General features: G+C 38.6%; 1 protein-coding gene and 1 long non-coding RNA gene across 3 annotated transcripts; both read left to right on the forward strand.

Moving 5' to 3' along the window:
* The first annotated feature begins 472 nt into the window (after nucleotides 1-472).
* On the forward strand, nucleotides 473-24,987 carry LOC121900941. The gene is made up of 5 exons (XR_006097146.1): nucleotides 473-634; nucleotides 1,558-1,725; nucleotides 2,668-2,737; nucleotides 23,572-23,755; nucleotides 24,874-24,987. It is a non-coding gene; the product is annotated as an uncharacterized LOC121900941 (long non-coding RNA).
* A 3,599-nt stretch (nucleotides 24,988-28,586) lies between these two features.
* tprg1 (tumor protein p63 regulated 1) lies at nucleotides 28,587-49,099 on the forward strand. Of its 2 annotated transcripts, none has more exons than XM_042417533.1 (6): nucleotides 28,587-28,743; nucleotides 28,967-29,194; nucleotides 30,598-30,689; nucleotides 34,749-34,925; nucleotides 45,724-45,877; nucleotides 48,002-49,099. In XM_042417533.1, the coding sequence occupies exons 2-6, from the start codon at nucleotides 28,982-28,984 to the stop codon at nucleotides 48,194-48,196; spliced, it is 831 nt and encodes a 276-aa protein (XP_042273467.1). In that variant the 5' UTR covers nucleotides 28,587-28,743; nucleotides 28,967-28,981; the 3' UTR covers nucleotides 48,197-49,099. The 2 variants fall into 2 exon arrangements, with proteins under 2 accessions (XP_042273467.1, XP_042273466.1); XM_042417532.1 differs by having other exon boundaries at nucleotides 28,589-28,743; nucleotides 28,964-29,194.
* The last annotated feature ends 20,645 nt before the right edge of the window (nucleotides 49,100-69,744 follow it).

Genomic DNA, 69,744 nt, shown 5'->3' on the forward strand with positions numbered 1-69,744 from the left:
GTCTGTTCATCCGACTGAACTCAGAAATTGTTGATCTCCGCTTTTATTTATACTGTCTGTTGGTTTCCATGTTAAAGTTTAAACAATGTTTAAATTTAAATTGCAAGAATTGGTTATCAAACATGAAGAAACAATTGAATGTTAACATCATGATGTTTGTTAAATATGAATCATGTTGATGCTAATTATTCAAAGTATATTTGACATAGATGACTTAAAACATATTTGTGATATGTTAACATCATATTAATTAATAATTTAACAAAGATATATTAATGTTTTTTTCATGATGAGCTCATCATTAACTAATGTCTCATAAATGACTTACTAGTGATTGTTATTATAATGTGTTACCTCTACTTTTGACCGTGTAGGCTACAAATTAGAAACGTAACCAAATTGCAAGTTGAGATCAACATTTTTGGACAAATTTTCAAGCTCTCTAGAATAAACTTCATCTTGCTGTGGAACTTTATGCACCCTGAACTTTTAAACCTTATGAAGAAATACACATGCTTCAATGATTGCTTGCAGAATTACTGCAGAAGTTTTGTTTTCAGGTGAAATTTCTTGTCTGCTAAGGAATGTGATTTTGGGAGAGACTCAGCACCAGACAATCACACTCAGAAAAGTGGTGAGAAGCTGTAACTTGCTTAAATCTCAAGATAATAACCCAGTCTGTCAGAGACACAGGCTGAGCTTGTAGAGATGAACCGAAATGCTTGAGATAATATTTTGAAATGCAGGTAACAGTTAGACTACTGACTGTGGTTGGGATGTGTACGAATTGCAGCAGCACAGCTACATGGTATTAAGCTGATCACAAAAACTGTATGTTCTGTTATCATTCATCAGAGCTACTGTCCAAACACTAAAGTGTTGAGGAAGTGCTGATACATACTGTAGGTTAGCTTGTACAACTGAAATATGATCATCATTTACATAAGAGCCAGCTGCAACCATAGCGGACGTGGTGACACGCTGTAACTTATCACAGAAAGACTTGGAGCAGACTCTGCTATCTACTGTCTGACAGAGATTAATAAATGAATGGTAATTGATTTAATACGGGGCGTGTATATGTGCTGTTAACACTTGTTAAACTGCCAGCCATACCAAAGGCTTTGGTTCAGCTGGATAAAACAGCATGGTTCTGTAGTAACGCTAATTACTGCACTCCATTTGTTTTGAGAGCAAACTATCAATACATCCTTCCAAAGATTTGTCATGAAATAAAACAAAATCAGCTTCCCTCATTGGACACAAGAGACTCCACTGATAACGTTTCTTTGAATTGCTGTTCTTTGCCAAAGGGCGTCCTTTCATAACTGAGCTCCATTAGAGACGCTCCAGTATCAGTCACTAAGTTACAGTTTTACAGCGCACACAAAGAAATCTATCCCCATATTGTTATTTCATTCACATACTCCCACACACACAAAAGAGGAGACAATGGGCCGAGTCCAGCATAAACAACAGTTCAATCCATTTTTCTCTTTCAGATTGCAGTCATTTTGTTAATGTTGGAGCCTTCTTTCTCTGTATTCCCACTGTTAGCTCTTTCATCCAACCGACGCTGTTTGGATCTCGTCTCCTCTGGCATCTAGCACTAATAACCCAGCAGTGGGCCAAGAGAGGCCAAGCATTCACAGGGAATGTTGTAAAGCTAAAGACACATCTGCTGTTAAATACAGCTACTGTCAGCTATCTTGAAACAACAATACGGTAAGAATAAATAAATAAATAAAAACCACATTTTACACATACTTTCATCGGTACAGTAACTGTTGGATGGCAAAGTTACTCACTGAATAGTCTGTGTTGGACTACATAAGATTTGCTAGTTGCATAGCTAGGAATGGCAGGTCGTTCCACCACTGAACTATTTCAGACTGAACTATTTCGACAAACATCAGATGAATTGTCATAAAATGTGTTCTTGTCCCATCACAGACCTGCACAGAACGTTAACGTTAGCTTTAGCAATGATCTTTCTCTAACGTTAACCAATTGTTTTAGTCGCCGAACACTAACTTAACCATAGTTTATTCCCAATAACCACAATCTTTCTAACCTAAACCATAACAACTATCGTAGAAAAAAACAGAAATTGAAAAATGACGACATTGGACATAATCCCAGGGTTTTGCAGAATCATCCAACATTGATATTCTTGTCTGGCAATCAAGCCCAACACTTTGTATGTGTTCAGTGCTAATTGGTATGCTAATGTGCTTAACTAAGATATGGTAAATGTTACATTTTAGCTCCAAAACCACCATGTCTAACAATGCTACAGACATCCTAGTATGGCTATTCTTTGTCCTGTTGGATGACATCTAGTGTACTGCTCAAAATCTGCCTGCAAGATATTATGTTTTGTTCCAGAGGTTTGTTTTTTTAATAATAGATCTTGCAAAATGATACTCATCAGGGACAGCTTTTAGTCATCTCATCTCGTTAAAATGTGCATTAAAACTATGAGGCCTTTGATTGTGTAGCTTTGGTTATATAATAATATAATATAATATATATTAGATGTATTGTTATTGTTCATACCCAGTTATGTTTTTCTTGTCTCCATGAAACTGACTTTTATTTTTATCTTAGTTGTTCTTGTAACCCATGATACTCTGTGTTGCAACTCACCAGTTTTTAACTTTACAGGCTGGAAAAAAATCAGACCTCTCCTTTATTTGTCTGCCAAGGAACATTACACTAAACAGCACCAGAGAAGGTTGGTCTTGAAATCTTGTTTAAACTTATTGATTGTGACTGTGGGTATGAGATTATGGGTTCGGGGTTTTCTGTTAGTATTACTTTAAAGTCAAAGTTGACATCAGATGTATGAATTTGTTTATTTCACGGTGTATATGTTTTAACACTTTAAAGGCAACAACATGCTGCTTGTTGCCCTTTGCCTCTCTCCACATCCCAACCATCACTCACCCTCACCCCACTTGCCACAGTCTGACTGTCAGGCTCACACAGAACCCAACGAGTCGAACCGAATGATGGCTGATTTATATGCAACACAGGGGAAGCGTTCAGATCCGGATAAATCCACAGACTTTACGGACTTAGTGTAGGTGCATCTCTCCAGCTCCACTGAAAGGTAAAGCAGTTCTCATGATTTAAGGCGCTCTTTGAGCTGTCACCTCTTGACCTAAGGGTAAGAGGCAGAGAGTCGTCTGTGGATTTAATGCAAAACCTTGTGTTTCAGTGTGAACTTTCATTCTCACACTAAAGCAGGCCGACTGATTAAGCCAACGGAGGATATATCTGAATGCTAGAACAGTGGGTGCAAAATGAGTACCACTTTCTTGTTTCCTTGACAGTTGGCGGGATTGTTGAGTAGTACCAATTATACCTGAACCTCCACAGATAACATTTTAATAGGTATAGAGCCAGGTGTTTCCATGTGAACCAAACTGCTTTCTATGCTCAGAAATAAGAACTTGTTACAACAGAGTGCAAACAAGAGCAATTTCATGTGGGAAAAAGATTCTGGTCCTGAGTAGGTCCTAAACTTTTTTATCTGACGTACCCCCACATCCCTACCAGATGAACTCAAGTATCCCTTCATCAGTACCACCTGTCATGTTCCAGATGTTTCAATTTATTGTTTAATGGATGTTAAATAACACTAGAAAATGTGGTTATTGCTATTTTTAATACAGTTGAATTGTCAATGTTTAGGTCAGTTTGGTTAAGTTTGCATTTCTACTACTACTACCTATAGGAGTGGCAGCATGGATCTGTCAACCATTTTCCCATAACTTTAAGCTAGTTATTTCAACTGTTTACTCAGGTTGGTGGAAGGTGTGTACTGTGCAGTTAGCCTAGCTGGTAGCTTACTTGGTAGCTTACTGTTATTGTACAGTAAATTTGCTAAACATCAGCATCACACTGATTTGGATGGGAATTTCAGTTTTTTTTCCGTTTAGCTGAGCTACTCCACAATCTTTCCAAGTACCCCCTGCCTACTGCAGAAGTACCCTCTGGGGTACAAGTGGTCCTGGTTAAAATCATTAATGTAATCAATAGATGCTTTAATATTCTGCTCAGTGATACCTGAACTGATACTTCAGACTTGGTCATCAGCCTCTCCACACTGCAGTAATTTCAAGTACAGTAGGCTGTATTACAAATTGTTGCTTTTCTTCACAGAGCAGCATGTTAAGAACTCATGTTTATTGATGTAAACTGACCCTTCGCAATGATGCCAAAGCTCAAGTCAGCTCTGGAAATAAGAAAATTGAGATCAAGTGTTTTCATTTCCGTTTTTTTTTTTCCCTACAGAGGAGGTCCTATAATTGAAAGCAGCCATTCTAAGTTTTGCATCTAAATGGGTTTAAAAGTACATTATACAAGTACTTTTAAATCCTTAGTAAGACTGTGCATGAAGATTGCATTGCAGTGCATGAAGGGTGGATTAGTATATCTTGCTTGGACGTATTCCTTTCACCACGCAGCATTTAACAAAGGAGTCTTGCAAGATGATTACAGAGACAGATTAAGAATTAACAAGTGTAACTTACTGCCTACTGGATCCATCTATTGTTTCCAGTAAGGCTTAATATTGTGAACTTTTACCAAAGTAAATGTTTAAATCAATGAATGATTGAACAGCTTTGACGAGTCACTGAAATACCCAAGACACATCTGTATGTTTTGCAATATTGAAATCAGAGGGTGAAGGGTAGAGAGAGATAGGCTATACCCATGTGGCCTCAATAACTTACATTGCTAAAAAAAAAAAAAAAAAAAAGGCGGAAAGGATACTTATTTTTTAATCCCAGGACTGAGAATTATTTGATCACACATAATAAGTCCAGCCACAAATGCTATTAAAACTTAAAACCCGGATCCTTTGGACCTAGAACAAAGGCAGTGGAAACATCAGTGATAAATTATTCAGATCAAACTTGTCGCCCCTCCCCCCCCATCACTGTTTTGCTCAGACACTCCAAACTCATCCAACTCCGCCTGTTTGGCTTGAATTACTGGAGAAGAGACTTCAGATGCTTGAACTTCTGCACCTCTGCTCTGTCATAAAGTTCGAATGCTGTTTTCAAAGCTTTCTTTCTATGGTATTGTTACAGCCTTGTGTAATGTGTTCCTACTACAGTCTGGTGACAAACTGTGTATTTAGTTATTTTCCTTGGTTGGATGCAAAACATATACCAACAAATTTTCACTTTGCCTTAATTATATACACAAATCAGCCAAAACATTAAAACCACTGACAGGCAAAGTGAATAACATTGATTATCTTGTTAAAATGGCACCTGTCAAGGGGTGGGATATATTTGGCAGCAAGTGAACAGTCAGTTCTTGAAGTTGATGTTTTGGAAGCAGGAAAATGGGCAAGTGTAAGGATCTGAATGACTTTGACAAGGGCCAAATTGTGATGGCTAGATGACTGGGTCAGAGTATCTCCAAAACGGCAGGTCTTGTGGGGTCTTCCCAGTATGCAGTGGTCAGTACCTACCAAAAGTAGTCCAAGGAAGGACAACCGGTGAACCTATGACAGGGTCATGGGTGCCCAAGGTGGACGGCCAGGTGCCTATGCATTGTTTACCTGGGGAAGAGATGGCACCAGGATGCACTATGGGTAGAGGGCAAGCCGGCGGAGGCAGTGTGATGCTCTGAGCAATGTTCTGCTGGGAAACCTTGGGTCCTGGCATTCATGTGGATGTTACTTTGACATGTACCACCTCCATAAACATTGTTACAGACCAAGTACACCCCTTCATGGCAATGGTATTCCCTGATGCCAGTGGCCTCTTTCAGCAGGATAATATGCCCTGCTACACTGCGAAAATCGTTCAGGAATGGTTTGAGGAACATAACAAAGAGTTCAAGGTGTTGCCTTGGCCTCCAAATTCCACAGATCTCAATCCAATCAAGCATCTGTGGGATGTGCTGGAAAAAAAAGTCTGATCCATGGAGGCCACACCTCTCAGCTTACAGGACTTAAAGGATCTGCTGCTAACATCTTGGTGCCAGATACCAGAGAACACCTTCAGAGGTCTTTTGGAGTCTATGCATCGACGGGTCAGAGCTGTTTTGGTGGCACGAGGGGGACCGACACAGTATTAGGCAGGTGGTTTTAATGTTATGGCCAATTGGTGTAGTTTTTAGATACACTAGCCCCATGGCTCTAGGGAGTCAGTCTATCACTTTGGTCCAGATTGAATTATCAACCACTATTGGATGGATTGCCAGTAAATCTGGCACATTCATGGCCAGAGCATGATTCATACTGAAATTGGCGATGTAGTATATATTGTATAGTTTTGTCTCAACAACTATTCAAGGGATTGCATTGAAATTTGATAGATATAATCATGTTCCCTACAGGATTAATTGCAACAACCTTTTGACTTTTCATCTAACACCAGCATCATCATCATCAGGTCAAAATTTTAATGTGACAAATACTTACCAATACCAATATTACAAAACCTAAGACAAATTTAATCAACTTCAGTTGTACTTTTTGTTTAGTTGTAATTAGTTAAACTAAGATGGTGAACTGGTAAAGATTATACTTGCTAAACATTAGCATGTTAGCCTTGTCATTAAGCATGTTTAGCATGCTGGCATTTAAGTACAACCTCAGAACTTCTAGCGGGGCTGTAGACTCTTTGGGCTGGGGTATGCTTGAAAAGAATATATTTATACAACATGTCATCTGACTAAGTCAGAAGGCAAAAATGTTCATAGCTGTTCCGAACAGCCACACTCAAAGCCGGGGTGAAAAGCCAGCCGTAAAGGGGCAAGACATGATAACTGTTTAAATATGGGAATAACAGTGCACACTTTCAGACAGTCTTTGCTGGAAGGTATTCATAGTTTTGCATTTGTCTGTACACATGAAAAGTGACAGAAGTAGCTGTGTAAAGAAATAAAAAAAAACTGGGGAGAGGAGTTCAAACCCTGCCTGATTTCTTACCTTAACTGGCCAGTTGCTGCAAAAGTGGGGGTGAATGTCAGATTGTCAACCATCCAACAAGCCCTTCTGTTGCTGTAAACTGGCATCTAGACCAACAAGTTTACAGTGTTCCTTAATTAATCCCGCTTACTTTTACCCAATGTGTTAATCCACATGTATCCTCCATCATCACTTTGTTTAACAGCATAACTTACAGAACAAAAATACAATTAAGGGCAACACATGGTAATTTAATAATCCGTCTTTGTATGGATGCAGCGCTACAGTACACTGATGATTCCTCATGACAGTTAAAAACAGTGTTAAGCCGTTTCATTAACCTGCTCTAACCATTTCCTTGCGTCTTCCCTCAGCTCACTCAGGCTGAGGTCTCCAGCTTATGAAACGCTCCTGAGTGATTTAGACGAACTGTGTTTTGTTCAGGATCAACCAGCTGTGATTAAGGGGATTTGGGGGGGATTTTGTGGATTACCACTCCAACATTTGTGTGTAAACAGCTGAATGTCATAGGTTGTGTGTACTATCATGACCGAGTCCATTCACTTCACAGAGTGGATTAAGTGAAAAGGCATCGGCACAATGCTACTACCACAGAAAACAGCTTCTATCTAAAATTTAAAATATAAATTTTACGCTTTTCCTTTTTATTTTTTTTGCCGAGTGTCTTCTTTTGCTAGAGCTGCAGAAAAATATCTAGCATTTCCAGTGAAGACTGAGTGTGATAAAATAGCAGTAACAACCATGAAGGACTCAATCAGTGGCTGATACAACATGCTTATTTTTATAGTACTGTAAATTATAATAAGAATGTTGTATCATGTCATTGAATAATAATCTTGTCTTTTTAAGCAAACCAAAAAATGAAGCATAGAAGAAATAAATCAAGCAAAAAAGCAATTTTAATATGAATGGTGTCTTTGTTTCTTTTGAGGTTTGTAAGGCATGAGACTGTTTTCTTTTTTTTTCCTCATTCCTCTGTGTTTTATGGTGTAATCAACATTATTGATTATGTCTCCAAGGCTGTTTGTAGTAGCTGTGCTGTGAATGAACGACTCTTCTGTAAAAAGGCTGTTAGATGTGCTCCCGGGGCTTTGATAGACAAATTCATCACTCTCTCAAACACAGAAAATATCATGTTGAGTCTGCTCTGAATGACAGGCTGAAGCTCCACATTGTCAGCTGTAGATCACTTGATCGCACACAGTTTGGCAGCCTCATTGTACAGTCCGTGAATAGTTTATTATGAATACAGTTTGTGTGCAATATAGGCTTTAAGTGATCAGTAATGAATAAAGGAATAATGTAATAATATGTAGTTATGTATGACATATTACAATCTCTATTCTCTGACTATTAGTTAATGCTCTGACCTCATATTTGGCACAATGCAAAGTGTAATTGCATACAATGCAAGAAACACCTTCATTAATAGTTTAATTATCCCTTAAATAATTGTCTTTTAGGTTACATTCGTAAACTATTATTTTTCAATATGAAATAATTAATTCTCATCAAGTAATTGTAAGTTCTTTTGTGATGATTATTTACTCTTTCTGACTTTTTCCCCATTATCATAAATTTGTTTTATTTTAGGCCTGTCACAACTTTTTTTTAGCCCTCATTTGATCCCATGTCTAATGTCTTCATTTATTGTTGCTGTCAATAGAAAACTGACAGCAAAAACATTTTTAGATAATGCTCTGTGGACTGTTGTAAAAACATTCAGAATTAGCAGATTGATAAAATATTTTGGATTAATAGTAATAAAAAAATTTTGTTCCTGATAAAATATGGCAACTTTTTTTTTTTTTTTTTTTTTTTTTTTACAGATATAAGTTATTTACCTGAAAACAGCAATATTTTAGTCGTGGTTCATTAATTAAGACCAGTTTTTTATGAACAAAACATGATATGACCATGTTATCGAAGTTACTCTAACAACCCTCATGAGTTCATGATGCCGTGCATTCATCCAAGTCTTTAGTCAATTAACTATCATGAATTCTTTTTCAGGGGATTTTTCCCATTTCACTTCCCTGTTTGGAATGGCCAGTTCCCTGCTCTGCAGTCCTTGTTGCTGCTAAACTCCTGTTAGCCTGTAGACAGTGTAAACAGCCACATGGCTCCTCTAATTCACATGATATCATCAGCTGCTTCACCTACCAGCCAGGAGATTCTCCAGGTTGGAGGCTGACGATACCCTCATTCATAAAGCAGCTCCTACATACTTACATACTTAATTTTGGCATCGGTTCATTTGATGAAAATGTGTCCAGCATCTCAGTTTCTTTGTGTACTCCGGCCAAGAAGCTGTGACCAAGTTTTGGTGTTTTATCGGACAGATTCCTGGAAGCGAGAGAATTCTATGATAACACAGGGTTGAGTTTGAGAATTAATGCTAGCAAAATGACTGTGAATGCTTTAGCCCAACATCAATCACCTGAATATAGGTGTGAGATATTTAGACCACTTGCCAGCAAAGTAGCAACCTGACACCCTCACAGTTGCACCACTACTGTCTTAAAATCTAAATCTGCCTTGTCTTGTTCTCTATCAGCCCATTGAGAAATCCATCTGAGAGTGTGAAGGAAAGTTTACTTCCTTCTTCTCACATGAACACAGCGATTCCGCCAGGCAACCCTGTGGCGCTCGCTCTCACAGAGGTGTGTGCTTCTCACATCAGTGCATATTGCTGAGACAGATAAGTGACCTAATTTGAATACGCTCTTACTGTATATGACCAGATTTTCACTCTGTGGGTCTCAGCACATGAGTGATTCATCTGCACACAGCTTAGTTAAAAGGCCCACTGGTGGATGGTGATGGAAACTCTCCTGCTATTTCAAATATGATGCTGTTTCTGTGGTCGGCAGCAGTGGTCAGTGCGTCTGGTGTGCATTTTAAAAGTCATACCAGCTTTCAGCATCAGTAACTGAAAGACAATGCACTAATGTCAACACTTGTATGTTAGAGCCGCAGTGTGAAGCGTTGTTTATAACATGAGTCATGGAAACAGTGATTCAAACATCCAATGTACCAAACAGTAACCTACTGCAATGACTTTGGTTTATGTTTTTCTTGGATCTGCTTCCTTTATTCATCATTTGTGAATTGAGGAGTGTTTTTTTTTTTTGCAAAAAATTAAATGACCAATTTCTATGATGTTACTTATTTTTTTAAGATCCCTGATACATGGCATGAACAATGTGATACATAATTTTCATTTTCTTACCTTGTCCTCTGCTAAAGGTCAGCATTAATGCCTTCCTTGAGCTCTTTCTGCAACAGTCTCCTAGCAACCCGTCCTTCTTTGACTGTCCTTATTCAAGCTAATTACAGTGAAGAAGGTGTTGTCGCCAGCTGATAGGTGTCCAAGTGTTCTTTGAATTATAAGACACCTTCCACATGTTAGCAAGAGCCATGTGAAGCTGATAGAAAGTGTATAATAAACTGACATCTGTGGCTAATATCAATAGCTCGACTCTTTGTATTGATCCCATCTGTTAATCCCTTATAACAGCTTTCCATAAATCTGTTCACTTTTCAAAATGTCAGTCTTTGAGGTTTGAGTGATCTTTTGTGAAGGAATGCACAATGAACTTAATCATCTGAATTTCTCTGTGTGTTAAGAGATTGCACATGTTAGCATAAGTTTTTACACTGTATTTTATCTCTTTTTCTTAAAAGTTTTGGGCAAGACAACATTATAAAATTCTCAGCTTTTCTTTTTACTAGGATTTATATATGATCAGTTTCTTGCCGGTTTCAAAGCCTTCAAATAGCTTCAAAATTGGCTTATTTGCTGCATATGTTGTACCTTGTTAATTAGCAAGCTATTCACAGTTTCTTTGAAGAATCACCTGGATTTTGTTTGTTCAGTTCAAACATTGTGCAGAGCCTACAACCCCAGAATGATCACAGGACGTCTGAAGTGCTTCTTAAAGTCACTGCACTCAGTGGTTGTAATTAGCTCAAATTTTTCAGTGAATGCTCTTACAACTACAGTGTTGTGTTAGCATGCTAAATAAACAAGATACAACATTTCAGTCGAAAGCAATAGAGTTTTTGAAAAGCCTTCAATAGTTGTTAGAGGCCAGTAGTTTTCCCCTGCTAGCAGTATTTTTGCCAAGCTAAGCTAAACCTATCTTCTCATACAAGTAAGACAGGAACATTTTAAGTACTATTCCTTTAAAGGATATGGGAGCCTGTGCAAAAATTGCAACTCTTGACCTTGTACTACATTGCTAATTTCTCAAAGGACAAAGTCGAGAGGTTGTAATATTTAGTACAACGAGCTAGCAGAGCTCTGTAAAATGAAACCACATTCCTGCACCTTCACTACTCTCCGGAGACTGAAAATGTGATTGCTGTTATTCTTTAGAGCCGTTTCTAACAATCTAACGTGGCTGTAATCTTCATGTTGAAGGAATATTTCACCCAGTGGAGCGGTGTGGCTCATTAACGTGTTTTTAGTAGTTTTGGACAACAATGGAGATCTACGGCACAGAGGAATACTATATCAGGCTTTGGATACACACACACTTTTAAGTAGATCTTCATTGTTGGTTTGGCTCTGTACATGAGATTTGTTGACAATAAGAAAAATATAGACAATCATCAGCCTCCTCCTTTAAAACTGCACTAATCGATATTTTTATATTAACAATGGATCAAATAACTGCATGTAATGCAAAAGGTCGCTCGCTTGTTGTGAAGAACCCACAGAGAGTTATCACCAGACTCTGAAGTTAACCTCAGCTACACAGCATTTTAGCGTCTTTTAGGTCTGTGTCCTGGTTTTACAGCCTGAAACTTAAATGTTTTGGAACAGTGTCTTTGATGAAGCTGCTGTACGCTAGCGCCAAACAGCAGGAAAACAAAGTTAGCAACTAGGTGGTGAACATAGTGTAGCATTTAGCAGCTAAAGAGCCAGATATTTCCCACAAGGAGTTGGTGGAGACCAGATAAATCAGGCGGCCAGAAAATGACTCAAAATTCATGCTAATGTTGCTTGGTGTTTATTGGATGTGTAAAACAGTTTCCCCACGTGGTCGCCATATAAACTTTATGATGTGATAATACTGTATATCATTGTCGTGTTTCCTTCACATTGTGCTATTCTCAAGTTTCCAGTTAAATCAATTAATACAGGTTTTAAGACTATGTCGTACAGAGTAATCTATTTTTGTGTTGTACCGCACAGGTTTACTACCACTAATGGCATTTTTAAAATATTCATTCACTTCTCCAGATTGGTCAGTAGTTCGAGTTCTAGTCTGTGTGTCTGATTAGAAGCCCTCCCCTCCCCCATCACTTCTTAAATTTTAATAAGCCCTTGTGAGGACAGCCATGCTTTCTGTGTTTTTAGCATTAGCCTTCTCATTGCTCACTGGCCACGCGTGTCTCGCATGCTCTCCATCTCAGTTGTAAATGATTCAGAACTACATGATCAAAGTAATTTTGAAGATCTAGTCTGTGGCTCAGGTTTGCATGGTAGACAGCACACTCTCATGCTCCTGGCACGCTCCCATTCTCACAATATCCACGCACACCGCCAGTGGAAAACTAATTCGTGGATTAACCTCGGATTTACATCTTGGAATGTGGCACCTTCCGAGTGAAAGTGTGAGTGATACCCGCTCGCATTTGAAGAAATCATTAACAATTAAGAGCAGGAGTAAGGGATGACTCAAAATCGTTGCAGAGCAGCACGGAAGCAGCAACACCAGCTGAAATAGTAATGTGTTTTCCTGTGTAGCTGTCAGCTCTCTTGTCTCATACCCTTTGAGTAGCAAAGACTTGACGTGGGATTCCAACAATGCAGATAATGTTGTGTTCTTGCTTTCAGAAACAGTTAATGGGAAAATCCATCCCTACACAGCTTTCACATGTTATTGCATATTTACATCTACTTTTTAAAAAAAAAAACTTTCCCACTATACCCATAGAACACAGACTTCTTTATCTGTGAAGACAAGATGTATGTACACGCTGTGAATAAAGTGGCTCTGCTGTGTGAATGGAGGGTACTCTCCTCTGTCTTGTTGAAGTCATACTGTATGAACTAATGTACAGTATCTTCTTCGAGGAGAAGGAAGCAAAGAAAAAATGGATGAGGCGGGTGCAAGCCAACTGACATCTTTTATATTATTTGAAATTTACTATGGGAGCTTAAAATCTTCAGGTTAAAAGGTCAGGGGGTCATAAATCAGACATACACTCTCTATTTAGACTGTTCTCCCCCGCAGTGCTCAGTGCTCACCTTGCTCTCCCAATCTGCTCATGTTTTATACATGTCACCCTTCACACTGTGTCTTCATCTTGCATGTTCCCCAGGCATACATTGAAAAACTGGAGAGATCTATGTTTTGTTTCTGTCAAATGTTTTTCTCCAGGGCAGAGTTTGGGCAGTTTGGTGATTTAGGATACGAGGAAGAGAAAAACTGAGTCCTTGAGCACAGTTAGTAATGTCTCTACAGCCCTGTGGTGATGCTGCAGAGGCGACAGACAGACAGACCTGCGAGGAACTCAAAATTCACAGAATTACTACAGAATTGCTGTTTAATGTTACACAGTATGAAAGGATTTGTTATCTTCATGCATGAATTAGATATTTAACCCTTTAATTTCTTTTTCAACCATTTGGTAGAGCACATTTAAGGTTTGATATCTTGTTGGAAAATTGGATGTACATGACTCAACTTGACTGAGCTCTCTCTACCACTCGGGTGAAGTATGTTAGGCCCAAACCAAATCCCCAGGGGGCAGTGCAGTTTTCAGAGCCAGAACCTTTTCAGGTGGCTTCCTTCCAGGAGGTTATTATCAAAAAATCAGTTTTGACATGTTGCATGTTTATAGTAAACTTTTTTTTTTTTTTTTTTTACAAGTTTTGTTTCTGAGGGCTGACTTAACAGAATGATGTAAATGAAAAAATTTTTAAAAAGTCTGTAATAATTTTCAGGATGGATGGATGTCATGTTGTCTGTCTGTATGTCAGTAGGTTGGTTCACCACTTCGATCCAGACTGAAATATCTCATCTCCTGGATGGATTGCCATGAAAATCCAGCACAGGTATCCATGATGCTCAGAGGATGAACCCTTTGGTGATCCCCGGACTTTTCATCTAGGACCATAATCAGGAAATATTTTAAATATATGTATATATTTTATATTTAATTATATGTATGTTATGTTCAGTTATGTGGTTTATAACCAAATACTAGAAAAAAACTAACCACACTAACTACTACACTACATTAACATCTGCCTCAGCTGCACTCCGTGTTTAGTGCTAATCATAGACTCTATACAAAGATAGAGTCTATGATTAGCACTAAACACAGACAAACACATTTTTAGTTGATCTTTATATACAGTCCATGGTGTTAATTAGCAAATGTTAGCATGCTAACACCCTAAACTAAGATAGTGTTAGTATTGTTATTGTGAGCCTGTTAGCATTAGCTCAAAGCACCACTGTGTTGCTACCATGGTTAGTCTTGTTTAAAACTCTTTCTACCACTCTATCATCACTTAAAATATCCATTAATGGTGAAGGTAATACTGCTAGCTTTATTTTAGGCAAGATGAACATTGCAACACTCATTTTTTATAGACAGTTGTCAATATGATAAATTTATTGTTATTCTATTGTGTATAGAAATTAATTGGTCAACATAATTTTTGACATTTTTTTTAGATAAATCCAGGGTGAGACTGTTAATATTGGTAATAATGATTCAGCAAAGTCACATTTAAGCAAATGAACAAATCTGATGTAGTTTTACAACTATACTGTACATGATCATTAGCTGATGCATTTCAATGAATGAAAGAATGAACAATATTTTCAGTTTATATTGTGGGATTTAAAGGTGTGCAGTGTAGGCATTCAGAATACAATTTAGGTTTTTAAGACAGGATTTTGCATTAACAACACTGCTCACAGTGGAATGCTTTCATATTGTAGGAAAGCTCAAAATTATATATTACCATTTGGCTGTTGTTTTTGGCCAAGTGTGCATGCGCTTCCAAAACCACCAGCCCCCAGGCCGGGATCCCAGAGGAGATAAGGGATGAAGAATAGATGGCATTCTGAGCTCTCAAGCCTCACGCACATGTTTTTATTTTTACCTCCAGACTTCTTGGGAGCCATCTGTTCAAACATTTAAGAATACCTTGCTTTCGCCAGCCCGAGAGAGTAGAGAAGCTTACATTACGAATGTGCTGTCGAGTAAATGTAGCTTCCAAGACAGAGGGGTAAAGAGATTTGTTTGAGATGAAACTAGGAAATAAGAGTCAACTGCTACTAGGGTTCATCTGACGCTGTGGAAGAACACATAGATCGATTCTGGATATAATGATATTGCTTAAGAGCATTTGTGCAAACATGTTTTATGTGTGAGCATCTGACCAGCTGGATTCACTTTTGGCCGATTGAAGCATTGATCAACTTCCTGCTGTTTTCACAGCAAAAGCCCCCACTGCACATATTTGTGGGCCGCTCAGAGAACAGCTTGTTCTTGGCATTGTGTCTCAGGAGTAGTCATGACATTCAAACACTGTTGGGAAGATCCAGCAACAGAAGGAGACAGTGGACTAGACTACTGAGACAAAGTAACTTTCTGCAGTAGTCTTTTAGTTCATATCCTCCTCTGAATTACAGACCTCTGAATCACTGTTTAATGCACTCTGTACAATCGGTCAGAGATGTAAAGTAGAAGAGCTCCAAAGTCATATTATCTGTGTTATTCAGATATGAGTGAACACCATTGAAGTTCATTTTCTGAAGAATGTTATCAGGTTTAAACTTCTAGTCTTAAGGACACTTTTTCTTTTGCTTTCACATCTCTATGCTCATAATTGGCTTTCTTAAGAAGATGGCAGTTTTTACAAGAAGCCAAATTGTGACACCGAGTACCTCCCTCAAGACTTCCCCGCCATTTTCTGAGAAAGCCTATGAATAGATCCCGACAAGCCATTACTGTTCTTCACCTTCCCTGTTTATTTCTATTTACAGCAGTTAATACAATTATTCCCAGTCGTGACCTATTTAAGCGGTGCATGCTATGAGCCATTAGCATTCAGCGAGTCTACAAAGTTACCACATTGATGGATTTGTGAAAGGAGGTTGTGTTTTTTAGTGGGTGCGTAGGTGGAGGTTCAGAGGCCTCCTGTTTGTCTTCATTTAACTGATTTTCTGTTGCCATAGGAGCAGGCCTCTTTTTTCTCTCATGAAAGTGCAGCACTTCAGAGCGCACTGTCTGGATTCACATCTACAAGAGGGTGTCGGGGGAGTTGTCCAGGATTTTACACTTATCATCGCTTCCATTAGATGACTTGCAGCTCACTTTGCAGAAAATGTTTAGTTCAGAATGTCTTTACTATTGCAGAGCCATTCATCCCTCATGTGTAGATAGTGATGTGGATTTAGCATGTATATCGTGCAGCATAAAAGATGTGGGCATCCATGATTTCAGTAATCTTCAAATGTAGGATTTGTTTGCCTTAGTTTCGCCCTCCTGCCTTGATTTTTTTTGGAAGATTCTGTAAGGTACCTTTGGCTGCTTCTGATTTTACACTCCACCCTGAAAAGAGTTCAAAGACTTCTCAGTAAACCACAAAAGAGAAAAAATCAGCAGACCATTCTGGATAGCAGCCATTCACTACCCTCCACTGCTTCGGACCTTTCTCAGCCACAAAGCTAGTCAACCAAACAGTTCACACATGTCCCTACGGGTCCCTGTAACTCAGTGGTTCCCATCCTTTTCTGTCTGACGTACCCCACATCCTTATCAGATGAGCTTTACTCCATCAACACCACCCATCATGTTCAAAATGTATTCATTTCATTGTATTTCAAAGTGGATCTTTCATCCATTATTTTTAGCTATTTTATCTGTTTTCAACCAATTTTTACATTACTTGTAAATAATATTTTAACTGTTTATCCTTTAATTTTGGCTAATTGTTGGCAGCTTACTGATCATTCATACATTCATACATTCAGCAATACATTTACAATAGCCTAAAGATCGATATCAAACTAATTGGGATGGCTGTATTTGGATGGAATTCTCCCCCTAAACACAAATATGTGAATATATATCATTTCTATTTTTTAATTAGCTACCTCAGTCTTCTCATGTACCCCCTGGCAACAGGGAATCAATGCTAAGGATCCCTTAGTTCACCTGTCTGGAGCCTGGAGCTCACTATATACCAATAAAAGATAAAAGACGGACAATAAAGATGTCTTATTAAGGCAATGCACAGTTATAGCCTGATGGTAGCTGCTGATAGTAATAAGTACTTTCCAAGGCAGCCCTTTCCATGTTGAAACAGATCGTTGACAGTGGAGAAACCACAGCGATGCATGGCCTTCACAACAAATTGAGCGAAACCAGAGACAGACCTTGCTGAGTAGTTAAATAAAAGAGGAGCATGTTGTGGATGATGTTATCGCGACCTCAAGATCATACTGAAAAGAGGATGACTATGGTTCTATTAAAGGTCTTGTGTGATGTGATCTATCCTTTTCAACAATACCAGTGAGTCCTATCGAAAAAGTGGGTCAATGGAGCTATTTTTAGTAGCCATTGCGCACCCCTTTTTACAAACAAGCAAAGGCTCAAATACTGGATGAAATGTCACACAGCTACACTGAACAAATATTCGGGGGAAATCAAGGTGTTCGACTTGCTGGTAAATGGGGTGAACTATTTATCTGGTTTCAAACTTCACCTCCCTGTGGAGACGAGAAGCTGCGTGAGGGCATGAAATGACTGGGAAGGGGGGTCTTTGCCTCCTGGATTGGCTTTGATAAACTGGGGACTTGTAAGATTTGTAGGGCTCTCTGTTCTAAAGTGGGCTTCTGTTTCATCATTTCCAAGTCCCGGTGCCTGCGTGGCTACCTTGTTGTAATTCCTCCTCATTTTTCGGGTTTCTCTCTCATATTGCCTTTCATTCCAAAAGAAATCACTTGAAAAGGAAGTGTTTGCTGCCTTCTCCTCTGTTAGATGTGACACTGTGGGCGATGATATGATAGTGCCGTACCAGAGGCGTCATCCTCACATGCACCTTACTGGTTTAATGTTCCGCAATTGCACACAAAAGTTTGTCAACTAAACAGAGCACGAGCCTAGAGCGGCATATGTTGAAGCTACTCTGCATGAGCTGTGCAGAAAACCCATTTATTCAGCTAGAAATGAAGGAGATGAACAATAAAAATTAGGCAAGGATGTTTCAGCATTACACACTGTTAATGATGGCAGGGAAGCAGGGAATTACTGCTCGTCTTGCAATCAGGCTCAATAAATCACATGAGGCTGTGCACTGCCCCAACAAACGGGCAAGAGAATGTCAGTGGAGCAGAAAGCGATTTTGCAGCAGAGCAGAAAATGCACTGTATTCCTACAGGCATTGCATGACAAATCTGTGAACTTCTACTAAGTAGAGGTGGAGCATTGTTTGTATGAATTCCTGAATGGTTGTTTCACCTCAGGCACTCCAGAAACACAGGGAACTAAGCAGCGTAAATTATGGCTCATTTTGGCCTTCAACTGGAGTTTTACTTTGACATCAAATTAAGGTGAAATGTTGCTGATGCTTAAAGAAAGCGTTGGCACTTTGCATAGCAGGCATTTCCAGGAGTGACTGTGTATGTAAGTTTCCCAGTGACAGTCAGTTAGTGACAGGTCAGCACATGTAAGGCTATAAGTTACCAAACGGGAAATCAGTGCTGTTGTAGCACCGGAGCAGCAGTGCGTTTATGAGCAAAACCTCAGCAGCCTGATGCCTTCATCCTTCCAGTCATCACTATGACAGAGGTCATATGTTTCCAGGAAACCCTGGTAATATTACTCACCTTGAGTGAAACTCCTATGATGTAATAACCTTCAAACCTCAGAAGTCTTGTCAAAGTTTCACGTTTCTGTTGTAAGATGAGTAAAGGGAAGAAAAATTGCTGAAGTAGATTGCTGATGGTTTTAGAGATGACAGTCTAAAAACACTTTTCCAGTTAAGAGGTTATGTAATATCAAATGAGCATGGGCAGGACATCGACAAAGCCGAAAATATACTGCCTTGCTCAAAGGCAGCAGTTAAGAATAAATGTGTTACTTGCCACCCTTAATTCATCAGCTCCAATCTGGCTTTCATCCTCCCGTTAGTACCACATATCAAAGCAGTCATTTTCTGGCTACTTTTCAGTGCCAGTCTCACTCTGAGCTCAAGGCTAAAGTGCTACTCAGATGAGTCAAAAACATTACAATTTCTGATGAATTGTATGATATCCGATCGGTGGTTGATGCTGCATGGATGGGCCAAGTGGGAGCAGTCAGTGTGTCCAGAGTGACACGGTATGTCACAGGGAAACAGTTTGGATTGGTAATGACATCTGCCAGGAGGGCTTGTCTGTTTTACAGTCAGAGGTGATGTGAGAAAGATGAGACAGAATCAGGATGGCAAGAGAGCGAAGAAAGAGAGCACAGGCATGCTGACATGAATGCATTCAGTGTATTGTAGGCTGGGATGATAGCTTATATGTACTATATCACTGTAAGGTTGTTGGCTAATAAGAAAAGGTTGGCTGGTGAGTTAATACATGTTAAACATGTTGTAATCACACATGTAAAACATGAATCTGCTCCCTATGGTCCCCTTCTCCATGCTCTGCTGGTGTTGTATCATCACTGGAACAACACTGCCACTTAGTGGCTGGATTATCTCTCTCTCTCTGGACTCAACTGAATGTAAGGTTGGCTTTAGCACACTCATACAGCTCTTAGCCCTGTGTGATATTACCACCATAACTGGACTCATGAGGTTCACTTGAGGTTTAGGACCATGTGGGAAAACGCTTTGCATGCTTCAATGTGGGGTATAGGGAATGAATTTTGGGGGAAAGGCTTGTTTGAACTGCTTGTTCATCTTGCTATCTATTATTACCCAAGTGGTATTTACACAATCTTACACTACTAAAGTCTGCAAAGCCCACTTTTACTTTTTTAACTTTGCATACTTAACTGTAGCTAGGTTTCAGCCTCAGAAATTATGTAAACAATTTAAAATACCCTTATCTATCTCATTGTCTGCTGTGACACTGATTCAACTTCTTTTGAACAATACTGCACTTTTGCGCTGTGAGATTTTACTGTGTAAAAATCACTTTGTATTGTGCAGTAACCATGCACTGTTTGGAGGGGATTGTGGTCTACACCAGTGCCACCCATGGCCAAATTAACCTGCTCAGGGCAAAAATTTGTCTGGGGCCCCTACTGAAAACCCATTCATCCCATTCTCTGCGCATTGTGTTTTCTCTAGCATTAAGACTGAAAACAGGGAAACAGCAGAAAACAGCAATAGGTACCAAACAGTTGGTGCAACATAATGCTGCGGCATACAGGTGACAACAAGCCTCCAGGATGTCACTGCACCTGGCCAATGGTTGCCAAAAAACAAGACTGTCCTCCCAAGAAAAATGACCCAATAGGTAATATCAGTCGCCCCAAAACGACCTGCAGTTACATTTGAGTGACAGATACCAGCAGCCGTCGTAATTATGACCTGGAGCATTGGTGCAATTAAGATGATGTATACATATTTTCAACAAATTTCCTCATTTGGAGGAGGAGGGGTGGATGGAGGCTATAACCCAAGAGTGGATTTTGCTACAAGAGACCATTTTTCGTTTCCTGTTTCCAACCCAGTTGGTTGTTATGTTAAAAAACATAACTACGATCATCCCCTAACCTTAATCCCGGTTTTGGAAAGTACAGACAAAAGATCTTGTCCTGCCTATTAGTGCCTATAGGGGCACCAGATTAGAAAATGCTCCTATGTGTCGTTCAGGAGTGCACATGGTCAAACAATGTCTTTGGTAGTTTAATTCGGAGGACTTCATGTAAAAAACAGTTACAAAAGCTCCAACTTGTGGTTTTAACATTTCTGTTTGTGTATGGATTTAAAAAAGAGAGATATAATGTGATTCATTAGTGAGCTTTAGAGGTGCGCATATTTTTGAACTTTGAACAGAGCCAGACTAGCTGTTTCCCCCTGCTTCTAGGGGGACTGCCCACTGGACCGAAAGCCCATAGTCTGATGGATAATTATCCCAAAAACAGACGCCCACTGCTCCAAAGGCCTATTGCTCCGAAAATACACACTGGAATTGTTGGAGTTCGGTGACTGCCGACCTTACTACTTTCCAGACATATTGCTCAATTTAACAGATCTGGGTTCAATGTTACACAGATCCTCCGCCAGAATCATTATGTATGACTTTTTATGACTCCCAAAGAAAGATTTTTACATTTCGGCTGATATTTAACTTTAACAGTTTTTCTGTGAAATGTTAAATTTAACAGAGCCGAGCTTCCTGGTAAACTTCTATTCCTTCTAAAAGATAATTTATGATTTCATAAACAGACTCATTTAACATAATTCGGTATTAATTTTAGCTCCATGTAAAGTGAATGAACGTGATGTTTCCCAAATAATGCTGGTCTGCCTTAAAGCTATAATATGTAACTATTTGGCATCAAAATGTCTAAAAACAACCAGACCTATGTTATCTATTTTGTTGAGTTGTGTACTGTATCCCAAATGTTTCAATCAAACATGTTCAAATCAGTAATTTTAATCAAGGTTATGGTCCTTTTCATTTGGTCGCCTGTCAATTGAGTCATACCCCTCTACCAAAGAGTATATGCGCACAAGATGCATGTGTCATTGTTGTGGTTGTCTGCTACAATGGCCTCTACCAAAGAGTATATGCATATAAGATAAATTGTTGCCCGCCAGGAACCATCAAAAATCGACTTTTATTCACATTGTTAGGATAAACCTTTTAGATCTTGGTTGTTTTTAACTGTATCTTTTAACCGGATGAAGGATTTTAGTCATTGGATGTCTGGATCTGAAGTTATCACAGAAACAAGCTGAGCAAACGTTAGTAGGAGTTTGGCTAGCTTACCCTCCCGGCTGTCCTCTTTCCACTGAACAGCGTCAGAAAAACACTGACTTTTAACGTGAAACTGCTTTACTCACTATTTTCACAGTTTTATTTCCCGTGTATGTTTGTTTTGGAGAGGAGGAGACCTCTATGGATAATTTGGCTCATGGTAAAAACCTTCTGAACATCTGAATCTTAAGTTATCAGAGAAACAAGCTGAGCAAATGTTAACCGCAGCTCGGTTCGCAGCCCCCACCGGACGTCCTGTCTCCACTTAAAAGCATCAGAGAAACACTGATTTTCAATGTGAAACTGCTTTATTCAGTGTTTTTACCTGTTTTAATCACCAGATCTGTTTGTTCTAGAGAGGAGGAGACCTCTGCAGGTAATTGGGCTCCCGGTAAAAACATCCTGAATGATGAACACTGTAGTAATCCTATTCCAGAGAAGTTGGTTGTTTAACAATGATCCCACACTACTTCACACCGTCATCACACTCTGTCTTTTGTTATTGTTTTGATTGAGAGACCCCAAGCAGCAGAAATTACATATTATGCGTTTAACAATGCAGTTTACACATTTTTATTACGGCTGATTTATTAAGTCAGAGTTCTACTGAGTGAAACATGACGCTGAAGTTAGCAGAAGACCTCAGTAATATATAAAAAGTCTGGTTTGTCAGGTAATAAACATCAGTGTCTGATAACCAATAATGATGCACTGCCATTATTTATGGTTAGGAGTCTGATCAGGCTACCTCTGTCGTCTTTTGCCTTTAATGTCTTACTGTAATTTGATGTGCTTGTTAAAAAATTATTATGCTTTATGGTGTGACAACACTGTGGTTAATGTTTGGTTAGGTTTAGGCACAAAAACCACTTGATTAGGGTTAGGGAAAGATCATGGTTTGGGTTAAAATGATCACTTGCACGCCAAAATACACTAAGATATTAAGGGCAAAAAACTCCAGGGAGAGTGTGTATTTTCAGAGCAATGGGCCTTTGGAGCTTTGGGCTTTTGTTTCCTGGATAACAAGCCATCAGACTAATGGGCTTTTGGTCCAATGGGAAGTTTTTCGAACTATTGGGGTTTTGGAATAGTGGGCCATCGGACCAATGGCATGGCACCACTTTCAGTCTTTATTCTAAGCTAAGTTTACTGCTTCACCTTTGGGTTTATGGGGACTTCCCTGCTGGCTGGAAGTAGTGACTTCTGGAGTCTTGTCAGGTTGCCACAACCTAACCATAGAAGGATTTTTGAACTTTGAATAGAGTCAGGCTTGCTCATTCCCACTGTTTTCAGTCTTAATGCTAAGCTTAGCTAACCCTTTGCTGGCTTTGGCTGTATAGTCAATGCACAGACAAATTCTTGCCAAGAAAGTGAGTCCAAAATGTCAAACTATTCTGTAAAACAAAATACACTTTTAAAATACTTTTATTTTCCCTAGTCACTACTTTTAAAGCATGTTTACTACTAGTTGCCCTCAGCTTAACTTTTAAATGCCATATCTTAACCCCAAATGAAAGCTTATGAACCACAAGTCATTCATGTGAAACTTTGTCTCAGAACGGAGAGGGTCACAGCCTTGAACCTTTTATCTTTTGAGAAATGACAGCTGCGTGTCACACTGATTTATGTGTGTAATATCACTTTCAGACTCACCAGGCACCAAACAGACTCTCCTGAAATTCCCATCGTTGACCTAAAAAATCCCTGTGAACCGTACCTGACAGGTCAGGTCTCAGACTGCTGGTCATAACAGCCAAGGTCAAGTGAAACAGTTGTCTGCAGTCATCTGGAAGTGGATCCTCTGGGCAGTAAACACTGTGGTCAGCTTGCGGTCAGTATGTGCAGCTCTCCCACGCCACATCATTGTCAACTCAAGACAGCATACAGTGGTCCTGAGATGCACTAAACTGTCTGAAAGAATTAAGTGGAGTTCAACTGAAATGCAAAAGTTAACTTAAAGTTAAAGTAACTAAAAAACTATGAGAATGGCTGTGACTGGTCCGAGATATTCATTTATATGACTTTTTTCTATGGAATATTTGTACAAAGAAGTGTTTCCCTTCATACTATTATCTGTGATATATTCTCAATCTGTCAGGTAACCTAATTGGGGGCTTTGCATATATTCAAACTACAGACCTCATGCAGATGCTCTGAAGGACAATGCTCCTTTATTTGTTGTATTATCTGTTTATCAGTGGTCAAGAGTGAAAGAAGGCCATTTGCCATGCTGGGTGAAATTCTAGTCATCTCTGTATTTTTTGCTGGGCTTAAACATTGAAGGTTAGGAGTTTTCCAGCTCATCAGGCTTCAGCTGAGTTAATGAACCCTCATGGCCCAGCCCCCGCGCTCTGGTCTGAGCATTACTCACGGGCTAAGCAGGGGAAAAAGAAGCTGCCAGTGTTGCTACGCCTCAGCAAGCCAGTGCACACACACAGATCACGACTGTGGAACTTATGGGGTCACAGAGGTCTACGCAACATCTGCTGATCCCGTGTGATATCTCAGGAGAGTTAAATCAGGCTTCACAGTGATATGGATAAACAAACACAAACGTGCTGGGACATAATTGAATTACCTCCATCCACCAAGAACATTGGTGATGAAGGGTGGATGCCCTCAGACATGTTTGTGTTGTAAAGTCAACTGATGTCATCTCTCACTGGCCCAGATTCACCAAATTCATGTTGATTTCCATAAGTGTGCAACATGCCCATCATGAAGGAAAATAATTTCATTTTACTGATAATTTCTGTCATTTTTCAACTCACTCACCTTTTTTCTTTTTTTTAAAAATTTCTTTATTGAATATTATTACAAAAATTATCCAAGCAGAAAGAAAAAATACTACCAGAAAATAAGTAACTAATTTAGGGGAATACGCTTATTTTCTTTCTTGCCAAGAGTTAGATGAGTAGATCAATGTCACTTTCATATCTCTCCATACAGTGTGAAGCTGAGCTGGTGCACTTAGCTTAGCATAAAGACTGGAAACAAGGACACACAACTATGTTTCTGGCCACTTGCTGAATGTAAGTCCAAAATTCACTGTCCTTTTATCTCTGTTTTTGGTCTCCACCAACTCCTGAGGGAAATATCTGGCTCTTTAGCTGCTAAATGCTTCTAGGTAGTAGAGCAGGTAGTGTACAGTGGATTCTTACAGCTTTTTTGCTGAAAACATCTGCCTGTTGTGGCCTAAAACAACACTATGAGAGCGCTGAAAGTAAAGTTGATGGCTGGCAACAAAAAGAAGAAGCTGAAAGACACTACAGTGGAAAATGCTTATATGGAATAAAAAACTAGGGACAGAATCATTCCTATATAAATGCTGTTTAAATAATTTGATTATAGTAATAAAGTAGTCCACTTAAAGTGTACATTTTGGGTCTTTTCATACATGACAATATATGGAAAAAATTTTAAAACTACAATAACTCAATTTTTTTTTTTTTTTTAATTTACTCCCATTATACACGTATGATATGTAGTTAGCGGCTGCAACACCATTATTGGCTCACAGTAACTGGTCTGTTCCTGGCTGGTGACCTGAGGCTGGTGCTGCGTGCACATTTAAATCATGATGGGAAAAAAGAGTAATTTTCTCTCAATGACAAACATAGTCCCCTTGAATCTTGTGAAAAACTGCCCAAAATGAGCCAACGAGATGCAGCAGCGAAACAATAAGCATTTGAAACAGCTGCACTGTATTTTAAATTCAGTAAATGACAAAGCTGTCCATTTCATTACTTAATATTCATGTAATAAATATACAAATATCAATTAGATGGTAATCTACATGACAAATAAAGAAAAAGAAAAAAATTTGGTTATAATAATCATCCGCTTATAGTGATCAATTTCACCCAGACAGACGTGATCACTATAAGCGCTTTCCACTGTATAAAGCCTCATAGCGCTGAGGGGAAGTGCAGAGTGTGGGAATAATTCTCTGTGAGTTTGTCTGTATGGACGACATTCTCACATTACATGTAGTGATTTGATCTTTTGTTATTAGAAAAATATGGATTATAGCTGCTTTAAATTAATATTTAGTGCCAATTGGAACATCGGGGGCTTATGGGAAAAGGTTTTTGTACTGATTTTTGATGAAACTCAGTTGTTGAGCATTTATTTTATATGTACATAGAGTACATGCAAACTGTAACATCATACACAGCTAAAATACTGACAGAGATATGCTTTATAACATGAAAGATAATATTAAGTTACTGATGGACATTAACTGCACTTAGCTACAAAGGAAAACACATGCTGCTCTGCTCACCATGCCATTATAATGCACTACATGCAACACTGTTTCATCTAAAACATCCACCGGAAATATGACATGTATTATTTAACCTATTATTAATTCATGATAAATCCCATCAGTGATAAACATGTATGTCTTTGGAGAGCACCAAAAAACTGCATGGAGAGACTGAAGCATAAAGCTAAGGAGATACAGCACCAACTGAACCGCTCACAGCTTGGCAACAGTGAACATTTCCAGTTATGCAGTGTTGATTACTTGGCCTAGATACAACAATATGGATTATTCTTATCCTCGCTTCTCCGGGTGATGTGATGCATCGCGGGGCAAAGGCTTTCTTAGTTCACTGGTTTACGTAAAGCATGTAGTAGCAGAAATCTAATGCGATGGTGCTATCCTGCTGAGACATTTCCATAAAACTACAACCAGGTCTGTGATTCAATTATGCTCTGGTCTTTTGGTTTGCAGTCATCACAGAATCAAATAAAGGAACAACAGCAAGGAGATTTGTGGATTTCATGGAGATTTTAAAAAAATTTTTAGTTTCTTACAGCGGTGCTTCTATTTGAGTAGAAGAAAATTTCTGAAAATTCATTATTAACCCATCACTGAAGCAAAAAAGCTCTGGATTGATTAGAAGTAATTACTTGACTGCAGACCAAAAACCCAAATGAGATCTGGACTGAAAGCTACTGGCCATTCACACAACACTAAAAACCATGAAAATCTCAGCCTGCAGTCCGTGGGAGTAGCTAAGCAGCCGTGCAGAAAGAACGCCTTTAGAAATCTGTCTACATTTCTTTGACGGCTGCAGATTACAACTGGATTGGTTTTAAACTTACAACAAGGCGTTGGAAGAGCTCCCTGACAGAGTTGTGATTGGGAATGAGTGGCCTTACAGTATGCTATGTCAGAAAACATTAGCTCACACGCAGACTGATGTTTAAATGGAGATGCTATTCAAGGATTTGTGGGAGGCAAAAAGTCTTATTTGCTTTCAATGATCTGGTTCATCCCACAATTGCTTGATTGTGTTATTGTCCAGTTGAATCATGAATGCCATTCACTGGTATTTTAGGAAAAGATGTCAAGACAGGAACATAAGCTTGAGAGAGGGAAATCAAAGCAAGCTAAATCTTTCATAAACAGTATAAATAGTGTGTTGCACAAGACCATACAAGTCTACAAATCTGTAAGGTTAATCTAGGCAGCCATCAAGCGTTCTCTATGTTCACTAAGACTTAAAATACAACCCAAGTTATCACTCTTTAGTCTAGATCCTGTGCAAATGAAACAGTGATTAAAATAAGAAATACACATTGACTCAGATAAATATAAATGTTCAGATTAAATTATTGAGCAAGGGCAACATGATAATGTTCAACCTAACTGGTAACAATTTACTGTGTAACATTTGTCTGTGGTTGTTAATGAGTCTAAACTCAAATCTGATTGTGTAATTTTACCCCTTAACAAAATGTGTTACTTTCTCCACCATCTGTAGTTTACTATACAGAAATAATAAAATAACTACAAAGAATATGTGAACAATGTGCAAAATTTTATGTGTTCAAACATACATTTACAATGTCATGTTGTATGAGGTGAGTTACCTCAAAATAATTGAGACAATACATTCTATCAGAAATACTCAAGCTGGAAAAAATAATGAAAACACACGTGTTCCACATGTGTGCTCCAAATCAAGTTGAGAACCAGCTGCTGTGGCTAGCTTGTTAGCAAACAATTACCTATTTACATAAAATTTACAAAAAAATACAAAATTAGCATAATTTAGAGTTGTATTTCTGGCCACATGACAAAGGAATTGTTGAGGAATGAAGACACATCGGGACACAGATGATTAGACACCTGGATACTATAAGAAATATGTACACATAGGTATGAATAACCAGGTTTCTCATGTTCCATGTAAACGCCAAATTATGAATTTGATCAAACCCAGAATAAGACTCAAACCCGGGATGTAGTTTGCATGTAAACACACACAATAAGGACTGGGGAATAATAACTCAGTGGTGGTTAAACAAACCAGCCACCTCTGTATTGGAGGTATCCATTATCAAGATCATTGTTCTTGCATCATCAGAAACCAACCCAGTAGAGACCAAAAGTCCAAAAAGCGAAATTGGACCCAGCATTTTTAGTGATTGTGTTTAATTGCGGATCTATTTAGGAATTTGCCCTAACAGGTTAGTCCACCCTCACAAAGCACCCAACATAAAACAAAATCAGGTAAATTCAGCTGTTATCCATACCCAATCCTACAACACTCATAAATTCATATAAACTGAATTGGTCGTGCAGCAGGCTGTAAAACCAGTCCCAGTGGCCTGTCTCACTGTCAACCAGGTGGGAGCAATGAGAAGGCCCGTGTGTTTAGTTGAGGTACAACCTGCTTTGCCCTGTTGCTGCAGTCAACGCCCCTTAAAACAAATGTACGACACGGAACAAGGAAGTATGCACCTGTTGCTGCCACCTCTCTATCTATCTTTCAACACATTTTACGGACGCGATAATTAGTTGTAAGTAAATCTTCTTTATCACTATCACTCACCCACAGTGATTTACCCTTTCGAGAGTATATTATATGTACAGCGACTTAAGTTTCGATGCTGGAGAAATCACTGGAGGGAAAGATTAACTTGCTGTCTGTGGTTGTGTAAAAGTACTGACAGAAACTGGCTGAAGTGCATTATTTACATGGCTAAAAAGCTACACATGATTGCTGTTAATCCTTTTTAGTAGGTGTTGTGGAGAGCGATGGCAGAGGCTGAGGAGGCAGGAGCGCCAGGCGAGGAGCAGCAGCATCAGCTCAGCTCTTCCGCAGATCCGGAGCACCGCCAACCTGATGCCCCGACAGTGCACACTGAGGAGCGGGCAGCGGAGGGCGGAGAGGCCCATACCCAGCTCGAAGCCATCTCTGGGGAGTCATCTCCGGGCAAGTTTAAGACCAAGAGGTTCTTCGTGTTGAGGGTAAAGACTTTACACTCGACAACAGGACACTTGTGCTGCTATGATTTGTTGGGAGAAATGAAAAAATATCCCAAATGTTTTAAAAATGTCACATTAGCTTGAACGTCTGTTTGAAATCCATGAAAATTAATCTTTTTCTAATCTTGGCTCGTTGCAGGGGCTGGAGAAACACCTGTGCAATCAGTGGCAGAATGTGTGGCTACTTAGTAACTTCACTTTTAATATTTCCATTTTATGCTGCTTTACACCTCTAATCCATTAAAATTCAGAGGGAAAAATTGTAGCCACTTTCTTCTCCACTACATTTATTTGACAGCTGTAGTTATTCATTATTTTTCAAGCTAAGATTTTTAATTCAAACCATCTGATCAGTTTGTGAAAAATAACACTCAAAAACAGACTATACTGCATGATGAGTACTTTTACTTGTAACTTGAGTATGTTCACATTGTGGTATAGCTGCTTTTACTCACATAAAGGAACTGAATAATATAACAACACTGTGTATAATACACTGTATTTAATTTTACTATGTAACTCATTTTTTATAATTCAAAGCAAAACCGATTGATCAGTTTATTTATATATATATCAATATTAGCTTATTGCAGATATATCAGTATCTGTGGGCTGTTAAGTAACAAGAAGTAGGGCTCTACTCTATATGATTTTTAGGTTTTCTTGTTATTGTGTCACCTCCTGTATACAGTATGAGGTTGTATTACCATGTAATGCAGTCAAGTAAAATAACACCAAAGCAAACTTTTCCATTATGAATAAATTAACACCTCTGTGACACTGTGTCAACAGTAAACTGAATATTATCAGTGTCATAAAGGTAGTGTTTATAGCAGACATGTTGAATAGGATTTGCATGGGAAGTCAGTCACACATCCCATGTTGCCAGCGTGGCTTAGCGCTAGGCTCAGATTACAGTAAGACCGTCATGAGCCCTCAGTATGAACTCTTTATCTTTTCAAGTTCTTCATACTGGTATTTAAATAGTAAAACATAGTGCAAGGAATGAATTGCACGTTATAGAAGTGACAGTTTGAGTGTGGATTGCATTAGAAAATGAAGATGCTTGTAGCTGTTGACAATAAAGTCTGAATGAGTGTGATGCTATGTAGTCTTGTGTTTTCAAATACTTGAGTTACTCACATTTATACACAGAAAATGCACACTCAGCTTTACTCATTTGCAGTGATTTTCATATGCCGAGGCTTCCTGTTTTTGTTTATTGTTATTTTGTTTGACACACAGACACTCTGACATTTTGTTGGAGTACCAGTCCCAGCTGCGCATCTGCCTCAAAGATTACCCCTTAAGCTTTTCTGTGCGCACATTGTGATTGTCACAATGGAAAATTAGAAAGTGACACCCGTGCATTCTTGTCTCCTCAGCCTGGCACTCTGAATCAGGCCATCAAAGACGTTGAAGCTCTGGTGGATAAAGAAGTAGATGGCAGCGTTCTCAGTGTTTGGCTGATGGCAGAGTGAGTTCATGATACGACGTTCTTTCGTGTTGACATACAGTGTAATCTGTGCCAAGTGAAAACCTTGTATCTCCAATTTATCAACAGTTAATCTTATCTTTTCAGGCAACACCTTACTCCCTCCCAATTTAGCATTTGTAAGAATTATATAATGATTAAATTGTTTATAGGACACTATAATGTAGTTGTAAGCAAATATAAGCACATTTATACATGTTTATTAATGTATTTGTCAACAATTATAACCTCTCCTATGAAACATCCATAAGTGATAAGTGGTGTATGAACAGTTAATGAATGATTGATAACACAAATATTTGAGATGGGATGGTTTCAGAAATTGTTAAATTCTATTTTTTTTTAATTAGACTTAATATTGTAGTACTCTTTATAAACAAAAGTCACTTTTCTGCGTGTTTATTCATATTTAACTGCAGTGTGAGGTATGTATAACCATACTCAGCTCACACCATTAAAAATATGACTTTGTAAATGACTTAGAGCTTCAGAATTTCCCTGTTTAAAGTGAGTTTAGCATCAGTGGTTTTAACTATAACCTACAAGTCATTAACATTAGTGTTAGCTTGTGGTTCTTTGCTATTATTTGCAGCTAAATTATCGTTGAATACCACTCCCCTCACCCTCCCCTTCCAAGCATGTAGGAGAACCTACAGTGGCTGCAAAACTTGCGAAAAACGCAAAAGGCCCTCTCTAGAGCCAGTGTTTGGTTTGTCTGTTCTGGGCTACTGTACAAATATGGCGGTGCAACATGGTGGGCTCTGTGAAAGGGTGCCTGCTCCATATGTAGATATAAAGGGCTCATGCTAAGGTAACAAAAATACAATGATTCTTATTTTCAGGTAATTACACACCAATTAAAACATACTTATGAATATTATATTCCATTTCTGCCGAGTCTGTTCTGCTAGATGCCACTAAATTCTACACACTGCACCTTTAATGACTATAATTAGTAATTATAACAATAAATAAATAAATTGCTCATATCTTATATTCATATAAAATATGAAAACATCTTTTCTATGATGATAACTGTGTTATATTATCAATCATTTATTGAATGTTCATACATTAGTTAAATATGTCCTAATCTGCTGCACATCTATCTTAAATTTTAAAAAACACCACATTTACTTAAACTGGAGTTACAAGGTTTCCACATGCCAATAATGCTGTTTACAGTATTATGTGCTGCTCATTCATAATCCATCATTAACACATGTACTGTATGACTGCCCATAGGGCGAGAGTGGTTGCTTGTCCACATATGAGCATAACAGTAATACAGGCCCATAATACCTCAGCATTATCAGATCCAGAAATCCTTATTAATTAATACTGTACCCAAATATCAATGTTCTTATCAAACACAAAACTCAAAGAATATCACAGAGGTCAAGGAAGAGGAAGTGATCTAACTGACGTGAACGTAGAGCAAAATGAAGTGACTGGAGGACACTTACCAAGTGCACTTGCAGATGTCAGGTTGTATCACTCCTGCACAAGCTTTCAGGAAACATTTAAAAGGCTGGCCATGTGAGAATGAATAATACATCCCACTTATGCAGCTCTGCAGTCCAACACACGTTAACGTTTGTGCTACATTTGGCCTGCAGTTATCGTCACTACAGAAGCCGCTGTAGGATTTCTTGCTACAGAAAGAGTGCATTATATGGTGATTCTGTGACGCTGCTGCATAATTTCCCAGAGGGAGGCCAGTGACTAATGTCATAAAAGCATAAGAAATTCCTCAAATCTGGCTTTGCTGAGGATTGTTGGCTGATGTCATCTTTTTTATTTCCCATTGGTTTGTGTATTTCCAAATTGGTGTTTATCATAAAACACTTTAATTTACTTAAAAATACAGTAGGTGGCGTTTATAATGAAGAAAAAAAGAGCATAATAGTGTTTTTCCAAATAGTGGCTTTGCAGCAACAGTGGATTATCATTTTATTAAAATAGAAAATAAAAATAGAAATAAATATAACAAATTATATAGAAAATAAAAAGTAGTGATCTAGTTCTTTTAAAGGAATAGTTCAACATTTAAGGAAATATGCTTATTTGCTTTCTTGCAGAGCGTTAGATGAGAAGATTGATACCACTCACATGTTGATATGCTAAATATGAAGCTAGAGCTAGCAGGGTTAGCTTAGCTTGGCATAAGGACTGGAAATGGGGAAACAGCTAGCCTGGCTCCATCCAAAGGTAAAAAAAAGGTTGACAGGCAACCAACAGAAACTCCAGGAAGTCTTGTGCTCTAGGCCAAGAATAGTTGTTTTTTGTACAAGTTAAACAAACCATAGAGGTGTATTTTTTACTTTTGGACAGAGCCAGGCTAGCTGTTCCCCCCTCCTTCCCATTTTTATGCTAAGCTAGGCTAATCGGCTGACACTGTAGTGAACAGACATGAGAATGGCATCAGTCTTTTTTATCTAACTCTCGGCAAGAAAGTAAATCAGTTATGTATCTATTCCTTTAAGCAGAGGTTTGACATACCCTGCCAAAGGACCTGCAGAGGTGCATCACTACACCACTGTTCTTCCTGACTTGCACTGCGTCAGTGTGTCAAGCTGGAGCGCCAGCAGCGTGTCAGTCCACCTGCAGTCTGATCCTGGATCTCTGTAACACCTCTGTACAGTCTGCGGCACCTCTGCCCAGTCAAGGTTAACTCATTTCATTAGTACAGTCAAAGCTCTTCACCCACACCTTTCCCCTGATGCCTCGGCCGTTCAGTGAACTGTCTTTTTTGGCCTACGGCTGCCAGCAGCAATCAAGAGCATTTCACTTGGAGTTGGCCACGTGCACCCGGCTCAGCGGGCCGTAAGAAAGAGAGCCACTCCAAGAGAATCCATGCCACCATGAATTAGTTGTGTGTGCAGTGGTGAGGGAGAGAGTCTGTGTGAAATGATGCTTGTTATGACTTCAATTAATAAGACACATATTTGTGGACATGAGAGAAAGCAGGCGTTGGGTTGTTTTGCTTTGAAAGGTGTTTCTGTTATTTTGATTTTTGTTGTTGTTGGTGTTGTTGATAAAAATGTAGGGACTTAGAAATGCTTGCATGCATATTGTATGATCTTTGCCAAGGGCATTTTGGGGAATTGTGAAGCTTTTACAGTACATAATGGAGCAGCTTTGCTATACATGTTTTTTGTATTACTAACATCCAAACTGCACTTCAAATAAAGACTCAAATACACATAGTGAAAGTAACTCTCTACAGCACCTGAGTGGTCCCAACCTTTTTGGCTTGTGACCCCTTAAAACAACACACATCTATTTTGGAGCCCTCGTCACAGGTTATGCCTTTTAGTGTGGACATGTGCTGTGAGTAGTTCAAAGGTCCAAAGAGGGATTTTTCTTTCATAGATGTTTCATTTGTAGGCCTGAAGAAGTTAGAGTATCCAGTATAACAAAACAGTAAAAATTAGAAAAAAACAAACGTAATTTGTTGTTACAGAAATATGTTTTATTTTCTAATTAGTTTTAATCTTCTTGTGCATAGACTATTTATACACAGTCTAGGGTCTGGTGTGACCTTGGATTTATTGTGGGATCCCTTAGTGGACCTTCGGAACCACTGGGATAGATGATTAATAGAATAGGAGGGCAGAAAAAACATATTTATGCTACACCAAATAATGTTTGTCTATCAAAATTTCCTGTAATTGTTGTTTTTTTTCTTGTAAATTTACCTCTAAAACTTATTCATATAAAAACAAAGAAAAAAAAATCACACTTTGGTTGAAAGGGTTATAACCACTTATACCCCTTACACGCTGTATACATACTGACATAAAGGGGTCAAAGAGATCAGACATGACACACATGTAGAAAAGGTATCTTTTTCACCTCCACAATAATGGACCCACCTTCCCTTGTTGTACTTATGTTAATATAAAATGTGTAAAACAGTCAACATCTGAGCAGATAAGTTCTGTACTACTGTCTATAATGAAGAAACCTTTGTAAAGAATGTAGTAATAGTGTAAAAGACAAACTAATAGGTCTCACACATCTCTCTGGTTGCTTCAGGGTGGATCACTGGAACAATGAAAAGGAGCGTCTCGTTCTCATCACAGACAACTCTCTCCTGGTCCTCAAGTACGACTTTCTCATGTTCAACTGTGAGCAAATCCAGAGGATCCCACTGAACTTTGTGGATCGCATCGCTCACGGCACCTTCAGTTTCCCAAAGCGCTCCTTGCTTCAGTAAGTCTCCTCATGAACCCTTTACTGATCCTTCAGTGGGAAACTTCTACCTTCTATCCATTAAAACTGCACTTCTGAGGTTAACGTCTTATAGTTTGTGCTGGAAAATGATAACCAGGAAACTTCTGACACTTAAACTTAATAGAGATTTTGACATGTGAGTTCTAGAGAAAGCTTTGTTGAAACTGTCTCTGTGGTATCCTGTCTCATTTTTAGTAATTTTCATTAAGTCTACTTTAAAATAAGTCTTTGTAAGGTTTAGTTGCTAATTAGAAATAAAAACTCTACTTGGAGAATTACAAATATTAGCCGTAATTATCTGCTTCCTTCTCTAATTTGTTTCACAAAAGCAAAATCTCCTGTGAAAAAAAAAATCCCTTTTGCCTTCTGATTAACCATTAAGTTTTGCCACTAAATATGCTTAGTCACATTTTTTGCAAGTACATGAACATTTGATAACTCATTTTAAAGTAATATACAACACTTTGTTTATGCAGCAAATTTAATGGGAAATTTAAAAATGTAATATGCAGCTTTTTTTTAATGTGTTCCAAAGATCACAAGAGTATGCATGATTTACTGAAAAGTATAAAAGATGATATGACTTGTCAGTGAAAACAGTAACATGAAGCTGAGGTCAGCGGGCAGAAGGCTGTGTGGTGAGGGGGATGCATGCAGAGGATCTGTGCAGGGTTGTCACGGCTGAAACAGGCATGGCGGAGAGACGAGTGTGCGGAGAGTTTTTTTGGGGTAAGGAGTGCATAGCTGTCACTTGGAGCTGTCACTTAACTGATTAGTGGCAAAATTAATGTAGTCCTTTCATCTAAACCTTTTAAAGACGGCTCAGGGGATACCAAACCAACTAAAACTAATTTGGTGAATAAAATGTAATGTGCTGTGAAGAGCTTAGAGAGTGCGGCCTTTATTCGAGGCTTTATCTCTGCACATTACGTTAAATTATACATAAAACGCTCATGAAAGCCACCCGGGAGTCAGACAGTAAAGAGACGATTTCAAATAAGAAAGACTCGAGCCTCAAATATTTCCTCTTTCTGTCTTCATCTTCGCCGTGCTCTTTCCCTCTTACTCACTGTCTTCCTCTCTGTCTCTCCCTCAGGAAGTGTCTTCTTTTTTCGTCTAGCTCGTTCTGTCTTATTTTTGGCAGAAAGTAATCTAGAGTAGGGTACATGTATGTGTGAAAATGAGTCCTCCCTATCTCTGTAACAGTTCATGAAACTTTGTCTCACCATCACAAATCAATGAGAAAAGTAGTAAAAGTCAGATTGAGGATATTATTCAGCTGCTATGTTAATGTTACATTCATTAATGATGGAAGAAGCCTTCTGTCATTTCAGGACTAGTTTAAAGGAATTGTTTGACATTTTTTTGTTTGACTTTTTTTTGCTGGCTAGCTGAGAAGTAGGTGAGAATTTGGATACCACTGTCATGTCTATACATATGTGTATGGAGTTTAGCCAGATGGTGATAAGCTTAGCTTAGTTTAGCTTAAAGGCGAGGTCACTGTGCCCGGTCGTTGGTCACAAAGAAATAGTTCCAGCACTTAACTCTCTGCAAAATTTTGCAGAACCCTGCCAAATAGTATTTAGAGGGGCTAACAAGCTAACTGTTTCCTCCAGCTTCGAGACTTTATGCTAAACTAAGCTAATCGCCTCCTGGCAGAGGTTTTAGCTACTTGGGGGAAGAAAAAAAAAGTTAAAAATACAGCGACAAACAGTTTCTTATTTACACATCCAGCAAATATGGAGCAACATTAGCATTCATATGTTGTTGCGTCACCAAATGACTGTAAGTCCAACATTCACTTTCGTAGCTCTTTTTTAGTCTCCACGAACTCCTGAGGGAAATATGTAGCTTCTTAGCCCTTAGATACTTTCTGTCCTCTCCAGCTAGTTGCTAACTTTGTCTGTCTGTTGTTTGATGCTGGGCAGGTAGTGTACAGTGGGTTTTTGGATCTTTTTTTACTGAAACAGTTCCCTAATGAGAGTGATGTGAGTGAACCAGAACAGTAAAGTTACAGGCCGGAAAACCTAAACAATGACCTGAGAGATGAGTTCAGTGGTTTAATTTACTTTACAATCGTAAACTAACACTTGACAGGCTGCAGTGAAAAAGAAGAAAAGGCTTCTTCAGTTTGAATATATCAAAAATCTCATACCATTATATAACAATATTTTTTTTTCCCACAACACATTTTCCCACTGCTTGAAAATTAATATAACTAAATACATGCTCATGTGAATAAAGAAGTCTCAATTTCTCCTCATCAATACACAATATAATTCAGCTGCATATTAGCTTACTGTCACACTAATGACGGTCGACCTGTACTCTTGACACATCAGTGTTCATATTCAAGAGTGCAAGACAACTGCAGCCTGATTTGACTGTTGACAGTTGTCATCCAACCACTTGATGTCAGTGTGCGCCCTTGCTAGAGATATTTCAGGGCAGGAACAGGCCACATCACATTTCTTCAATCTGTTTGCTGTTGTCATGGATGATGATATGATCACATTCACTACTGTAAGTCATTGCTGCAAATACTATAGCAACACTGATAGAGGTCATACACATAATCCCTTGGTTGTAGATTTTTTTTTCAACTTATTTTACAGTAATTTCTTGCAACAATTGTTTAGTGTTTGAGGAGACATTGCAGGTCACCACAACTATTGGTAGTGCATTTTTTTGTCATGGAAATAATAGAATTAAACTTACAAAATTGAGACTGAAAACGCTTTCATGAACTTTTGACACCAGTGTTCCCAGGCCATTAGCTTCAGAACAAAGAATACCAAACTCCCACTATGGAGCAACTTATTTGGCGTCAGTACACTCATGTGTGCTCCATCATCCTCCCAAAACCTTGATGATGCCAGGAGAAAGTGTCAAGGGAGGGTCTGTATTTTTAGTCATGATGATTTTGTTTTCATCGCACAATCTCCAGGTGCGCCCATGAAGAAAAAGCAAAGTATATTCAGCATCTGTGGGGAAGGATGTGTTTTAAGTGCCTTCTTTCCAAACTGTCTAGACAAACTAATTACACCAGCACATCATCCATTTTTTTATTCCTGTCTGAGAGAGTTGGGTGTGGAGGTTTAAAGAAGCCCCACTAGAGGTTGCCTCAGTAACTGTTGTAAAAAATATATATATATATATATATATATATATATATATATGTTTATGAAGGTTGAAAATAATCCCAGATCTGCATTGCTGTTTCTCATCTGATCAGATGTGTGTTTTAAGATAAGGCCTCAGAGGGAATGATGCTTTATTTATCCCCCACCTTTAACTACTTTAATCAGTTTTATTAACTAGAATGTCTCCCTCATGCTGTCAGTTCTTATGCTGTCACTAGTGGGATTATTTTTCACAGTGGTTTTAAGATACAGCTGAGACACTTGTGAGCAAACTAACATTGCATAAGGTGCACAATCTGTAGTTTGAGTCAGTCTTTCATCAGGCAGACCTGATTAAATTACGATCCTCTCATTCTGCAATCTTTTCAACCACACCTGCACAAACAAGAGCAGCTTACGCATTCAAACAGCAGAGGGCAGTCAGTACATATGAGCCACTTAAGATTTCATCAGCATAATGAACAGCAGGATGCCTCATCAGATCATTTAAACTGACACAGCTGTTGTAATGTGAAGCAGGCAAGCTGAATGCTGACATATGTGCTTAAAATGTTACGAAAGCACATTCTGCGTCTTTAAATGATCACTGACAGTCTTGTTTGTAATCCACAACCAAATCAAACCATGCAAACTTCACTAAAAAGCACAGCTGAAGGATGTTAAAGCTCAGTATTTTAATGAGGGCCCAGGTCAATCAGGTTAAACTTTTTGGGGTCACCCTTGATATGCAAACTTCAATAAATAAATTACAAAAAAAGTTGTACCTTGCAGGTTATAAAAGGAAAGATACTGTCTCATCATGATAACTGCTCAGTAATCTGGTCCAGTGCTATACAAAAGAGCTGGACAAGCTTCAATTAAAGCAGAACCGAGCAGCATGACTAGCGCTTCAGTGTTCACTAAGATCAAGTATAGAAAAAATGCATACTGAGCTTGCATGGCTGAAAGTTGAAGACAGTTTAAAGGATTACTCCAGCAATTTAATATTACACTTTCCTAAAGTCAAAGGGCTCACAAGAGACAGACTAAAAAATATAAAGATAAAAATCTGAGCAATAGAGGTTAAGAGATGCTGACTTTTAGTTTCTAGTGTGGATTTAAGTCCAAAAACACTGAATTCTACATTTCCCAGAAGCATCTCTCAATAAACAACCCCTGCCTCAGAACTGTCTGAGTCTCAAGCCCAAGCCAAAATAAGCCTGATGACATCACTATGACAACATCATGGTTATTTTTTTAAACTTCAGAAAGCTCCCTGCAGAATCACAGGAGAGATTATACAACTGTAGTCACTTAGAATTCATGTGTAAAAATAAGTGAAATATAAAAGTTTAAAACAACCATGTTATCTGTACTCAAAAATAATGTATTATTGTCTGGAAGTATCACGGTTAGTACCTGCAGGTAAGAAGATGCCACATTATGCTACATCAACTGCAGACCAATGCAGTATATGCTAATAGAGGAGGAACTTGTTTTTTTAAAATTTGTTTCCTTGTTCATTCATTTAAAATTTCTCAACTGAATCCTTTATATAACTGGAACATGTTATTGGCAGATATTGTGGTTGTACCTGTAGCATAACTCCAAAACCAAGCAGAATGAAAACACTCACATTTCCAAAAGAACCAAAGCACAGCTCAAGAGCATCATCTGCACACAGGCTGCTCCCAGGATGTACAGTATGAATTAATAAACACCAATAGATATGTAATGTTTTGGGCATTCTGCTCTAAATTCATACACCTTGAGAGCAGCTTTCAGCTTTTTCAAGGTGGAAATATCTTTTGCCAGCAGCCTGCAGCTACGATATCACAGCTTTTGCATCTTGACATATAACATGGCTGTAAGTTCTAGGCTTCAGAGGCTGTATGGCCAGTTTTATCATAACAGTTTAAATATCCCTTTGAGTCTGGAATATTCTAGGGAAATTGCAGTATAATACAGTCCCTCCAGGAAATCGCAATCTTAAGATCGCAGTAATTAATGCAAATTCAACCAATCTCTGCAACATTTCCGGGGCTTGCGATTTTGCAATTTTCTCCGCATTGAAGGTGCTACTGGGAAGATTTTGCAATCAATATATCAAATTTAATGTCCATACTTTGCGATGAGAATGAAAGACAAATGAAACGAGTCCATCGATATCCTTTATTTTATATTGATATTGTGTGCAACTGGGTCGGATTCAGGGGAGTTCTGCTGAAGGCATTACGATACAAAGTAGCCTTTCCAAACAAAAATAACTCCTCATTTACATTTAGCTCTTCAACCTCTTATCTCATTATCAAAACAAAACCCATGTTGGTTGACTGGAAAAAAGAGCAAAACAGGAAGTGATGGGGTTTACGGGAAATGTGGTCTTATCATGAGAATAAGGCTACCGATCATTGCAAAAAATCACATAAAACTTACCAAATTGCATCACATTTTTTGAGAAAAGCCACTGCAAAATCAAGCATATTTGATCACAACAATCACAAAAAAAATCCTTGAGGGACTTATAATATAACAGTTGAGCTCATTTCTTTGTCTCTTCTTTTGTTTTTGCCACCATTCCTCTCTTTCTCTTTCTCTTTTTAGTCCTCTCATAGGTTGAATGAAATCTCAGAGTGGCTTGTTGGATGGATACATATGGATGGCTGACAAACCTGCAGGCTCTATTGAGCAATCAGAGCAGATTTGTTTGTTCGCTCTGAGACAATGTGGGACACTTGCCATGACAACTGGAGCTGGGCTTGATATTTATCTTGTGTGTTGACTTATGAGTCCAAAGCGCTTGAAAGCCCAGGGAGGAATTTTTCGTCACTTGCCCTAAAGCTCAGAATACAGTGTTTCTCTTCTGCATGTGTGCGTTTTGTGTAAACAGCGTGGATTAAGTGGGACTCCACTGTGAAGGTCAGTAGAGGGTGGATTTCCTCACTTTCCTCCTTGAGGTATCTGTAAGCGTGTTTTTTGAAACTTCCATTGACATAAACATTGTCACCCTGAGAAACTTATGAATGACATAACACAGGTGTAGCCTGCTTTTGCTGTTTTCGTGACTGCATGGAAATGAGGCGCAGTGAAAGTCCAAACCCCAGCTCTGCCACATAAACACAGTGAAGACTTCCAAGGCCTCTGGGTGGAAAGCCCAGCCCTGCTCTGCCTGTTTGGGCTGGTCCCTCTCCCAGTGATAGCTTACCTGTGGAATTCGCCAAAGCTTTTTTATATCCCCATTTATACCAGGGCAATAGCTCAGTGCTCTTACAAAGGGCAATGTGTACAAACGTAACCCCCCATGCTCACTCGCTTTTGCTGAAATATAATCAGTCTTTTAGCCTAGGCTTTGCTTTTGTACAGTGAGGGTTTTTTTTTTTTTTCTTCCCTCCCCCTTTTCTCCCTGCACAACATTTGCTGTAGAGGAGGCACAAATGTTCAGCAGCAGCATTGTCATTTTGAAAGCACTTGTGTAAACAGGGCTAGATGATTGCATTATGATGCAGCCCCTCCCTGGGACTGTGACATATCAACAGCTATACCACTATTGTTTAGCCTCAGGTGTTTGATTCTGGTGCACAGGAAATGCTCTTGCACAAGGTATGTGGTAAAGTGAACACATCAGCGTGACAGATCATTAAGGAAATCAGCACACTCTTGGGAAATCGCTTGCATCCTGATTTATTCATCTTTTTTTTTAACCTTTTTTTTTTCATGAAACTCAGCTGATATATTGAAGATAAAACTTTGAATTGTTACATTTTTATTCAATTAAGTCAGACTTCTAATGCCACCATCAGTTGTTAGAGCTGCTGACAGAATCACAATAACTGATTATTTAATTGCCATAACAAGCTACAGTTTATGAGCAGTGTTTGCACAATTTTTATGTGTTAAATGTTTTTGCAAGTTGCCTCTTGAAAGCTCTCCTCAATGTCTACACACACAGCAGCACATATTGAGCACTAAATATACCCAAGTGTTTGTGTATCCACACATCAAGTACAGAAGTTACAAAGGCAGCAAAGATGGATCTGTGGTGTCTGAAGCGTGATGTTAAAGGTATCTTGCAAGCAAATGAATTGCATAACATAACATATGGCACAAATGTTTCAACAATGCACCTTGCCTGAGGAAATGATGAAATCTTGATAGGCATCTCTGATATTGAATCAGGGTTTGTAAGAGGGTGCGGTATGGGCATTGCTTGTATGAAAAGGAGAAAACGCCTTGATTTCCAAGGAAAGAAACATCAGGAATATGATCCCACTACTTACAAATCTGATGAAAAGTCTGAATCCACTGAATGTGGCTTTTGTTTTGACAAGTGCTCATGTTGTTGAAATGTTTAAATTCAACCGCTGATTGAATGCTCTCACAAAAATGCATGTACATCAGTATTTCCCTCTGACAATCAGCTGGCTAGAAAAAGAAAGAAGAAGAATTTAATCATATATAATCCTAACATTGCTTTTCATTTGATTGAAAGCATCTTCATTATGAATTAGCGCACACACGTTGAGCTCCAGATGACTTTTTCAAAATGCTTGTTTCATGGAAGGTTTGGCATTTCTACTCAAAAATGACTAAAACAACCAGATCTCCCCAGCCTCTGTCCTGCAAATGTAACCTTTGCACCTTGAAAAGTTCATGCCATAGAGCTGGTTTTACATGTTTTTTATGAAATTTGGCAGTAAATTAATAATAATAATTTTAAAAAAATACAGCAAAAACAATAGGGTTCCAGAACAGTTGGTACTTGGACCACTAATTAATCGATTATTGAAATAACAGCTGACTATTATAATAAACTACTGTAACAGGATTCTCTGTGTTGTTCTATGAATGTAAAGTAATTATGTCTGACTGAGAAGTCAAACCTGTCACTGCAGGTTTTTCTAGCTACTGTTTTGAATCAGAAGCTGTTTACCTGCTTTGTTAAAAAAACAAAAAGAAAAAAAGGCAATGATCATCTGGCAAGGGAAAAAAGGGAAAGTAATTATAAATGCCTGATTGTCATTTAGTTTTGTTAAAAATCATTCTAGATTCACAAAGACCTGTTAGGCCTGAGAATTTAATTATATATGATCCTAACATTGCTTTTCCTTTGTTTGAAAGCATCTTCACTGAGAATTAGTGCAGACATGCACACATCATTATTCTCCAGCACATCCAACCAGCAGAGATCTTCATATAAAAGGCTGCAAAATACTCAGTATCAATTATTGTTCTGATTACTTTCTTGATTGATCAATGAATATTTCGGTCTATACAAGTCAGAAAATTGTCATAATGTTTATCACATGATTTTTTAAAAATGCTTGTTTATGATTATTTATTTAGTTGTTTCGGGTAGATTATTTTTCTGTGGATCAACAAACTGATTCATCAACTAATGTCTCAGCTCTATTTGTATAATGGTTTGATGAGTATGTAAATGATGTGAATCACATGCTATGGCCTTCACAGTCACCAGATCTCAACCCAGTTGAACACCCATGGGAGATTTTGGACTGACGTGTTAGACAGCGCTCTCCTCCACCATCATCAAAACACCAAATGAGGGAATATCTTGTGGAAGAATGGTGTTCATCCCTCCAGTAGAGTTCAGAGACTGTAGAATTAATGCCAAGGCTGATGAAAAACATTGCATATATATACATATATATTTATATATATGTGAGAGTTTTATTTTATTTTGATCATTTATTTATATCGTTTAAATATTCACATGGTTTAAATGCTATCTAGATGTGGTTGTGATATTTTGCTGATTTTTCTGGTGTTGGTTAGTGAGCTTCAGTTATATCAAAGGCTGTTTTCTCATTCTCTCACCCTCTAAATCTATGATCTCTGATACATTTTAGTTCAGGTTTATGTAAATAATTGTGCGTTTGGGTAGCATTGGCCTAAAAAGAGATGCAGAGGAGTTTTGAACTTTCTGTGACCCTGCACCTTTTGAACAGTAACAAAGATACAGTATTCCTCCCAGATATCACAGGTACGAAAGCCCTAGATCACATTTGATGGACACACAGTAAGTACAGAATAATAAAGATCTTCACAGCATGTAGATCAACACCAGAATCATTTCAAAGATGGGATCTGTGAGTGTTGGAGGTGAGCCTTCTGAGGTTTCATTAAGCTGAGAAAAGATATGACCCGAGGGCATTTTCATTAAAACCTACGGTATTTACTTTAAAACGACTTCAGACAGAAGAAAGAGAATATGATGAACACACTGTAGATTACCTGTAAGCCTGGTAAACATGAGATCGCCCTCACATTAGAATTTGCCCTCATTTTTTTCACTGTTCTATTGTTTCCATGAAGCCAGCGGGTCTGGTAGTCCCCTCTAGGGAAATATGAACTGATGTTAATCATGAAACAAAAATAATGTTCCATGGAGGTGTAGCTGTTCCATATCAGAAGATAGCTATTCATTTTTATTTTTGCACTCAAATGGCCAGTGCCCTACAAATGTACAAAGCAGTAACAGAAACAGTGAAGTTGAGAAAAAAAGGGTTTGAAGTTTTCAGGCTGGCTGCACACTGTGCTACCTTGTAGTACCTTAATTGTGTGCTTCTCTTGTCTGATTATTTAATGAATGAAGCTACAATACATTTAAATATGCAATTTAAAGGTGTCTTAACTACACTTTATCTTATGATTTCCGCTTGAGTAGAAAGTAAAGTACTGCTTACCTTGCAAGGTAGCTGGATTTGTAAGCTAATGTAACGTTACCTGTTACTAGTTTAGCTCTCTTTTTGCTCCCCTGTTGTGAATCAATTTAGCTGCTGTGTCATTTGGTTATGTGACAACAAACTGATTTACTAAGATGTCAGTTAATCAAAATTAATATTTTTCAGTTACAGATTTCAAATACTTGCTGGGGAAAAAGTAAAAGCTAGCTTTGACTTGTGATTTAAAGGTAGCATATAAGCTAGCTTTAACTGTACATATCTCTCTTGCTTTGGTCCTGTTTTGTAGTTTCTAATGTTCTTTTCACACACAGAAAACATTTCTATGTCATAAGAGTTTTTATATGGTAACATCCGTCAAATTAATTTCGACCCAAAATACAGTTACTGTGTTTCGGCTTTGTAGAGCAGAGTAGCATTCCCTGTATAACTATAATCAATACTTTTATAATAACAATGTAACAGACCAAAATGAATGATGATAATGTTGCTCCGTAACTGCTGGATGTGGAAATAAGCAACTGTTTGCTAAAAAGTGCAACACATCAACATAAAAGGTGATGATATGTCAATTTTGTGTTCATAACCGTTTCCACTGTCCAAAAAATCAGATATTACAGGTTTAACAGAAATGCATTACTTCACATGCATGATGCTATTGGCAAAAACGATTCAGTGCCACAAAACTGTCACTTATAACTGTCAACCTATAAGATGTAGCTATTCTGGATGTGGCCAGAGGCAAATAGAGTATTTATATTCAATGCTTTGTACATGATTCCCCATGGAGAACAAAACAAAACCTTGTTTGCAGAAAGCTGTGAGTCTTCTAACTGATCTGATGACAACATGAACTCTGAAATCTGAAGTTTTGTCACATGCTTGAGTCAGATGCTTCACTGACAGTGGAAGACAAGTTGTCATTTGTGGTGTTCTGTGTCTTAATGTGTTTAGGAGAGAAGGGGAGGGTGTGCGAGTCTTCTGGGACCGGCTGAGAGAGCCCTCCTTTACCTCCAGGTGGAACCCCTTCGCCACTGACCTCCCCTTCATCACCTTCACTTCCCACCCTGTGAGGACCATCAGCGACTCGTTCACCACCCTCTGCGATGTAAGTCAAAGCAGCGTATGGCATTGTTTAAAGGCTCAGCTCACCCAAATCACAAAAAAACCCCAACATATCCTCTCACTTACTGCTAGTATCTAGCCATACAGATAGTTGTGGTTTTATTCACAGACATTTTGATATATCTGAGATTTTTGCCATTTAGGGAAATGGAATTTAATTTGTGGTGCTCACAGCATCAAAAAAACAGATTAAATCAACAGGAACCTGTCTTTCCAGAAACAATGTCCCGATTACACAGAATAATCCACAGACCGTTAACAGGTTTTATTTGTACTATTTCCAGGGAAAGTTGGCACAAATTGGAGAGTCACATATCTCAAAACATCTCAGCAAATGAAACTAGAACTGTGGACTGTTAATGACTCTGTACCATTAGGAGAAAATATGTATTGCTTTATAAGTCACTTTCCACAATCCAGGTGGAGATATGTGCTCTGCTGAGTCACAAAGACATTAAACTATTACCACATAATAAAACAACAGTGCGGTGAGAGTCATGGCGTGGGCAAATAAGTCATCACATGGAGAAATGACTTACCGGAATTAGGTGTCAGGTCATTCATGTGTCATTTTTGACATGTACACTCAGAAATTACACATATTTACTTGCCAGATATTTAATAAAAATATATAAAACCAGCTTTCAAATTTCTTTCAGGTTTTAGCTTTGGACCACTTGTGCTGACAAATATACAGTTTCAAAATCAAAACACTAATGCATAACGTGTTTCCAAAACTAATACAAGAATTTCAACATCAACATGATGTTTCATGAGTAATTACAGCAGACAACTCAGCATCAGGAAGAGAAAAGAATGGCGCAAGCTTGTACTGAGCAATGAGGATAGCTCAGTGTCACATGAAGATTTATTTCGTAATATCCTAGTCATGTTTTGCTATCATGCAGAGCAAGAGAGAGGATGGAATTATAAACATTTAAATGACTACACACAAATGTTGACTGGCAACTGATGCATACTTTGTCAAATTAGAGCCTGACAGACTCAGAACTGGTGTGCAAAGACCTGGAAGTACATTTATGAAGAATGTAATGCAATCTTAGACGTCAGTATGATATGTCACTGAGAAATGTGCCTCGTTGGACAAGAATATCCTCACTGTAGACAGTTTGGTGATCATAGCAGATGGGTAACTTGGATTTGACCCCTGACCTCAGCTTATTTCCTCTTAAGCTATAAATTATGGTTTAGTGTTGATCAGAAATGTTAAATAATGTAATCTAGAGAAATTTTTTACTGATATTAAACAAATAAATCTGTCAGTGGAGGTAAGCAAAAATGACTTTTCAAGGTTTATTGACAAAACTGTCTGACTTTAAAACTACTAAAAAAGACTATATAAATTCAAGATAATGGTGCAGAAACATGTAATTTAATTCAGTACAATTAGGGAGTTAATAAGACAAGAAGTCTTTTGCCTCTTCATACCTGATGGTGAGGAAGTTGTAAGACACACACACACACACGCAGATAGAGGTTCACACAGATCCATGATCTGTTACTCCGGATCAACAACTATGATGTGGACTGCCATGAGATTTTGTACATGGTTCCCATCCTACTGACTGTGGTGATTCTCTGACTTTACCTCTACAGGCCACAAACAAGTTGACATTTTTGCCTTTTAATGAAATAATTTGAAAACTATTGGATTGATTGTCATGATATTTGGTGGAGATATTTATGTTCCCCAAGATTCAAACTGGGACGTTGTGGTTCACAGTCCCCATCTATCCAGGTTTGTCTTAATAAATATCTGGATGTGATAATCTTGCAATCACATTTCAGATTTGTTTCTTGTCAGCTCAAGCTGAAAATAGATTGAATCTAAAGAAAGAAAGATCACAAACTGTTACCTTGACACATGTCTAATAATTTGATGAATGAATGCTTGATTATTATTATTAAGATTGTTTATGTTGTATAAGAAAAAATGAGATTCAACCATCCTAAAATAAAATATGACTTTCTTGAATCGCAGCACATGAACTCTCAGAACCTCCTGCGTTCTGCGACCCAGCAAAAGTGAGGTGGGAACAGGAAATAAATGTGTTTTCTGATATATTTCCGGCCCTCTTGTCCACAGATCGAGAAATTCCGCGAGCAGCTCAAAGATACAGCGCAGAAAGCCCACACCATGAAACCGGTCCCTGGAAAGGCCAACGGTGTCCTGGTCCTGAATCAGCCCATCCTCGTTGAGGCGTACGTGGGCCTCATGTCTTTCTTCGGGAATCAGAACAAACTGGGCTACTGCATGGCTCGAGGAAACATTGGCTTCTAAACTCTTTAACATTAATATAGTTTAGCTTTTTTGCATGAAATTGTTTGCAGATGATTTATAAATCCAGAGTTTATGTTGATCAGTATGTTTACAGAGAGTTCATACAATTTCACAAGAATTGACCAAAGATTTCTTTATTCAGGTTTGCGCTTTGTTTCACACTGACGGCTGAATTCTCAGAATGTGTTGTATGAGGTTTAAACAACAGTGTGATCTCCTCCACCGCTTATTACCAGTGTGTGGTGTCTGAGTGCTCAGAAATATCCACGTTTCAACACCGCTCTTGACTGGATGATGGATCCCCCGCTGTTCTCAAGGAGCTTTGTATTTGCTCCTCAGTGATATGGTAATTCAACTCTTTCGCAATGGGACTCCTTTCTTCCTCCCCCAGTGTCTCTGTTAAAAGCTCATTCCCATGCCATTCAGCCCCTCAGAGATTCACTGGAGCATGGAGGAACATTTGTCAGTTTATCATTCATAGTGTATTTTTGCAGTGCATACAGTGTTGGAATTTCCCCTTGATTTGTGTGTTTACCGTGTGACGCACAGCCTTGTTTGGTGCCATTGTTTGTCTTGTGAGTCTGCCACTGACAAAAACTATAGGCTAGTGTTTTCTTTTCATTTAAGTGGTATAAGATACACAGACAGACTTTTCATGCAACTTTTAACTTGTAAAGTCCTGTTATTGTTGTAGTTCCGAATAATATTATGACAGATTTAAGTTTTCAGTCCTGGTTTGTTTGGCAGAACCTGTGGTTACTGGTGGTAACAACTAGTACAGAATAATACTACAGCAAACACTCCTTGAGAAGTTATTGTCAGAATATACAAAAGAGGAAACTGGTATATGTTTACAGTGCGACCAAACAAACAAGTTGTTTTAATAAAGATATCAGTTGATAATTCTTGTAATCTTGATCTGAATTCATGCTGCACTCGGTACAAGTAGTTCTCCACACAACAGCAGAATTGGGTTCTGACAGCTACTGAAGATGCACCTTCTTGTTCCCTTATTCCTAATAAGAATTAATCCACTGTCAAAAGATGCCCAAAATGACCATGTCTTGTTTGTAGACCCATTTTTGATGATCTCACAGATAGTGCTGACCTCCCTGATAAATACATCACATTTGTGTTTCACCAGTTGAACGCTTTGAATGTGAAGCAGCAGCAGTAGGAAAAGTTGGGTTTACAGTAACTTAATACAGCTTTGTAGGAAAGTTAACAGTAAACAGTGAGGCTGATATTAATGAGATGTTGTTAACACTGGATTACATGCTGTATCATTGTCTTTGAATCCTTCGTGCATGTGAAGGCAGCGTGAATCCCACAGGGAAATGGCAGGCTCTGCCACTAACAATGTAAATTACTATATAAAGAGGAAATTACAGAATGTGAATGTAAATAGTATCAAATAAAGGTTTGATTTCATAAGAATCTTCAGGATTATAATTTTAAATCTTCAAAAGTGAAATGGCACACTGCTAAAATACAGTTTTGTTCATAAATTACACATCCATGCCTGAGTGACAAATACAAGTGAATAAAGACAAACTAAGCCAGCAGTATTTAGTCTCTCTTTAGGCAATCTTATCAGGAAACGAGGTTAAGTAGTGACTGTTGTGCAGCTGTTATTCCACAAGGTAAAGTATATGGTTAAGTTCAGCACCTTTAGTATCGTGTATCATAACCTTAGGGTCTGAAGGGGTTAACATGTTTCCTCCCAGAATGAGGACGTGTCTCTAATCCTGGATCAAGCACTGCTCTGGCCCGGAGCGAAGCACCTCATCCATATTTCTGCTCTTCAAGTTGTAAAAGATGTTCAGAAAACAGGATTAACTGCCAGATAAATAAGCATTCATGAAGTTATGTGGCCCAACACCCAAAGAAAACTTCAGTAGAGTTTTACATTCGGGTCACTTGATGATTCAAAGACATGATTTAAGAATATCTACTGCTTCTTAAGCAAGTGTATTTATTTTGTTTGGTTTCCATGGATCACATTTGTACCTGTAATCATTTTATTCTTTCATTGTTGTGACTTTATCTTAGCTGCAGGTAAGGCGGTTAGCAACAATATTCAGCAGCAGCATGACGATGAATGCTTCAATGGCTGTCATGTCACAAGTCATTTGAAATAATGAATATGTAAGATGCAATGTTTGTGATTACATTGCTGTTCAGATGATGCAGATTGCATGTTGTCTCCTGTTTGAATTGAATTTTAACAGAGCTTCAGTCTCTCCTCTTCTCTTGTTTTCTGTCAACCTTTATTTTCGTAACAGTTACGAGCATCACTTCACTTGGCTGACATCTAAATGTGATGTGACTTGTTCTTAATGCCAGGATATAGGATAAATATGGGCCGCTGTGTGTGCAGATGTGCGTGCAGGAGACAGAATGGAGCATGGGTGTGTTGTATGATCCACCTCTGTCCTCAAATGCTCTTTTTTTTGCATTAGAGATCATTATGTTCAGCCCGGATTTGCTCTCAACGTTGCATGTACACTCTATACTTAAGATTCACCACTGGGACAGGATGGGTGGAGATGCTGGTACAGCAGTTTGATATACTGTATATAATTTATTAATGGACATAACTTCCACAAATTCACAGTGAGTATCTGTGTTTTGATCTAAAGAGGTAGATGTCAGGTGTTGATGATAAAACCATTGCACCAGAGTAGAGCTGTCTTTTGATACAGTTATTAGATATTAGATTAAAGCTGTTTCAACTTAGAAACACACATTTTGCTGCTGCAGTTACAGTGATTTAACTGAAATCATAATACACTCACAAACCCACTTTACAGGGAGTGTTCAGCTACTGTGTGCTGCCACTGAAACTGGGGTTGATGAGAGCAGTGAAACTTAACTAAACAGTAAAGATTCGGGTCGTACTACCAAAAAAATAAGCTGAAAAACACTAAAAAGGGGAACTGCAGGGGAACTTCACATCATACATAGTCATTTGATGCATTGGTGATATAAAAAATACTGATAATTGCAGTTTTAAATTAATAATAAAAGAAAAAATGATTTTACTACATAACAGTATGAGGTTTTACAGAACAGTGGAAGTGTGAGGGTGACATGTGCAGCTTTGAAAATTTGAATTATTTGGCAACTCTACAATATGGACTGTGATCCAACAGTGTTTACAGTATACACAATATTAATTTATTAATAACCTACTTAAACTACGGTACATGTTTAATTTATACTCAGAAAATCTTACACGAGGGTATGTTGTGTTTTACTTACCAGCCTAATTAAAGTATCCTTCATCACATTTTGCTTTGCATTCACAATACAGTAAGGTTGGAGTATAGCATCGCTTTGTCAAAGAGAAGCACATAGACTCACAGAGATAAATGACTTTCAAAAGCTAATGATTGCATTCCTTTCTGGAAAGGTAAGTTAGGGCCTCGGGCTAGATAATATGGCTTGTGCTTCACTTCAATTATTTTCCACCAGTGGAACATCAAACTGATCAACTGGCACTTCTGACAGGGAATACCAGCCAGAGTGAGAGTCTGTTAAATTCTGGATGAAGAAATTAACCCTTTAAAAAAATATTGAGTTATCTCCTCTCTCTGGTGTATTGTTCAGCATTATTCTGGAAACACAAGAAGCATGATGTGCATGAAAACAATATTGAATTGGCAATTAACAAATTAGTTATTGTAATGTGAGGCCCGCTGGAGATGATTTGGTCCAAGTGGTTTTGTTTGAGGTCAAGGTCACAGCGGAAGTCTCCATGTCTAGCTCGACAGGTCCAAGTAGTTATTTTGCTTGACTGTGATGTGAGATGATTTTCTCACTGCCCTGAAGTGGAATGTGATCGGGAAAGTGAGAGGCTTAAAAACTGCCCATCAGTGCTTGTGACCCTGGATGGCCCCAGCTAACAACCAGAGCTGCCTGGGATGCTTGGGGCGAGTAACATAAGACAAATTCTGCGAGACACTCTTGCAATCCTGGTGTGGCACGCAGTCTTCTCATCTCACTGAAATACCTTCAAAGCCCTCATAGATATGCCAGTATGAATACCAGGCTTCTTTTCACAGGTCATGCAACCTCAAGTCACCATTTTCATTTCTCTGACATCCCTGTTGCTTGTTTGTTTGGTAAACATGTTACACCTGTCAGAGGAATGCTGGTTGCTAACGGGCCAAGTCCAACAGCTTTTATTATGTTCTGTGGCACTTTCCCCCTCTTCTCACCTCTCTCGTTTTTCCATCTGTTGCCCTCGCAGCAGTGAATACAGTAAGTGTGAAGGAGTGAATGTGTGAGAAGAAGCGTGCGTGTGTTTGTTCCTGCATTTGCTGTATGTGGATGTGTTCACACGCACGCACGACACACAGAGGCTACTGGGTTGTTGTCTGCATTTCAGTCTTGTAATGGAGATAGAGACACTGTTTTTATTTATCCCTCCCCCAGCTGTCACTGTTGTGTCTGGAGCCGTTCGCTGAACTCAGGGCTATGGGACACTTGGAAAACTGTCAAATCCACTAACCCTCCCAACTATGCAGAATGTTACAGCCCAGAACACACCCTGGATTCTTGTTATGGAAAAAACAAAAGCTGAGAGGGACATTCAAGCAATGTGCAACCTTTATATGACTCTTCTACCTATATATTTTGTGTACAGAGTTGCAATAAATATGATTATTTATGATTATAATTTTTGTTTTTGTTTTCGAAGAACATGGAATCATGTGACCTCTCATGAAGAGCCTTGAAACCTTGTACCTCAGATGCTGTGAGAGCCACTGAGTTTTGTTGATATATTTCAAAAGTCTTGGATTACTGAAACAAAAATATCATACCAATTGTCCCACTGCGTATTAATAATTGCTAAACTATCAAGAATAAAAATCAGTTTTATTTCCTTTACAGATATTTTCTTTGAGTGGGGTAAGAAGTAAAAGCAGTAATACGGCAGTGTTAAAATACTCCATTACAAGAAGTAAAGAGTAAAAAGTCCTGCATTCAAAATTTGACGTAATTAAAAGTTCAGCAAAATGCAAGTGTTAAAAGTAAAGGTACTCATTGAGCACAATCATTCATTGAACATTATTGGATAATTGGATCAGTACTACTGAAACATAAATGTGTAAGCAACATTTTAATGTTGAAAGTGGCTCAACTGGTTAATTATGTTGGCCAGTTTAAAGGGGACCTATTGTGCTCATTTCAAGTTCTATATGTGGAGTAGAAGTGGCAGAAAATGGAAATACCCAGTACAAAATTGTACTGTACAGCACTTGAGCAAATGTACTTCGACCACTACTTCCGCAAAATTAAACAATTGTAAATGCTATATGAATCTTCATTAAATTTTACACATTAGCATTTCTTCCTATTTCATACCATTAGCATTAAGTCAGATATGATTCTGCTTGAGCAAACAACCTTCACATGCTTAGTATAGAGTTGGAAATCATGAATCACCTTGCTGATTTGAGTCACTTTGTTCAGTTCAGCTGAAAGATTTGTAGTCACTGATGTAGTTTGTTCACTTTTTTCCCAAGCTAAGAGGTCACATCACTGTTCAAATGTTATTCAGTACAGACTACAGAAAGTGAACACTTTACCCTTCATATGGCCCAACAGTCAGTGCTTATTGTGACTGTCCTCTGTTCAGTGGTACGTTCAGCTTGGACTAGCAGCATCTGATATATTCAGTAAAGTACAAAAGTAGATACAAGCAACGTACATAAATTTGATTGCCCAGCAGCCTATTATTTATGACACATTCAGCAAATTATGGTTGTTTCTGTGGCTTTCGCGGTCTTGTAATATGCTTTAATGAGAGTAACGTTCATGGTGAACTGACAACAGCGCTCTTGGTCAGTATTGTGATTCAGTATAGTCAGTTCACTCAGATTCCTTGATAAAGATTCATTCATACATGTACTGAACACTTCTAGCTTAGAGGCCAAGTGTTTCAGACCCAGAATGCAAGTAACGCTACCATCAGGCCATCCTTGCAACTTAAGAGATGTCCACTCTTTATAGTTAGATTAAAATCAATACCACCCTTGTGTCTGTCAGTCAAATATGCAGTTGGAGCCAGTAGCTCTTTATTTTAACTTACCAAAAGACTGGAAACAGGTTGAAACAGCAAGCCTGGCTCAATCTGCATTTCCAGGATGTGCCTGGCTAAGATACTCTCCAGAATAAAAAAAAACCCCATAGAACCACAAATGTGCCATTTTTGCAAAGAGCCAGGCGAGCCATTTCCCCCCTTTTCCATTCTAAATGCTAAGCTAAGCTAACTGTCTCCTAGCTACAGCTTCATATCGAACGGACCAATATGAAAGTGGTATTGATCTCCTCATCTAACTCAGCAAGAAAGCGAATAAACAGGTTTCCCAAAATGTTTAACTATTCCTTTTAAAATCCCTTAAAGAGGAAATGGTGATATTTTTGTCATTGCAGGACATGAGCAGGTAGGGTAAATCGACATTATTGTTCACCATTCAAGAGAATATTGATAGTGGTCGACATTTTGCTAAGACACAAATGAAAATGTATCATCTGGTATTAGCTTTAAAGGTGCTGAGAGGACAAATGTGAGGGCTCATTTGCAAATAACTTGTGTTTAGCCCAAGGGGATGATTGCTAGTATAAGTCATTCAATGTTAAAATAGGTATTTAAAAGCTTGTTTGCTCGCTCCATATAGATTGTGGTAATAATTTGAAATGCACATTCCAACAGTGTTCAGCCTATTATTCTGACTTAGATAAATGTCACCAGGGTGTACCATTATGATTATGTTATAAAATGTCAAATGTCAAGTGTGTTAACTGAGCTTTACAGAGCTGTAGTTCCTGTCTGTACATGCAGCTTGTGTAACTGATGAAAATCACCAGATTGGCACGTATTCCCCCTTAGATGAGCACAATTCACTGGGTTGATGATAATTGCACTCTCAGGCATATTTTGCATGTCAGGCAGTATATGAGAGTTAATCTGTGTTGCCATGTCAGTCATCCACCTTCTTGTTTTAGGATGCCCCCATTAGATGCTGGGCAGACGGTCAGCACTGGCGAGACTGCACTGATGAAACGCTGCTGGAAAGGTTGCAGTGCAGGAGAATGAGGAGAGTCTGCGTGGGGACCGGCTTGAGCCTCAGACATATGTACACACACTCACACGCATAGTCATCACTTCAGAGGAGATTAAAATGACTAATGTTCATTTCCTGGAGACTTATCCTCACCTTATCATAACCCTAAACTTACCTTAACTTAAAACCAAGTTTTCACCCTAAAATGAATGATTTATGTTAAGAGGACTTGCTTTTTGTCCCCACAACATACACACGCACACATTCATATTAAACTCCTCATACACATACATATCACACTGTATCTCTCTGCAATCTGATGCCCATGATATTTTATTACAGTGGAAAACTGTATTTGATTTATGTCTAAGTTATGATTTATATTAGTTTGTCATTAACTTAAATCAACCTTAAATTTCCAAGTTTTGAGTTAAGCATTTAACATTCACCTTCTTGCCAACAGAGGGAAACAACAGTTTGCCTTCTTCCATACACATACAGCACATACATTATGTGCTGTGATAGAAGATACACTGTTCCAGCATACTGTAGTAAGCTTGATTTAAACATTACAAATTATTTAATAGGTGTTGTTTGGGGCTGCCACAGCACTGCCACTGTTGTATGTTTTTAAGTATAATCACTATGCTATGAGCCTCAATTATTTTAACAGGGATTAAAGCTGAGGTATAGGGTAAAATGTGAGATTATGTTCTACAGTTAAACTCTGCCACATCCACTGGTGGGTCCATGTTTACAAGCTCATGTTGTGCAGTCAAACTATTCAAAAGTAGAGATTCCAGAGTTTTCAAAGATAGGTGTATAAAATAATGTAAAAGACATCTAGACTTCTCCCATTTGATGGAGTTCTGCAGCCATAAAAACATGATATCCTGGATTTAAATATTTCTCTCAGTGGGAACATATAGCGTTACCAAAATGCTGAATTCATACTGTAAGTGAAACTGTTGTACAGTATGCAAAATGTTTTTTAATCTAAATTTTAAGAAGTGTGAGGGGCAATTTAAGGAAAAGTTGAAGAGATTAATAAAAAAACTAATACAGGCAATGTAATAAGAATATTATATTTGAATATTTGAATGATTGAATAGATTTCCATGTGTTATCTCTTGCCACTGCCTCTCTTATAATAATAGTATAGTTGTTGTTGATATTGTTTTTAGTCTTGTGCTTGTTCTTGTTACAGTGTCCTGCTATGAAATATGACGGCTCACATGAAACTGTAGTATTATTCTAAAAATTTCAACAAAACAACATTTTAAAAACATATACGTAATGGGTCATTTATCTCCATCCAATGTGATCTGAAAAATGTGTTTTTTGTTGGGCTGCCATGTTTCAGTGGGAGAAAACAACTAAGCACATTCACTTATAAGTACTACAATTACTACAAGTACTGTAAATAAGTACAGTACAGTTTTGATGTAGTGTGCTACTTTATACTTCTTCTCCACTACAATTCAGGCATTATATTATACTTTTTATCCAACTACATTTATTTCACTGCTATAGTTACTAGATATTTTAATATTAGGGCTTTACATACATAATGTATGGTAAGGTTATAAAATATGATGCACTGTCATAGGTTAAACTACCCAGCGGTATATATAGTCGTCAGAATAAGCTCAAAATTAATAAATGGCTTACATGTTAATGCATCAATAATAATGATCCAGTAATATATACAGTATATACCACTGGCAGGCTCTATTCTGCATAATGTGTACTTTTACTTTTGATATTTTAAGTACATTTTGTTTTCATTGCTTCTGTATTTTGAATTTTGAATGCTGGGTTTTTACTTGTAACTGAGCATTTTTATAGTGTGGTATTGCTACTTTTACCTAAGTACATGATGTAAACACTTCTTCCACCACTTCCTTGTTTAAGGCATGTGTTTTGACATTGTTCAGTCAGCCTTAAATGAAGAACAAAAATCTGCGAAATACAAAACCATTCCAAACTGCAGTCTATCAAGTTAAAAAGACACCACATATGAGTCGTACGTCAAAATAGTGTTATTATCCTCTAAGAATGTTAATCACACTGGTCTGAGCAGTGGCCATCTCTGCCTCAAGGGCCTGTTTCCTCAGCAAGTGGAGCAGTTTATGAGTGAGGTTAAGATGTCAGTCTGAGCCCTCCTCTAACTGTCCCCGAGCCTGACCTCCGGCACAGGAGGGAAGAATGTGATGGCTTGACGCTAAGTGAGTGCCCCGGCTCTCCCTTCCCTCTGACCCCCTCCACCCAGTAGCAGCCCCCAGGCTTCTGTATCAGCCACTGTGTCCCCAGCAACCTCCTCACCGTTTGCAAATATGTCCTTAATATGGCTGGCATGTCGTACGCAGATGTCCCAGTGGCGGGAGATAAATTTGAGAGCAAGGAGATGTCAGGCTGGTGACAGCTGTGGGCTACAATTTCACCAGATGTCCGTCGTTGCTAACCTTCAGCGGACATGAGCTGGCCACCCCCTGGACGTACTTTACATGCACAGTAAATATTTTCTCAACACGAAGCTCATATGAGGCGCAAACCAGAATTTGTTTGTCACGGCTCACATGGCCAGAGCCTTCAAGGAGCAGGAATTATAAGATCTGGAGGCACAAACTGGTGAGATGCAAGCTGTCTTTTACTTAAAGAGAAGCACAGCTGGAGCCATGACAGACACACAGAGTGAGGAGGAACAGCTATGTGCTGTATGTCTACATGCTCTCAGTGCTGATTGGATGATCCTGGAAAGCCTACTATAAATCTGAAAAGTCTGAAGAGCATAGATTTTTTGTCCTTTGCTCCAAAACCTGCTGGTGGCACTGTGACGCCTTCTTATTGGTCAGACAGTGCTGATGGGTGTAATGTCTGCGTGTGGACAGAGTTTACATTCCAGCAGTTTGCTGTCTGCCATGAGACACAAGGTGCCACAGACATGGCTGTGGCATTTCCTGCTGTGCCACAGTGTACACACAGTTCTGACTCTGGCACAGAGTGCAGATTGGTCACAGACGCTCCCCGGTCCGTTCAGTGTGAATTAAACCAAGCCCGAAATGACTTCAGTTACATTTCTGTGCTTCCTGGCATCGCTGAAATCTGTTCAGCCCCTTTTTAAAATTGTTTTGATAAGTGGGATAGTGTGGTGTTTTGAAAGGCCTCACATGATGAAAGATAAGCTTCTTTTCTTTGTGTGATGACTCTCTGTGACTAATACCGACATATGTAGGAGAGGTGTGATGACGCCCTTGTGTGTGTGTGTCTGTGTGTGTATGTGTGTGTGTATGTGTGCGTGCATGTGTTAGTATGTGTGTGTGTGGGTATGACTTAAGTCACTTTCAGGGACACACACCAGACTTAAGACCAGTTGATTGGGGACGGCTTGCGCCACTGGGGACAAAAGCCATGTCCTCAATTGGTAAAACGCTGATTTTTGGGTCAGTGGTTAAGGTTAGGATTAGGGTTAGGGTTAGGCTTAGGGCTTAGGGTTAGGGTTAGGGTAAGGGTTAGGGTAAGGCTTCGGGGTTAGGGTTAGGGTAATTCCCCAGGAAATTAATGTAAGTCTATGTAAATACCCCAAAAGTGACTTAAGTAAACCTGTGTGTGTGTGTGTGTGTGTGTGTGTGTGTGTGTGTGTGTGTGTGTGCGTGTGTGTGTGTGTGTGCGTGTGTGTGCGTGTGTGTGTGTGCGTGTGTGTGTGTGCGTGTGTGTGGGTGTGCGGCATTCTATGGCAGGACCTTCACAGAATCACCTTACAGTGAGTTTGGCATTTGAACTATCGGTTTGAGTTCACCCCACCGTTGATCTCTTTCCCATCCTCCACTATCAGAACAGCCCACCTGAGGGTGTTGGAGCAGCTCAAGTGTGTGTGTGTTTGTGTGTGTGTGTGAGTGTGTTGCAACTGAGCAGTTACTTGGCTGTGTCAGGATGGGGTGGGGCTGAAAAAGAGCAATTTGGCGTCTGTAGATTACATGGAAAAGCTGACTGATGACATATTCATCACATTTTCCACTCTTCCACTTCTTTTTTTCTCTCCAAACAAAACCAGGGGGAATAATGTATGCGAAAACCCAACAATGCGTATCATGCAGCACCCGAAACAGCACTGGACATGCATTCATTTAAACTTCTGTCTACCATCAACATGATGTGTTTGTTTAAGAGTGAAAGTTCAGAGATTTGTCATCAGGTTGGTTTTTCTCAGACTGCAGTTAAGCGAGAGTGGCATGGCTCTGAGATCTTCTGGGATCACTTAACTTCGTTGTATGTGAGCGTCTGTCAGGATTACACATATTTCACATGGTTTGTGTGCCTTATGTATAAGTAACAGGCTATACTGTAGGAGCTGAGTGAGGAGAGGAGAGGCTGAGTGCAGGAGCCGAATGGGATCTACAGGTCCCTGGGGCTCAACAAACCTGTCCTGCAACCTTCTTAGCCAGCCTGGTGTGGTCTTAAGAACAGATTTGTTTTTCAGACCTGTTATTTTCCTGCTTGTTTAATAATGACTTGTTGTATTACAAAGTAAAAACAAACGCAGAAGGAAGCCACATTGTATTTCATGTAAGCATAGCAACATATTTCTACATTATTGCTCTTACTTAATCTCACAAACAATGATTGGTCATGCTTTTTGTGACTTTGTGTGATTGCTGGTTATTATTCCTGGCAATATGTGATTAAACATGTGAATGACATTTTAGCAGGTGCCTTGACACCATCTCAGTTCTGCAGTCCAGTTTCGTGTTTTGATGTAGCCTGAAGAAAAGCACTGAGCTATTACTACATATTATGTTGTTGCCTTTTGTGTTGGTTTCTGATGTGTTGTACTGATATGCAGCATAAGAAAACAGACACTGTGGTTTTCTGTGTCATTTCATTGTGGGACATTGCCTTCAACAGAGCCCATTTGAAGTACAGAGCACAGTCTGAAAGCGACACCAATATGAAACATACTCAGCATTTCTGTTGCTGTTCATTCAAGTTGTATAATTTGCTTAAGGTCTGTTAGGAATAAATATGGACATTTATGGTATTGAAAACTGATCTATTTTTGTTTTTGTGGAGTGCATTGATGTTTTTTCTGCACACAGCTTTAGACTGACAGTGATAATCACCTGCATCATTACAATAGATAATAATAATGTTATAAATAATAAACACATTAAGACATATGGGTGCTTGTTGCACAGAAGAATGGAGCAGTTAACCCAAATGACATCGAACATGGCAGCTGTCTTTACTATGAAACCACTTAATTTAAATTAAAGGAATTGTTGACATTTTAGGAAATATGCTTTTTTAAATTTATTTATTTATTTTGCAGAGGTAGATAAGAGGATTGATACTATTCTCATATTTGTACAGTAAATATGAATCTGGAACCAGGAGACAATTAGCTTAGCATAGCATAAAGACTGGATGACAGCTTGCCAGGCTCTGTTCAAGTTTAAAAAATCAGCCTACTAGCACCTTAAAAACTTGCTAATTAAAATCTTATATCACATTTGTTTAATCTGTACAAACACAAAAGGTTTATCAAAACAGGAAGTCTACAGCAGCCAGAAGTCACTGGCTCAGCCAAGAACTGGTTCCAGCATGTAACTATCACTAAAACCAAATAGACATTTTTACATTTTGTTTTTTGGACAGATTAAACAAAGAAGATGTAATGCCTTCATTAATGAGCTTTAGAGGTGCTGGTAGGCACCTTTGGACAGAGGCTAGATGTTCCTTTTTCCAGTTGTTTCCTGTTACATGCAAACGAGTGTAAGCTCATGGAAGCTAAGCTAAGCTAACCGCCTCCTGGCTGTAGCTTCATATTTAGCATACAGCTATGAAAATGGTAACAATCTTCTCATCTAACTCTCAGCAATAAAGTATAAAAGTGTATTTCCAAAATGTTGAACTACTTCATTAAAGAGTCAGAGTTAAAGTTATCCTCAGATACACATCATCATATCATCAATTCAGACACATACACACCATCAATATCTAATGCAATAGTATTAAATATTAGGAATTATTTCAAAATAACAAATTGGTCCATTAATCTTACTAATATGTAAGTTTTTACTGTACATGACAAAACATTTAAAAAATAAAACAAAACATACTGTTAAAAATGTCTCAACTCTCAACAAATGATATGTCTGGTTTAATATCTGTATCAGAACTGTTAATGCTAGTGAACAGAAAGGGTTAATGATGATCTGAAGATGTCAGTGCTGAGCCAGGTGTCACTCAGAGAGTCTGCCAAGTGACTCAGACTCCACTTTTGTTACATGGTGTGAAGCTAGAGATTGACACTGACACCGTTGGTTAACAAATGTCACTTATGAACTTATCAGATGTGCAGAGCATCTGTATCTAAAAAGCGTATCACCTGCTGTGAAGGCCTTTGCTGCACTGGCATGATTTGGCAGCGGACAGAGACATCATGTACAGCTATAGTAGGAGTAAGACGAGAGGAGCGGAACTGGCCTTCAACGTGTTGCCTTGTCTGTTTCACACAAGCTCACACAGCCAAGCCCTGACACCTAAACAGATGCATACGTACAATCACAAACCCTCTCACCGACAGATTGACATGTGACGTTATCCTGCTGGAACCTGGTCTACCTGACACTGAAAACATTCCCATCCCATTGCCTCCTGCTCCTCTGGATCAACTTTCATATGTGGTCATAGCAATGTAAATTCTCTAAGCCTATCAATTAGCAAAAAGGATTACACGGGTCTTCACTTCAGCCGACGTCACCTCCTGTACATGAAGAACAGGATGGCAAAAAAAGGAGTGAAAAACTAATAAAAGTCAAGGTCATTGTTGAATGTTGAACGTGATGCAGTTTTATTGTCTGTGACTCATGACAGGAATTTAACAGTGAAATCAGCACCAATAAAAGCAAGCCTTTCACATCACAACACATGCTCTCTCTTGAATTGAAGCTTATTTGAGTAGAAGATTCGTTTTCTTCCATATGAGTGAGAAAATTAATTCGGCTTCATACATTGTCCCAGTTTTGTAGTATTCAGGGATATTTGTTGATGGTCTGGCATCACAATGAACACGATGCACAACATGGTGAACCTGTAATTGTTCGATGGCTTCGGTATGTCAGATACATACCCATCTTCTCATCAGAGACTCTGAGAAATGCCTCTGAAATATCCACTTTCATTCAAGCGTCCCAGAACATCCACAGCGTGTTTTATTTTTAAAATGTATCCGGTGACAAAGGACACTTCAACCCCTCACTTAGATTACATGCAGACGAGTGTAAGCTCATGGATGGAGGGTAATGTGTCTTTGAGCTGCCCCCAGGCATCATTATGTTCTACACATACATGCTTTTTAATAGGTTGAAGAGCAGACCAATCACACTTGTCAAGCTGTTGCCAGGACACCGGCGGTGTGGTTGCTAAACACCGGTCCACAACTTTTACATCATGGACTATATTTCTGAAAGTTAGAATATGAAAGATTGTATTACCTCACAGAAGTGCTGAAGCAGGTCCCAGGAACACCTGCTCGTTCCGTGTAAAATATCATCACCCCCGCTCCTGAGTCCGAACAATTTCCTCATTTAATGCCTGCTCTCAATTGAGATGATGATCACCATCTAATCCTGTAATAAGTCCTCTGCCTCAAAATGTTTATCAGACAAACATGTCTAGTGGCAGTGCGCGTTTTAAGTTAAGCATCATGTAATTTATCTCTGGTGATAATGGTTCAGCTATCTTTAGTTTGGTAATGATCAAGATTTAGCCACAAACATAAGCTCATATTTATTTAATTGTGCATGAACCACTTAAATATCATGTTATTTATATAATTATGTGTTATTAAGACTGTTGCCCTTGTTTCAGTTTATTTCCTCATTGTAAATGTGAATTTATTTTGCACAACACTAACACCACACCAGGAGTGATGTTGACTAACATCAAAGACAGCAAAGACAGGTTTAGTGTTGGATTAGCTGTGATTGATGGTTTGTGGTTCACTGGTTGTCTGTTTCTCAGATCTGGGACTGGTTGGTGGAAAGCTTTGATTGTGTTTACCAAAAGTGCTCCGCTCTAGTCAGTGATGGGATTCTGTGCCCTTGGGAATAAAAACAAAGCAATCCAGTAGTACCGTTTGAACCGGAGCAGGTTTTAATCCACAGTTTCATGTTTTTGTTTAGTCTGCACACCCGCGTGGCCTGCTGGTTGTCCAAAAATATAATGTACACAAGGTTTTGTTTTTAGAAATCTCGATCTCTCTGTTACTGTCCTCTTTTTTTTTGCATTCAGATTACCCCTACCCAGTAAAAAAATCCAGTTTAGGTGCGGTTTAGCCACAAAGAGTGAAACCTTTTCCCCTCAAATGGTTAAATAAGGAAGTTAAAGCTACACAGATCAGTATTCTACTACTCTACTAACAACAGATCAAATAAACTATATGTAATGTGAAAGGGGTCACTTGAAGAGGTGAAACACTTAGTTGATTAATGGATTTGACAGTACTGTGAACTATTTTGATAGATTGTTTCAGTCATTTTGTCAAAATTTTATTTGTAAAAATGTAAAACATCACTGGTTCCAGCTTCTGAAATGTGAGGATTTGAAGCTTTGTCATCTGACAGTAAAGTGAATGTCTTTGGGTTTTGGACTGATGGTCGGACACAATAAATTTAAATATGCCACTTTGGTCTTTGTGAAAGTATACTGGGTATTTTTCACAGTAACAATGAATCCATTCATCGAGAAAATAATCTGCAAATGAATCAATAATCAAAACAATCATCAGCTGCAGTTGCCCTGGTAGCTTATCGTGACAGACCCACAGAGAATTATCACCCAAATCTACGATTCCTGTCAAGCTCTACAGAGCTTTTTAGCTTCTTTTATGATTTGTTTTTCTGGCCTGAAAACTCCATTCAGATCAAATTGTTTCCAGCTAAAACAGACAACTACAGACAGCAAAAAAGCTCTGATAAACTGACTGTATGCCACCTGCCCTGAATGACGGCACACAGTTAGCAACTAGCTTGTGCATATAGTGGAGAATTTAGCTGCATGTTTTTCAGAAAGCTAAGATATTTTTGACCAAACAAAGTGAAAAACAGAGTTAATATTGGACTTGCCTTCATCAGATCACCAAAAACAGGACTCCAAATGAATAGCAATGTTGCTCCGTGTCTGCTGGATGTTTAAAGGCAACTGATTGCTAACTGTTTGTTTGCTAGCTAGTTTGCCATAACAAGATTATGTTGTGTTGTGTTTTCAGCTTCTGCTGCCCCCAAGTTGTCAAATTTAATCAATGCTGATTAAATAGATAAGTCTAACATTTTCACTGTCACAAGTCACTGTAACACTTATTTTATTTCTCAAGAATACCTGTTTTTAAATTTTAGATAGCCTTTTTTATTATTTACCAGTTACCACTGTCAACGAATGATAATTATAAATCATAAACACACATGTAGTGTAAACATCAACACACAAATCTGGTTCCAACTGAAGTTAGTTGTACTGGGTAGATTATTCAACTCTGGCTCACTGCCTTTTTGTTCCTGCAGGCAAGATTGATTTTCCCAAGGTGACAACAATCTGATCTCAGATGTAAAAGTCACTGTCACAAAAGACACACACAAAAAAAGTTGAATCATACCGTGGGAAAGCATCAATAATTGTCTGGGAGTCTGGATATTACCGCAAATAATGATTCAGTGAATAGAAATACAGGTTATACTGGTCACATGGGAAAGCTCATGCTAGTTTGCCGCTCTTTATCTTCAGCACTGTTATTGAAGAGCAGGACTGGTTGTATCAGGTTTAAAATATTCCATGCTCCAGGAACTGCATTTATACGCCTCAACTGCACAGTTTGTTTGTTTTTCTGTTTTGTAAGAGCAGTGGCCTAATTTATGACTTCAACAGCAGATGAAATGTTCTTGATCCTTCCACTTAATGGTGCCTTGAACTTCCACCGACATATTGTCAGTTAAAATAGAGGTTTCCCTATAGGGATGTTATGAACAATGCCAAGTTGCTGGGCAGTTTAGTGCATAGGCTGTAAATTATCACCTCTCAGACACTGCACCGGACACTGGTAGTTTTGACTCATCTGGATTTCCCCTGCATTAGTCACCAACTGGAATATACACACAGACACACACAAGTATGCCCACATAACCCCCTCACAGTGTGAGAGTGATTGGCCACAGTGTGGTGTATGTGACTGACACTGATAATACATCTCTCCATAGTGCAGCCAACGTCAGGGATACTTCATCAGCTGCTCCACCAACTGCTCTTTGGCATCCCATATGTAAACTCTTGACATTAATAAGGCTGTGTGAATGGGGCCGCATAATGCCTTCAGGACAATGAACACACCAAAATGAATTATTGGGTTTTACAGTCACACAGGCTGGTTGCCATCTATGGTTTTGACTACAGTTAAAACTGCAGATTAAAGCTGGCTTAGCACTCACTGCACTCTTTAATCAGAGCCTTGTGAAAATAATAACCACATTAGACATATGTGCACTCCTACTGATGACAGTGCCAGAGATGTCACTGACGTAGCTGCCAATTCATAAACACACACATACATGTCAAATGAAGTAATAGGGGTTAGGTGACTGGTTCCCAACACCTGAGCCTTAGAGTAATTAATGATGTAATGGTTTCATGTGTCGTTGTAAATATCAGATTTAATGACATCTTGAGGTCAGTTTGTCCTTGTTATGTTGATAGGTGGATATGGTCAAAGCTACAGTGCATGTAAAAGCTTTAATAAAGGGACTTTGTTGTATAAATAACAATAATCACCCTGACATTTTACAAGCGGGTTTTTACTGTAGTTGTGATTATGTGAGCAGAGATTAATCTTTATTTTTTAACTGGGGAACTTTATTTAACTGAGCAAGCTGATTAACAACTGATATTTACAGCAGGGGCACAGACAGTCAACAGTGCAGTGGCAAAGTTGTTATTCAGTGCACATGGTAACAGTGGTGGCATCTTTTTCAAAGTTTGACACCCAACTATTCCATATTTTATCAAAATACCAACTTTTCTCCATCAGAAAATGTGATAAGAAGTAACAGAAAATGGTTTCTTTTGCTAATTATCAAAACATGTTCCATGTAATCATTTCACATCTCTGCATACTTTCCAAATCCTAATTTTCTATATTACAATACCTTGATTTCCAGTGTGGATAATTAGAAGTAATTACACACATCTATGATCAAACTGTTTCACCCCTGCTAGTGGTATGGCCATAAGGATGGCATTGGCAGTCTGGTTGGTCAGTCCACCACTTTGGTCCGGACTAAAACATCTTAAGAATTGTTGGATAGATTGCCGTGACATTCATGGTTCCCAGAGGATGAAATCCACTGTCTTTGGTGACCCACTTACTTTTTTTTTCCTGCCACCAGCAGGTTGACATTTTTGCTTCAGAGTGAAATGTCTCAGTGATTGGATGAATTGTAATACCTTTGTGTACAACTTTTTATCTAACATCATCATCTCTCATCAGTCTCTCACTCAGCATTTCTTTCATCTGCCTTTCTGTGAAAATAAACCCTCTTCTTGGGAACCATTACAGCACTTGCTTTTAGAAGTTGAAATCTTTGTTTTTGTAATGAAGTTAAATGACGATACATATTTTAGCATACAAAAAACTACAGTTACCATGAAAATTTACACTCTCATCCAAAGTCAACTTTTCAACTTTTAAACCTTCATCTCTGATGCCTAAAAACGTCTAAACCGTTCACTCCTTTCTATCCTGCTGTTATTACAAACATGTCAAGTTGTGACGTTTAAATCGCAGTGGTCTGTGGGAACTGCAGTTTGTTGAAAGCCACTGAAAGCAGAAATATTTATTAAACAACAATATTAGATTTTTTTTGTTTGTTTTGTTTTGTTTTATTACCTTATCTAATCATATGGACATACACGACTACTGTTGTGAAAGGCTTTATTCCAAGGCTGGGTTTTTAGTTTTCAAATGTCAATGGGATCTAAACAAAGTTTTTTTTTCCTACTTCTGGAACAAAACCTGGAAGTTCTGGTTTCACTCCAGGTTTCCATGAGATTCCCATAGCCTCAGCTTCACTTTGAATTTAGTGCTAATAATCTAAAATCAGCATGCTTTACATATTAAACTAAGATGGTAGACCATAGTAAACATTAGCATTGTCATTGTTACTCTGCTGATATCAGCATTTAGCTAAGTGCAGAACAGCCTTACAGAGCCGCTAGCATGGCTGTAGACTCTTGCAGAGTCTTGTTTAGTGCAGTATATCACCAAAACAATATGAATTCACACAAGTATACAGGTTCACTTGATAATTAAGATCTCTATATGAACTTTAAAAACATCATGTAAATCTATGTTAGGTAATATTAAGCTTGGTTATTGAGTAATTGGCTGAGTGTGACAATTCTAAGATTAAACCTTGTTTGATAACAAATACTGGTATTTCTGAAAAGTATGTCTTGAAAATAACAGCTGTGTGACCACAGTTACATCACCAGGTTGGCATACAGTATGCATGTCTGCTGTATCAGTGCGGTCTGTCATACTGTAGGTGCACAGCAGACAGTCAGAGGGGAGAGAGGCTGTATGTCTTTATTAAAAGTACAAGAGAGCAGCTTAGAGGTTTGTGTTCCCTGGATACACCACATCTATTTATTTTCATTCCCCCCGCAGTGACCCTTCCTTTTATTTTAGCATGCTGATTCATCTGCTGTTCATCTCTGAAAACCACACAAGACCTCTAGGTTTACAGTGTCATGCTACTTAGGCGAGAGGGAGAGTCTGATATTGTATAGGAGGTAGCTATATGCCCAGAATGTGGCACGATTTCTGTGTGTGCTTAAATAAGAGTCTATCTGGGCTACTGTTAAGGATTGTCAAACCACGGTATTCACGTCTGGTGTGTCTTTATCTCAAGTCAAGTTAAAGCTTAAGGAGGATATAGGGGTGTCATTTTCATCTTGTTTTATGCTACTGGACATGTTTTAAAGCATTACTTTTCACCAGTATCTTGTGAGACATATGCTATCTTGGCCTTAGAGTATGTTTCACTTCCTTAAATGAAATATTTGGGTGATTTTTATTAGTCAGTGAAAGGCCAGCCACAGACTGAATCTTTGTGCTTTTGCTGAATCGGCAGAGATTCAACAATCGCTGCCATTTAATGTATTTATGGAAATATTCAGCCAGCTTTGAAGCCTCATGGGCCTTTGTGAAGTTCATGACGCAACAGACATGCCCTCAACCCACAAAACCACATGGGAATCTGGGTGGAAATGTCAGAATAGGCCAGAGAAACACATGGAGTAGGGAAGGGGTGAGCTTTTCAGGATAGCGGCTAGCTGTGTGTGTGTGTTTGCTGGTGGGGTGCAGGGTCAAATGTAGTTGCTTGATATCTATATCCTAGCAACTGAGAGTGAGTGATATCTTGTACAACTGTAGCTGGGGATTGGTCAGAGAGCTGGCACAAGCCCCTCCTATTAGTAGGGTAGCCTAAGAAAAAATACCTAAATTCAAAACATCTCTCAAACTTTCTCCACTCTGCACTGTACCCTCCGGCACTTTAATCCAGGCCTTGTTTATTTACCTTGTTTATTTTATACATATTTATAATTTTTTTGCATTAATTGTATTTATTCTTGTAGCTTATGCAGTCTGTGATTTCTGCGCCTTTATGACAAGCTGGTAATTTTTAAGACTGTAGCAAAGTGAATTTTTTGGTATGTCAACATGAATTCACCTTACACAGCTCTGCAGTATTACCCAGAGTTTCCCTTTCATCGGTAAGTACATATAAATTGTACTTAAACTGACTAACAGTAATAGTTAACTCATATATATCATTTTATATATATAAAATTCATGTGATGTTCAACCTAATTTGTTAAAATGAAGTTTGGCATGTCAATATGACATTCTGAAGCAGCATATATTGTGTGAATTTAACATATGGGAAATGTGTATTCAGGTTGTTTACATTTATTGTTACATTTATTACTGTGATTTACAAATGGAGTTCTAACCAGAGAAAATTCAGAAAATCTGAATTATTGAAGTGATTGGGAATCCCCCTGCTCTTTGTATTTGACTTGAACTGGCAGTTCAGACTGGTACTGTCTGGAGGTCCAAAGTGACCTGGGAACAGTTGTGTCTGCCTGGATCCTCAGCTGCCACTCTGTCCTGATATATTTATAAGCGTGGCATACTTATGGCAACAATGCATGTGTAAAGGGCCATCAGGGCTGAAGTGGCAGACAGATTACATGACATCTCGGTTGCTCGGTCTTCTTCTGATCTTTACTGTATAGAGGCCATTTCAGTGGGAATGTATGTAATTCAGAGGATGTCAGATGTTTTGCAGATGCTTTTATCCAGAATCATTTACAGGAGGAGGGAACACAGTGTGACAAATGTCTGCTTATATGATTTTA

Source organism: Thunnus maccoyii, chromosome 7 (assembly GCF_910596095.1).
Source record: "Thunnus maccoyii chromosome 7, fThuMac1.1, whole genome shotgun sequence".
Lineage (NCBI taxonomy): Eukaryota > Metazoa > Chordata > Actinopteri > Scombriformes > Scombridae > Thunnus > Thunnus maccoyii.

Excerpts from the sequence above, each read along its gene's own strand:
- tprg1 (XM_042417533.1), top strand. The coding sequence starts at position 28,982 with ATGGCAGAGGCTGAGGAGGCAGGAGCGCCAGGCGAGGAGCAGCAGCAT. Across the intron at positions 34,926-45,723 it reads CCAAAGCGCTCCTTGCTTCA|GAGAGAAGGGGAGGGTGTGC; the intron begins GTAAGTCTCCTC and ends TAATGTGTTTAG. Across the intron at positions 45,878-48,001 it reads CGTTCACCACCCTCTGCGAT|ATCGAGAAATTCCGCGAGCA; the intron begins GTAAGTCAAAGC and ends TCTTGTCCACAG.